Below are 71441 nucleotides of genomic sequence, written 5' to 3'. Positions count from 1 at the left end.
TTAGAAACACTGATCAGCTGCCTCCTGCACACACCCCACCGGGGATGTGCCCGCAACCAAGCGGTAGGCCTACACTCTATCCACTGAGCCAAACCGGTTTCAGCTCTTTCAAGTCTTTAATGGGGTTAAACTCTGCAATTCCTCCAGGATAGTGGGTTGGCTATTGGAGTACTAGCTTGGAAGCGGGGAGCGTATTGGGATAAAGCAGTTCTTGGCCATAACAGACCTCACTCTGTGGGTAAGGGAACTAACATGAAGACTCTTCCAGGGACTAATCTATCTATTCCAAATATGTGAAGTAGATCCATGGTCCCACTGGACTGGGATGAAAACTACATCTTTTTACTTGACTTTCAACTCTGAATAGTGAACCAACGTGGCATTTCAGGTTTTAGGGTTAGAGTTCAATTCATTCCCCCCCCCCCCAAAGTAAACTTTATTTTGGGGGTTATTCCCTTTCTGCTGTTTGTTTGTTACCTTTCTGCATCCAGAATCTCAATTCATTTCTTAATGCCCTAAAGAATACAGCATCTTCTGGGACCCCCTGGGCAGCGGTTGAGCAGATTTTGTGTAACAGATCCATTTTGGCACTCCCATTCTGTAACATTTAAACTTCTCTGTCTGTAGTATGCCAGGGAAGTTCTGGCATTTTGCTCCTACTGGCTGTAGCTTACTCTTGAGATTGCCAGCATAATTGACTATTTTTTTTTTACATATATTTTATTGATTTTATTACAGAGAGGAAGAGAGAGGGATAGAGAGTTAGAAACATCGATGATAGAGAAACATCGATCAGCTGCCTCCTGCACACCCCCCACTGGGGATGTGCCCGCAACCAAGGTACATGCCCTTGACCGGAATCGAACCTGGGACCTTTCAGTCCGCAGGCCGACGCTCTATCCACTGAGCCAAACCGGTTTCGGCAGCATAATTGACTATTAATACCACTTCCCAAGTGCTCAAACCATGACATTAAAACCCAATCCTCAGTTGTACACCCATATAAAAAAAATTAGCTAATCAAGTCTTCAGTTATGTTCTTCTTGGTTTAACAACCTTAGAATCCACTTAAATACTCCCAGACTCCTGTGGATACAAGTTACTACAACTCTTTTGACATATTGCCGATCTCCTCTAGGCCCAGGTCTTGCATTTTACAATCTGAACTATGCTGCCATTTAACTCTCCTTGAGGATCTGGAAGCAATGAGGGTAGTGGAGGTGGGTCCAGAGGAGAGTAGCATTTCCTTGGTGCAGTCACTGAAAGGGTCTCATTGTGTGGAAACGGGGTTGCTGGATATTCAGGGCAATTGAAGAGAATTTGAGCATTCAAGCTCGTGGTCTCATTTGTGTCTGCACAAATGTTTCCATCCCAGATCGTGGTGTCCCATTTTCCCCCATCAGTACCCTCAGCTTATTGTAAGAGACTGAAGTTGAAGAATTTGAGTATTTAATTAGGTTTTCAACTCGGTAACCATTAAAATCATTTTCTATACTTGGTCTACATCCATGTCAGTCCAGAGGTTACAGGAGAAGGAGTCCTTTAGGGGTGCCGTAAAGACTTTCTGATTTTCCACCTGGTTCTGAGTTGGTTATTCATGTGTCCTTTTCTCTGTTTACCCTCTTTGGAGCCATGAGAAGCGGCCAGGTAATTCCACAATAATCACTATTGTCACCATGATGACTAAGTACAACAGTCACTTTATTCCTTGTCACCACCAATAATAAGCTGAGTCACTGTGATGCCTGTGAATGCCACGGATGACCAGTATCCCATTTTCTCCTGGTAAGGAGGCTAGTTGTGTGCTTCTTAAATATGAGAGAAATAGAATATCAGAATCCTATTTTGGGCGGCTGTTTACTGGAGCCCTTTCTGGTATCTATTATTATATCAGTCTAGAGCCTGGAAGGCAACACCTGGCACACTCAAATAATGTAATTGAGGTGGATTTAATAAAGAAACTATTTATAAAGACGAAGGCAGGGCTGGTAGATTGAATAATTGAGTTCAATTCTTCATACTTATCTTTATCCATACCCTTTCACATCCTCCTTATGGATGAAGTGTACTTCCTTGCCTCTCATCTTTGGGCTTGGTCACATGACTTTTGGCCAATGTCACGTGGGTGGCAGTGAGAGTATGCTAGTTCCAAGCTTAGGCCTAAAGAAGAATCACATGTTTTTGTTTGCTCTTGTGAGCCTCTGCCACCACCATGAGAGAAGCATGCCTACTGATGCCTACTGGTCCAAGGAGGATGAGAGACACATAGAACAAAGTTGCTCCAACTACTCCGTAGACATACAGTGAGGAGCATAGCTGTTCTAGCTACCAAAGCATGAAGGAAAGATGCCCAACGGAGTCCAGCCTAAATCAGCCACGTTCTAGCTGACCTGCAGATCTAGAAAAACAAGTGGTTGCTTTATGATATTAGACCTTGGAGTGGTGGATTTGCAGTATTAGTGTATCAATAACTAGCTATACACTAGCATAAGTACAAGCCAGTGAGAGATGGGGCAGAACCTTGAAGATGTTGATGGTAAGCTTACAGGATCAAGGGGAGGAAGAAGTTACTAGAATTAGGAGAGTGGCTTATAAGAAAGGATGTGTGACAAAAGCTGTGGCCTTTGGTAGAGGGATAGACAACCCATAGAATCCAAGGAGGGAAGCAAGGGGACTAAACAACTCCCCTTGCTCTTTTATTAGCAAATCTAGAAGGCAAGGGAGAACCTTGAGGCAGGCTGTTAAAAAAGTTCCCCTAGCCCTAGCTGGATTGGCTCAGTGGATAGAGCGTCGGCCTGCGGACTGAAAGGTTCCAGGTTCAATTCCGGTCAAGGGCACATGCCCGGGTTTCGGGCTGAGTCCCCAGTGGTGGCCGTGCAGGAGGCAGCCGATAAGTGATTCTCTCATCCTTGATGTTTCTATCTCTGTCTCCCTCTCCCTTCCTCTCTGAAATCAATAAAAATATATTTTAAAAAATATTCCCCTAGCATGGCCAGCTGGAGTGGCTCAGTGCTTGAGCATCCACCTATGAACCAGGAGGTCATGGTTCAGTTTCCCGCCAAGGCATATGCCCCAACTAACCAATCAATGGAGACTCTGACCTGAAAGGACACACCTGGAAAGCTGCGGAATATTCTACTGAGATCTTCCCCTGGGACTGCCCCTAAAATCTCACCCTTAAAACCCTTAGGAGGGAGGACCCAGTGCCTTCTCCGTTCAGGAGCCTTTCCCCTCCTCCTTCCCTTTCCCATCCCCCTAAGCCTATCACCTTGACCTTCCTCACTTCTAAGCTCCAAGGGCTCTTCCTTTACATCTATAACTTGTTTCCTAAGCCCATTTCTTCTATGAATTACTTCTCTCACCTCTGTGATTTTATAATTATGTTCCCTTATAGTTTGAATCTGGGCTCTGAACTATTTTCTAGCCAGAACTCAAGTACTGAGGTTGCTGAACCCAGGTCCAGTCTAACCCCACCGGTCTCACACCTGCTGCCAATAACTTGGTGGGCTGTTTGTTGAGAAGCCCCGATGTCAGTGATGTAGGTCAGATTCTTCAGAGAAGAACTTTGTAATCTCTCATTTGGAATTTTAGGATCTTTCTGCCCAAACTCAGGGGATGACAGGTAAAGGGGCCTGGAAGTCTCTGACTCAGGGTTCAGTAGGCGCCATGGTCACTCTTACTCTTTTTTTGGGATGGTGCCTCAAATGGACCTACTAACTTCTAAGCCTACAGGCTATTCTGTTTGTTCTAGACTTAAAGCTCCAGGATCCTGCTAGGATGGGGATGTGGGGCAGGTTCCCAATGGCAAGAGATGGAAAATGGATCTAAGGATCTCAGTGCTTCTCAGCTGTCACCCAGTTTTCTTTTATTTAGCCTCCCCGCTTAATACCTCTAGTTCCAGTGCTGACGATGCTGATACTGCCTGTTCCTGTGCCTGTGTGACTTCTGTGGTGCAAATTGCGTTGGTTCTCAGCCTTCCTCCCTTTGGCTTAGGGACTTGGTTCTCTGAGTTCTGCTGAATCTGGTTAACAGCTTTCCAAGCTTGTTGATTTTTGTCTCAATTTCCGATGCACTTAATTTTTAAAAATCATTTTTTTGTTGTGTTAATGGAGTTTCTGGAAGATACAGAATTAGAAGCATATGTTCAGTCTTTCATCTTAATCCAGAAGTCTCCAATCCACCCTTCTAAGTAAAAAAAAAAAAAAAGAAAGAAAGAAAGAAAAAGAGAACAGAAAGAAATCTATTTTGATTCCCATCTGAATTTGTCACCATCTAATCAAGGGACAGAAAGTTTATTTTAATAGGTAGAATTTAATATAAAGAATTGTTGCCTTAGCCCAGTGGTTGGCAAACTCATTAGTCAACAGAGCCAAATATCAACAGTACAACGATTGAAATTTCTTTTGAGAGTCAAATTTTTTAAACTTAAACTTCTTCTAATGCCACTTCTTCAAAATAGACTCGCCCAGGCCATGGTATTTTGTGGAAGAGCCACACTCAAGGGGCCAAAGAGCCGCATGTGGCTCGCGAGCCGCAGTTTGCCGACCACGGCCCTAGCCAGTTTGGCTCAGTGGATAGACCCTCAGCCCCAGACAGAAGGGTCTCAGGTTTGATTCCAGTCAAGAGCACCTTGGTTGTAGGCTCCATCCCCAGCCCTGGTCGGGGCCTGGTTGCAGGAGGCAACTGATCAATGTGTCTCTCTCACATCGATGTTTCTCTCTCTCTCTCTCTCTGTCTCTTCCCCCTCTTTAAAAATAAAGTGAGAATTAATAACACAAAAAAGAATTGTTAACATGGTGACTGAAAAAGCTAAAAGAAAACTCGGCTATCTCAGACATAGACACTGCAGGAAGCAGCTACCACTCCTGTGCCTGGAGGAACAAAGAGGAGTTGGAGTTACTAAAACTTAGAAATGTAAAAAAACAAAACAAAAACTTAGAAATGTAGCGAAAGGGCCCCCAAAAGCTGAGACTCCAGCTGGTGTCTCTGAGGGAATGTGGGGAGGCTAGGCTGGCTGGGAGTGTGGAAAAGCTGGACCGGAAAACTGCTTCTGGACTCAACAGCTCTGGAGTGAGGAAGAAGCCATGTTAAGTGGAATCAACAGGCATAGGAAACCAAGAGGAAGTTGAACAGAAAAGAGCATGTGCCATCCTCCTGCTCCAGGCTTTAGGTCTCTCCCTCTGCCCCCCATTGTCAGAGCCCCAAAAGATCCAGCGGGCCAAGGAGAAATGTGGTGGTCAGAGCCCAATCCCAGCATCACAAAGCCAACTAGAGGCTGAGGGACAATAGCTTAAAGGTATAGTCTACCCTTTCGGCTACTCAAATTCATGTGCCCCCTATTAGACATAGTTGAACTTCCATACAATAACAATAATCAACTCTATGTTTCTATCTTCTTACAAAATCATTTTCATTCTCCATTGAGAAGATACAAAGTCCAATAGCAATTGTATTTATATGTGGGAGATAGTCTCACTCTTTCTGAGCTATATTAATTACTGCTCAAATTTAGTTGTAGCCTGAATTATCTGGTTTCTAAATACTATCTTTTGATTCTAATTTTTCTCCTTAGTTTCCCTCAATTGGTTCAAAATTTGAGTTGGGAAGGGAGGGGTATTATGTAATGACCTTCTTAAACACTAACAGGTATCCTTATGGTCAACAAGTTTATTTGCTCTTGTGCCAATTTACATCGACTCCTAAAAGCAGTATAAGTGAGTTCCAGTTGTTGCATATCATCCACTTAGCATTGTCAAACCTTTAAATGAGAAATTGTGTCTCACTATTGTTTAATTTACATTTTTCTTATGGTAGAGGCTAAACTTTTTTATACATGTTTATTGAACTCAGGTTTCCTCTTCTGCTCAGATTTGTAAAATTTTTTCTTCTTAATAATTTGCTGGAATTCATTAAAAAGTTTTATGAACCATAAAGATAAGAACAGAGGACAATATAAAAAAATCTTCATGTTCCTACCACCCAGCCCCATAAAATTGTCTTGTCTTCATTCATCCCCTTGTTTTAGATTTTAAAAAAGAAATAAAATGCATCCATATACTTGATACCCTTTTGGCCCCCTTCTCCAATTCTATTTCTTCTCCATTCCTCCCACAATAATCACTATCATAAATTTAGTGTTTATCATTTCCATGCAAAGTTTCTGTACTGAGTAGGAGTTATATTCTGAATACTAATCCTTTGTTAATTTTATGCATTTTTGAATTGCAAATACCTTCTCTCATTCTGTGCTGTGTTTTTCACTTTGCTTATGGTGTTTTTGATATATGAAAGTTTTAAATTTTAATGTGATCATACGTATCAGATGTTTCTTTTACGGTTTGTGTTTTTTTGTGTGTTATATTTTTAAAATCCTTTTTTTCATCTTCCCTGCACTCTTTTTGCAAATGTATGTCTTATCTTCTTGATGAAAGTCTACGTTCCCTTGAGGAAAGGGTCATGATTTATGTACTTCTTTAATTTTCTACAGTGTTAGTTCCAGTAACTCCCAACTCCTTTTCTTTCTCTGCATCTCCAGCTCTAGCTGCTGCTCCCTCTAGTCACTATCTGTGTCCTCTCCTCTCTTCTCCTTGTTCTTCATATCTGTAGTCCCCCTTACCATTCTTGAACGCAGGACTCACGAGTTTAGAAGAATATCAGTTACAGTTGAGAGTTATTAAAAACTAGAGGCCTGGTGCATGAAAATTCATGTACTGGAGGGGGGTTCCTCAGCCCAGCCTGCCCCCTCTCTCACAGTCTGGGAACCCTCAGTGGTAGGAATCGACCCAGCGATCAGGAGAAGGCGACACACCATCACACCTCTGCTGCTGCCACTGCTGGCAGCGCAAGCCTCAGCCGGCCCTGGTTACCTGAGCCTCGGGCAGCCGTGGGCAGCTGGGCAGCTGCCATCCGAGGCTGGCCTGCGCCTTGGGCCGGGGACTGGGTGCCGCCATCTTGTGGCTGTGGGTTGCTGCCATCTTTGAGGGCGTGACAGTCAATTAGCATATTCCCTCCTTATTGGCAGTGGGTGTTGCCATCTTTGAGGGTGTGGTGGTCAATTAGCATATTGCCTCCTTATTGGCTGTGGGTGTTGCCATCTTTGAGGGTGTGGTGGTCAATTAGCATATTCCCTCTTTATTAGATAAGATTAAAGGGAGTCCTAGGTGGCTTGGTTGGAGCATTGTCAGTACACCAAAGGTTTCGGGTTTGATCCTTGGTTGGGGCGTGATTGGGAGGCAATCAATCAGTGCTTTTCTCTCTCTCTCTCTTCTCTCTCTCTCTCTCTCTCTCTCTCTCTTTCTAAAAAATACACAGCAATAAACCTATCCTCAGGTGAGGATTTAAAAGAATTAAGGTGATTAATTGGCTCACACAACTGGAAAATCCTTGGGCTTCAGTTTTGATTCAGCAGATCACTGACAAAACCACTAAAGGAATAGATACGGTATCCGTCTTTTTGCCTTACTTCCTGCTGGGTCAGCTTTATTGTAAAGCTTGTTCTCCCTTGCAGCCACATGACTTTTTGATGCCTAATTCGGGGTTTCTCAACCTGACACTATAGTGACATTTGGGCTGAATAATTCTTTCTTGAGGGAGAGGGTCTGTCCTGAGCATTGCAGGATGTTAAGAAGCATCCCTGGCCTCTGTCCATTAGATATCAATAACACCGCTCCTCCCCACCCTGAGTTGTGACAACCAGAAGTGCCTCCAGCCATTTCCAAATGTCTTCTGGGGGACGGGTGTGAAATCACCACTGGTTGAGAGTTTTTATCTTAATTAGATGAGTCTTCATCATTTATCTGGTTCCGAAACAATGAGTGCCTGCTGAGGGTTGGAAAGTGCTGATTGGGTTAATCCGATTTGTGCTTACCTCTAGAGCTGTGTCAACTTTTGGTCTATGTTTACAAAGGGTAGAAACCAAAAATAAAAGCTAGGTCCTAGTAGAAAGGGAGAAGGTGGGAGTGATACTGAATAGTCAGGAAATGGCTACCCCCAGAAAAAATCTGATATGAGGCCCAAAGTGGCAGCTAAGTGATCATTACTTCTCTCATTTTAATATTTGATCATCAATTAACCCTTAGCCCTTACCATTAGCTCTTCATTCTAGTGGAGTGGGGGAAAGGAGAGATGGGGAGAGAATTTCTGGTGTCTCTTTTGAAAAGGGCACTAATTCTATCATGAAGACCCCACCCTCATTACCTCATCAAAACCTAATCATCTCCCAAAGATCTCATATCCAAATGCCATCACATTAACTGTTAGGGCTTCAATATATGAATTTTGGAGACACAGTTCAGTACATAGTTTTACTATTTGGATTTTTGGTAATTATAATTCAATTAGAGAAGAAGTAGAAATATATATATAGTTCTATTATAAATTAACCCCTGACCAGCAGGTATGCCCATCCTGAGTTTTTGGATAGATGATACTAGAGGAAGCAGGGAGTTTTTTTAATGTGCAGGTATGTCAGAGATTTTCAATTTACCTGTCATAGGTCAGGTTGCTGGGAATGGTTTTTGAGACCAATGGTTTTAAGAGTTTGAGTAGAGGTGGTTTATTGGAGAGTGCATTCAGGAACAATACCTGTAAGGACAGTAGGGAAACAGGACTAGATAGAGGGTGGAGTTGAACTGTAACAAATTCTATGGCTGAGAGTAGAGCTGTCTCAATTTGAGTCAAGGGGCCAAGCCCTTTTACCACAGCTGTGACTTGTCCTTAGATACAAGCTGCCCCCAGGGAGGGTAAAACCCAGGATGACCCGCTCCCTAATGCTGAAGGCAATTCCTAGAAAGGGTGTAGCCTTTAGTCCTGAAAAAGAGGGCAGGTCTGGCCGAAACCGGTTTGGCTCAGTGGATAGAGCGTCGGCCTGCGGACTGGAAGGTCCCAGGTTCGATTCCGGTCAAGGGCATATACCTTGGTTGCGGGCACATCCCCAGTAGGGGGTGTGCAGGAGGCAGCTGGTCGATGTTTCTCTCATCGACGTTTCTAGCTCTCTATCCCTCTCCCTTCCTCCCTGTAAAAATCAATAAAATATATTAAAAAAAAAAAAGAGGGCATGTCTGGGCAGCACATCACAGCCTTCACGACACTACCCAAGCAATCTAAAAGCAAAGGACTCCAGTTTGCGGCAGGCATGGCTCAGTGGTTGAGCGTCGACCTATGAACCAGGAGGTCATGATTTGATTCCTGGTCAGGACACATGCCCAGGTTGCGGGCTCCATCCCCAGTGTGGGCCGTGCAGGAGGCAGCCAATCAATGATTCTCTCTCATCATTGATGTTTCTACCTCTTCCTCTCTAAAATCACTAAAATATATATATTTTTATAAAAATAAATAAATAAAAGCAAGGTATTCTGAACTCATTATTTGGATAGCACTGCAAGCATATTTTCTATTGTTTCAGGATTTCAAAACACAAGTTTTCCTGATACCTTTCAAAATTGGTTTAATACCTGGTTTATCAAACTGAGCCCTACTTTTTAGTAATAAAATATTTAATTCTTGGTCAGAAACCTCTGAGACAGGTGTCTTTGGGGATAGAGTAATGGCAGACTTCATATTATATCTGACCTTTGGGGATAGTATGTTTATACACTTCCTATGGTGACCTCTTGGTCTTGGAATGTTGATAATTCTTGGCTAGGGTGACTAGTAATGAGTGTGATGACGCTTAAGATGTTAGCTACAATAACGTCACCTCCCAGCAGGCTTTTATTTTTAGCTCCACACAAAAGCACTGCTTATTCTCAAGAACATTTCATTCACAAAAATAAGGTCACATTCTGAAGTATTGTATTTTGCATGTTTGGTCACTTCCGAGAGCCTCCCAGGCATAAATGTCACTCACTCCCAGTGGCTGTATTTGTCAAAAGCACTTCAGCTTGCAAATGAGTTTATCCACATCACAAAGTGGTACAAAATGGGTCATCGTTATATGTTTATTACAGATACTTATGGCCACCCCAGAAAAATCTGATACTGGGCCCAAAGTGGTAGCTAAGTGACCATGATCTCTCTTGTTTTAATATTTGATCAGGGAGAGGAAAATAGGGCTAAAAATGAAAAGCCAAAGTCCTAGTCCTATGTGTGTAACGTGCTCTTTAGACATATCCCCAGGCCAAGAGAGCTGCACGTAGGAAATTAGTACTTGGCTCCTGTATGGCCTCCTCTGCTTCCCAGTAAGCAAGCACGTGGGAATGATCTTACAGAAAGAAAACCCACAGTTTTAAGAAAATGTGGTACCTGGTGAAAAGCTTTCAAATGTTAGAAAACTCAGGTTGATATGAGGAATCCAGAGAAACTACTGGGCTCATTTTATGGAGAAATTAGAAAAGTCACTGTTTAGTTGGTTTGAGAACGACAGCAAAAGGGAATGATGTCGTGTTTAAAGGCAGAAGGACAGCAGGACATCAAGAACAGCCATATCTGGACCTAATGTATATCCTGCATTTCAAGGATTTGGCGGACCTTTCAGGGGTCTTGGGATAGGAGTGAATGTACTTTGCATGTGAAAAGGAAGAGCAGCCCTAGCTGGTTTGGCTCAGTGGATAGAGCATCTGCCTGCGGACTGAAAGGTCCCAGGTTCGATTCCTGTCGAGGGCACATGCCTGGGTTGCAGGCTCGATCCCCAGTTGGGGGTGTGCAGGAGGCAGCTGGTCAATGATTATCTCTCATCATTGATGCTTCTATCTCTCTCTCCCTCACCCTTCCTCTCTGAAATCAATGAAGATATATTAAAAAAAAAAAAAAAAAGAAAGAAAGGAAAGGAAGAGGAAACTGCACCCAATTGAATTACTGGTTCTTCACAAGTTTTCACTACCCTCTAGCAGCATTATGGGCACATGAGGTCATTGCTATGATTGCATGGTGAGCAGTGTATTTCCTCACCTCTTGACTTTGGGCTTGGTCAAATGACTTTCTTTGGTGAATGAACTGTCAATGGAAGTATTATGAGTAAAAGCTTGAAATATTCTTCCATTTTGGCTTTTCCTGCTAGTGCTTCTGTGACCACCACGAGAAGAGCATGCCTTGGGTAGCCCTTTCAGCCTGGCCTCAAATAGGACACAAGCCATAGAGATACTACAATTTACCCTTGGGCTCACAGCCTGAGGCAGACCTTCCCCAGCCAACCCACAGATCCTCAGCTTAGTGCAGCTTAAACCTGAACCTAACCTTAGGTCTGGAGTCCGGCCTAGCTCCAGCTAAAAGTGCTTCTGATCCACAAACCCCTGAGAAAAATACATCACTGTGCAGCATGAATGTGGCAATGACAGAACGACCAAAACAGAGGTAATTGCAATAATTCTCGAAGGAGATGATGGGAACTACCACCAGGGTAGTAACAATAGAAGAGGTCAGATTCTGGGTGTGTTATATAAACGGAGCCTGCAGGTCTGGCCGATAAATTGTAAATGAGGTGTGAGAGAAAGAGAGGAGGCGAGGATGAATTCTACCTTTTTGGCTTGAGCAAATAGAAGAATAGAATGGTCATTTTCTGGATTGTAGGCTGGAGTCCCAGTGGGGGTGGGGGTGTGTGCAGGATCAATGTTGATGTTTCTCTCTCATCGATGTTTCTCTCTCTCCCTCTCCCTAAAATAAATAAAAAACTTATTTAAACCCCCCCCCCAAGAGTGTTATTCCTATGTGTTGCTATAAAAAGACATTCATGCCTCCCTACCTTCTCTTCCTATTCCTCCTTCACCAAAAACATCACTGCCATTAGATCACTAGAAGTGTGTGTGTGTGTGTGTGCTGGAAAGCACAGTGTTAATCATTTTACAGGCATAACAGAATTATTGAATAAGTTAACTGGTATTTCTCCCCCTCCCCCCACCCCGAGTATATACTCACTAGGGGAAAAAGTCCTTTTTCTTCTGGTCTACTTCTCAGGACTAGGAAGCTAAGTCTTTGCATTACAGAAATTCTGGGTCCCGTTGATAATCCCCCAAGCAGGATGGCTTAGAGAAGAAACAGGGTTGGAGGTTGGTTCTTTGAATGCAGTAAGGAATGAGCAGCTGGATTTTTTCCCTCCAAGTCTGGGAGAGGGGCATTAAGGAGGGAAGGAAGGGGTCCAGTGCATATTAGTGACTTGTGTTTAGCCAGCATGTAAGTGCTAGTAAGACCCTGGAAGGGGGAAGGCTGTCCAGAGGTGAGTGAAGATTGGAGAATGAATGCCACAATCTTGAAAGCATTGGTATAAGCCATCTGTATTTCAGTGGAGATCGCTTGGGTAAACGTCTGTTGTGGAGCTCTGTGACAGGGAAGGCCTACAGGGACCTGAAAAAACATTGCTTTGCAGAAAGAGAAAGTCTGAGCTTAAGACAGAGATCTAGGAGATTGCAAGAGACCACTCCTTATGCATAACCTATGGCTGTTTTTAGAAACTCAAGGACGAGCCACAGGCATGTTATTGAGCTTTGGGGACCAATGGCCGTGTGACTGTGAACTAAGAGAGGTATAATGCTAGAACTCACGCCTGGGACATCCAATGTAGTGCAGACAGGAACCTGAACCAGCCAGGACACCGCGTCAGTCTGCCTGACGAGGCTGCATCTTTGTGGTAGAAGGCAACAGCATTATATGGTGAGAGTCTGCTTTCTCTCCATTTTCTTTTGGGAAAGGAACTGTATCTTTTGGTGTAAGACATGAGCCTTGCAGTTTCTTGAATATTCAGGAGTTAGGAGGCCTCAAAAAGGAGAGACTGAACTTTCTAAACATAAGGCACCAGGCTTGGTTTGCCGAAGTTTGTGATTTTGTGATGAAGGTATTACCATTTCTACATTAAAGAAATGTGGGAGGCCCAGCTGGTGTGGCTTCGTGGTTGAGTGTCAACCTATGCATCAGGAGGTCACAGTTTGATTCGCAGTCAGGGCACATGCCCAGGTTGTGGGCTCCATCCCTAGTAGGGGGCATGCAGGAAGCAGCTGATCAATAATTCTCTCTCATCTTTGATGTTTCTCTCTCCTCTCTCCCTTCCTCTCTGAAATCAATTAAAAAAATATATAAAAAAAAGAAATGTCGGAAGTTTTAGCTGAAGAAGAGAGTATTTATGATGTTATGATAGCTTTCGTTTTTTTCAAATATGATGCATTAGTCTTATTCTGTGTCATTCTGGAGAGCAAGATAATAAAAGACTGTCAGCTGCATAAATGTAAGAACAGATATTCACTACCAAACCTCAGCACATGAATTCTGCTCAATACAGTTTTTAATGAATGATTGAATGCAGGCATGCCAGATGAAAACTTATAAGGAGGCAGATTTTTGACTCAGCTTTATCTTCTAATAATTCAAGTTATTCTAAAATTAACTGGACTACCCTCGAAAGACAGTGAGATTCTCTATCACTATGCATGAAACAGGAGCTAAAAGACTGTTGTTAGGGATGTGGTAGAGAGGACTTGTTCATTAGGTAATGGTTAGATCACATAACCTCTGAGATCTCTGAAAACTCATACATTCCAGGTCTAATTCCAAGGGTCTCTATACATAGACTCGGAGAAGTATAAATAAGACTTATGATCTCAGAGAAATCTTCAAGAGCATGTGTTCAATGGCATGTTTATTAAACAAATGCTGATGACAGATTTTCACAACAGCAGCCAATGTTATTCCACTACATCCAATCTCCCTTAGGAAGAAAAAAAACGACAATCACAACATGGTTGATGGATTTGAATTATTTTTTCATGTTTTCTGGGGGGGCAAAACCAGTCTCCTCAGTTGTCTTCCTGTGTTTTCTCTTCAGGCTCATCTTGTTTCATTTTCTTCACCTCCTCTCTGGCTAAGTGTCCCCGGAACACTGCTTGAATTTTGACAGCAGCCAGCTCCTCTTTTTCCTTATCTTCATCAGGAGATTCCTGCATGGAAAGGAGAAAAAGAGACTGTAAACATCCTACACAGTATTTTTTTTTTAAGATTTTTAATTTTTAAATTTTATTTTTAAAAATATTTTTATTGATTTTCAGAGAGGGGGGAGGGGAGAGAGAGAGAGAAACAGTGATGTGAGAGTGGTACATGGATTGGCTGCCTCCTGCATGTCCCCTACGGGGGATCGAACCTTCTACCCAGGCACATGCCCTGACTGGGAATCAAACCGGCAAACTTTTGGTGCACAGGACAACTCCCAAGCAACTGAGCAACACCATCCAGGGCCCCATACAGTATTTTGATGCCATAAAAAAGAATGCATACAAAAAAATAGTGCATATGTTTAATCAATTTAGGGATGTAACAATCGAGATATGTTGCTTCCTGAGGGAATTTTATATAAATAAATAAATAAATAAATAAATAAATATATGTATATATATATATATGTATATATATATATATATATATATTGTCACGTTGTCTATGTACCAAATGGTAAATGCCCAAATAGCAGGCATTGTGTTTTGTCATTCTTTAATACGTCTGTATATTAAATCATCGTTGCCAACATTTTCCCTCCAAAATAGATCCTATTTAACAGTTTCCTGAGCAATAACATTTTTTGGGGGGAGGAGGGATAAGTAAGAATCCTTGAAGCATGGTAAAAATGTCAAGAAGAATAGCAAATGTGCTGTTTCAAAATAATCATGATTACATAAGATGAATTGAAGTGTTAATTTCTTAATTTCTCAATAACTAGCTAACGAAAAGCACACATTTAGAGTGTCAGAGAGAAACCTACTTAGTCCTATAATGTCAGCTTTAGTATGATTGATTTAACTTTTGTGGGTGTTTTTTGTTAATCCTCAACCGAGGATATTTTTCCATTGATTTTTAGGGAGAGTGGAAGAGAGAGGGAAAGACAGAGAGAAACATCAATGTGAGAGAAACACATTGATTGGTTGCCTCCTGCATGCACTCCGACCAGGGAAAGAGCCTGCAACCCAGGTACATGTCCTTGACGGGAATCGAGCCCAGGATCCTTTGGTCCGCAGGCTCTATCCACTGAGCCAAACTGGCTAGGGCTGGTTTAACTTTTGTATCTAGCTTTTGGTTTGTTTATTAAATTTAGGTGCAACTTACAGACAGTGAAATGCATAGATCTAAAGTGTATAATTCAATAGGTTTTAATATTTTAAATTATAAAAGTGATACATTTAAAAACTTATCCCTGGTAGTGAAAGTTTTCTCCCCTTTCCCAAATCCTACCCCTAAGAGGTGACTATTATTATGGGTTGAGTGTATATATTCTTCCAAAATTTATCAATAGACAAAGTATTCATATGGGTACATGTATGCCTTTTGTTTTAAAAATGAGCTTATGCTATTCACAATGTTCTGTTACTACTTTTTCCATCTAACAACATATCTTGGTTCTCTTCATCTATGTTATTATTCAGGATATAACTCTGCTCATTCTTTTTTCCGCATGACGCCATTGTATTACATTGTATTGGTGGCACTGATTTATTTACTCAGCCTCCTACTGACAGACTCTCCTCTCCCTCTATTACAATAATGAGGCAAAGCTAGCTCTTATTTCTGTTGTTGTTAATCCTCACTCCAGGATATTTTTTTCCATTGACTTTTAATGATGTGAGAGGGAGGGAGGAGGAGAGAGGGATGGAGGGGGAAAGAAGGAGGAAGAGAGAGAGATATTGATGTAAGACACACACATTGATTGGTTGCTTCCCACACATGCCCCCACCAGGGGCTGGGGATTGAACCTGCAACCCAGGTATGTGCCCCTGACCAGGAATTGAACCTGTGACCTTCAGTGCATAGGTGGACGCTCCAACCACTGAACCACACCAGCTAGGGCTCTTAAACTTTTAAATGCAAACAAAATGGTATAAAGTCCTCTGAGATGATGGCTCAATATGGGCAAGTAAATTATCCTGAGGTTGGAAATCAATGGGATCCCAGCTCAGACTCATGAAAAGCTGTGAAAGGGCACCTAGCGAAGAGGTAAGGAAACCAAACTCCCTTCTTTCCCTATCTCCCTCTGCGTCTTGTGCCAATGTTAGGCTAAGTTGCACTGATATAATTCTGGAATAATTTATAAAGGTTATAGGGAAAAGTTATGCCCTACTGGGCAGGAAGTAAGGTATTCCTTGAGGGGATATCTATTTTAGGTGTCAATTATTGGATAACCAACTGGGACATGAAAAGGAACTTAAAAGTTTGGCCTTCAGTATTGGGGAGAGTGAGCTCTTCTTTCTCACTAGGCATGGTCCTCTTGAGTCTGGACTATGAAAATTATAGACAGTGATATGCTGGTAAATGCTTAAAAACTGGCTCTCCAGAAAGAAAAAAAAAAAAGTCCTGATTCATTCCATTTGTCATGGTCTTAATATTCCTCCTATGGCTGATTTCAAGCTACCGAAGTGACATTACCAAGCACAGGGTTGTGGAGAGATGTACACTATCCTCTCCCGAAAGGTGAAAGCTGGCTCTAGCGCACCGGGGAATACAGCACTCATATAGGCATCTACCCAGGTCCCCTACTTAGATGTGGGCTGTCAGGCAGGAAGTCGTTTTTGTAGGGGGCAATGCATGGAAGGCAAGACACATTGCGTAAAGCCATTTCATTTGGTTGCATAATTCCCTCTGAGTTTCCTTTGTCATCTCGGAACCTTTGCCACTGTGTGGTGTAACATCATCACTGAGCGAAAAGCTCCCAAATTGGAAAGTGAATCTGAAGGGTCAAGCATGAGGCTGGTGAGTTCTGCCTGTTCTTCCCCTTGAGGAGATTTTTCCATCTGTTGATAATCTTGGGAAATAAGATTTTATTTTTAAAGGGAAGAATGAATTTTTCTTTATAAGAGGCATGACTAAAAATGATCCACCAGTTAGTTTATTACTGATGCTAGTTATCTAGAAAGCAAAATCACAATTTTAACATGGATGATAGACTAGATTCATATTTAGAGTATGATTATAAAATTGAGTCATATTCTTTCCAATAGTGCATGGAAAATTTAACTTACTAAGGGTGTGTCTGGTGTCTCCACTTTCTGAGACATTTCTTTCTCAGCTGCCTGAGACTTTTCTTTCTCAGCTGGTTCTTGCTCCTGGGAAGAGGGGAGAGGACCAAATAGGCAATATTTCAAAAAATAGTAGTCTTGGATCAAGCTGCTTAAAGGCAATGAAATATTACTTAAAATTGTTGAGAAGAAGTGGTAATTAAATACATACTGATTTTTAACAAGGAAAATGGGTGGAAAAAGAACAAATAAATGAAAACTCTCAAGGGACTATGCGTAAGTATTAAAGATGAAGGAATTGGTAAAAAATGTTTGCTTTTTTGGCTTCTGGAAAGCATTTGACATTGTTTTATATTCAAAACAAGCTATTGTCTTATACTAAAAGTTGATAAGATGCTGTAATGAATCCTGAACAGTATAAAGAGGTGCCAATGGTTTCTAAAAGAGAAACAAAATAAATGTCATTGTGTTGCATAGTGTGGAATCCAGTTGACTTTTTAATGAAGTTTGTTGTTGATTTAAATCTAAGTCAAAAGAGTAAGTTTTGTTGTGGGGGATGATTTAAATAGAAAAAGGGAAGCCAGCTCTGCCTGCTTTTACATGGTTATGGAATCTTTTTCCAAAATAGAGACATCGCTAATTCCCAGCTTATGGGAATAGTTTCCTTAATCCATAAAATAGAAAGGACAAATAGGCTAATCAAATAAAGTCTTTAGAATTCAAAAGAGAAGAAATAGCTGATATAGCACCAATATTTTAAAATTTTCAACATTTTCCTTTGATTCCAATAAAGCATGAACACAGAGAATCTAGTTAAATGGAAATAAACAGAACATTTATCTTATCTGGCAGGCACAAATGGATGGAAACTCACTTCTGAACTCATGGAATAGGTGACAGATATTTCCCCAGGAAATTCCCCAAATCTACTGTGGAACACCATCAAAACTTGAACTGTGTTAATTCCTTTTCATTCAAGTATGTGTGGGTGCTTTGTGGCTAATGGTTTATCACAGCTGTCTAGAGTAGTGCTTTCTCAGACTTTAATTTTACCTTTGGGGATCTTGTTAAAATTCAACTTCTGATTTGTAGACCTGTGGTAGGGTCCTAGACTGAATGAATTTCTACCAAGTTCTTAGTTGATGCCAATGATGCTGTGTTCCACACAGCTTTTCTCAACCAGTATTTCTTATCTGGCCCACAGAACACAGAATATTTTAAGTAGTTATTGTCTCAATTCTCTCCAAAATGATGCATTAACTATGGTGAAATGATGAAACATTCTTGATACAAAGGAAAGACATTGATTCCTTACATGAAATGTGTGCCTTCTAGTTAGGACTTAATTATTTTAAGGAACCTAGGTTGAGAAAGACTGGTTCTAAGAATGCTAGTAAAGAGAAGATAGGTTCAATCTCTGAACAGATTAGCTTTATACAGAAAATTCTATCTACCATTACCATCTTTAATTCTATTCAGCCTTTTGTAAAGTGCAATGACAATGAAATAATTGGACGAAGTGTTTTATTTTATGAAATATCATTCATTAATTCAACAATACTTATCATCTGCGACTGCTAAGCACTGAAGCCCAATAAAATTTGAATAAATGAGACTAATTATTCTATAACTTCGTTTACATTCTTCCTGTTGATCATCTTTAAATTTAAACTATGTATCTGGTATGATTCAGATACTTTAGAAAAGAATGTCTCATCAGAAAGAACATTACAATTAAGAAGCTTTAATAAGATATTTTGGATGCCTCTCACAATTTATATGAGTCTGGGGAGATCCCAATAATCTCTGCTTTGGAGACAGGGAAAAGAAATAACCAAATCCATTAGTTTCACAGGACCATACCTTGAATGCATGGTTGTTATAGAAGCGGTCATCCACCTTACTTCCCCATTCTGCTGGATCGAAGTTGGTTTCTAAATAATAAAAATATAATAATTTTGGATTTATTTTGAGTTCATTAAAGTAAATCTAAAGTAACACAAAATAAGCTTTTCAAATCACAGGTTCATTGATGCCAGTTGAAAGTCTTATTGCTGTTATACATAGCTTAGCACTGCAGATATAACCAGTGATCATTAAATATATGCTGATGAATTAAACATTAGATGAGCCATTGGGTATATTTAGAAAGGCAGTAAAAAACTGCCTTCACAAAATTTATAACAAAATGGGAAAGAGAGAGAGAAAACAAATGCCAATACTTAAATATAAGTATAGAAACTTATAAGCATGAATTAGTAAACACAGAAAAATGTATACAAATGCTAAATAGTAAGGAGGTTTGGAAAAGTGAAGGATGAGAACATTTTGTCTTTTACATCTCTGCTCATTGAAAGCTCCCTACCTCCCACCCCATATTTTTTCCTTGCAATTTATTTGTTGATGAAATTGGGTCATTTTCCTTTGGAGTTTTCCATAGTTTAAATAGTTTTTATTCCATTCCCATGATGCTTTTTAACAAGTTCCTCTGCCTTTGAACTTTCTATAGACTGCTAGTTAGATCTACAGTTCGATCTGATTCAGGTCTGATTGTTTTGGGCAAGAATATAGGTAGTGCAGTGTAATACTGTCAGGAGATACATAGTATCTGATTGTCTTTATAATTTTTATGGACCCATTGATGATGATTCCTTAGATAATTTCTTCAGGTGTTGCATAATGGCAGGGTTCTAATTTTATTATTACTTCATTTCTGAGGTACTCAATAAAAAACAACAACAACAAAAAAACACTTTTCCTCATCAATTATTTGGTTACCCTGAAATACAGTTCTTACTGAAAAGGTAAGTTAAAGGTTTTTTTTACTTTATTTACTAATTTTCACAATAATCAGTGGGTTCCTTAGGATTTTCTTAAGGAGCTTCTTTATTTTTATTTTTTTTACCATTATGAACTCATGAATATTTAACAAATTGGACGAATTTCAATTCATTACATTTATTATTCTTTTTAATCATCACCCAAGGATATTTTTCCATTGATTTTTGGAGAGTGGGAGAGGGAAAGACAGAGAGAAATATGTTTCTCTCACATCGATTGGTTGCCTCCTGCACAAGCCACAACCAGACCCGGGCTGGGGAGGAGCCTGCAACCAAGGTACATGTCCTAGACTGGAATTGAACCCAGGACCCTTCCGTCCGCAGGCCAACGCTCTATCCACTGAGCCAAACCGGCTAGAGCACATTTATTATTCTTATTGATGCTCCAGTTATCCAAAACTGTCCAGTAGGGGCTTATTTGGGTTCTTAGATGCTCTTGGGTCCTTTGGAAACAACTCTAGTAATCCTTGACAGATTCCTTATTTTCTGGGATGGCAAGATGTTCAGGCTCTTCTTCGTATTTCCTGCCCAGTTCAAGAAATTACCTCATTCTCCACGAAGCCTGTTTCCTGGGAAAAGGGTAGGTAGAGCCTATAGTGTCGGGGCCAGGTGTTTACTGGTACTGGGTTGGTCTTTGTTTTGAGGCCTTTTATGAAAATGTATGGAACTAAAAAAACACATTTTATATTTTATGTTTTTATTGATTTTAGAGAGAGGAAGGGAGAGGGAGAGAGAAATAGTAACATCAATAATGAGAGAGAATCATCGATCAGCTGCCTCCCGCATGCTCCCCACAGGGGATTGAGCCCACAACCCGGGCATGTGCCCTAACTGGGTATTGAACCATGACCTCCTGGTTCATAGGTCAACATGCTACTGAACCAAACTAGCCAGGGCACTTCTTTTATTTAAAAATAAAATAAAATGTATATATTATATAATAATTATATATATATATATATCATGAGGTCACACTGATACTTTTAAATTCAAATTTAGGATTACAGGATTTTATTTACTTTTTTATATACATAATACATTTATTTTTATATTTATACTAGAGGCCCGATGCACAAAATTCATGCAAGGGGCTCAGCCCGAGGCAATGGCGGCGGCTGCCTCAGCCCTCGCAGCCCCAGCTTCATCTGGAAGGTTATCCGGAAGGATATCTGATCTAATTAGCATATTACTCTTTTATTATTATAGATAACTTTATTTTTATGTTTTATATTTTGCATTTTCAATTCAAATTTAGGATTACAGGATCTTATCAACTTTATATTTGTAAATCATTTTTCTTACATTAAAAATCTTATTCCTAATTACAGTAGGAGTTACTTATTTGCTATGTCCTACAATTGTAAAAAATAATTATGGGATAACTATATTATAATATTAATAATTGAGTTCGAAATCATAAATGTTAACATAGTTACAAAATAGAATAAAATTTAAAAATTGTTAATTTCTAAAATTTAGAAGCAAAGTTCAACAGACAAACCTAACTAGTATTGAATGGATAGCATTCAATACTAATTTCTAAAATTTAGAAGCAAAGTTCAACAGACAAACCTAACTAGTATTGAATGGATAGCATAACCACACAGATACAATTATTTTCAGTGACTTTATGACGCAACTAGGACCCAGAATTTAGTAATTCTTTTAGTAATTGCTATGTCCTACAATTGTAAAAAATAATTATGGGATAACTATATTATAATATTAATAATTGAGTTCGAAATCATAAATGTTAACATAGTTACAAAATAGAATAAAATTTAAAAATTGAATTACTAAAATTAATTACTAAAAATTATTTAAGAGAATTACTAAAAATAATTTAAGATATGTTAAAATTCATTTTGTTTTAAGGCTATAGCCATCAGGGATGTACAAATTATCTACATAATAAAAACCCAGTGGTCGTTACAGCGTTACGACCAGTCACCAGGATGTGAAGTGATGCTGCATCTGGCGGTGCCGGCGGGACTTGATGCTGGGTCCCACAGCACACTGGGTCTGGGTCTTGCGCGATTTTGCACACTGGGTCCTAGTTGCGTCATAAAGTCACTGAAAATAATTTGTATCTGTGTGGTTATGCTATCCATTCAATACTAGTTAGGTTTGTCTGTTGCACTTTGCTTCTAAATTTTAGAAATTAACAATTTTTAAATTTTATTCTATTTTGTAACTATGTTAACATTTATGATTTCGAACTCAAAATATATACAGAGAACTCTAGTTTCTATCTTGTTCCCACCACTCTGTTCCTTCTCTCTTTAGAGGTAAATGTCATTTTAAAAGATTTAAAATATAAATGAACAGTTATGTATTCATATCAACACTCCTTTATTAGATAATGGCATACTACACATACTTTTTGCAGCTTACTTTTTTCACTTAATATATCTTGAAGATCACTCCATAGCAACATATAGAGATCTTCCTCGTTTTTTCAAGCTGTATATTATCCTATTGTGTAGATGTACTCTAGTTTATTCAATAAATACCTATTATGGGTATTTGGGTTGCTTCCTCAAATAACAATGCAATGACAAGTAAAGAAGTGGAATTTCCCCTCCTTGGGATTGTATCAAACTGGAATTGGCAAACTTTTAGCTTTTTGCCAATCTGATGAGTAGGTCCTGGTGGTGGGGTGGTGGTACCGCAGTATAGTTTTGATATGGGCCTCTATTATTATGGGTTAATTTAAGTAGGTCTTTATATGTTAAGGGCCATTTGCATTTATTTTTTAAAATATTTTTTAATAGATTTAAGAGAATGAGATGCAGAGAGTAACATCCATTGGCTGTCTCCTGCATGCCCCCTACTGGCATGTGACTGGAATGGGAATCAAACCAGTGGCCTCTTGGTGCATGGGATGGTACTCAACAGAGCCAAACTGGCCAGGGCCATTTGCATTTATTTTTGTATAAACTCATATCACTTGCCCATTTTTTTTATATAGCATTGTTGGGCTTTTTTCTCACTGTTTTTACAAGCTGTTTATTTATTAGGTTGATAAACCAGTTGAGATATAAATTGCAAACATTTTTTTCTCAGTTTGTCATTGTAGTTTTATTTTCCTTACGGCATTTTTTGTCATGTAATATTGTCAATTTTATCTCCATCTTTTCCCTAATTGCTCTCGGATTTTTAAGTAATTATAGCAACTTGGTTAGCAGTCCCCTCCCCCTCCTTTATGTTATAGAGAAAATTTATCCACATTTTCTTCTAGTATTTGTAGGTTTCATTTAAAAATATTTAAATATTTGATCAATTTGGAACTTATCCTGGTGTATCATGTAAGGAATAGATCAAATTTTAACTTTTTCCATCTTTATTATATCATTATTATATCACCTTTTGTCTAGTGATTTTAAGATGCCACTTATTTAATTTACTAACATACTTCCTGTCACAAAAATAAAAATTAAGACTAGTAATTACCTATGAGGAATGCTGGTAAGGAAATTCTTGCACTGTGTGAGAGACTGGCTTAGAGGACTTTATTCTTCCCACTTGGAGAGACTAAATCCTAATACTTGTATCAGTTAGAAAACTCAGCTTTGGTTACATGAGTGAGAATGGGTATGATGCTTAAAACTTTTTCAAAATTTTCAAATAGTCTTACCCATTTTTATTTGAGTTAGTATTCTGAGACCATTACTCTGAATCACCAATTGCTTTAATTATCATGATCCAGTAACAATGACTCAAATGTTTTGTAATAGGATGTTTTCAAGGTCTAAATTTAAATAAATGACTAAAGACATTTTACTCATTAATTTATAAAATAAAGTTATAACAACAAAATTAATGTTTGCTACCCTAAAGGATTTCTCTCCCTAGCTTTTTTAGTGGCACTTAAGTTTCAGATTGTGCAACAAATATTCAGTGACTGGATATGGAAAAGGTCAGCAACATTCAGGAAACTGGCAGAGATGTTGAGCTCTGCCAGGGTACAGCAAAGAAGACAGGGGAGGAGAGCTATGCAGTGTGTATGGGAGTTGTTTCAATTCAAGCCTTGTGTTTCCTCCTTCTAAAAAGATTTAAAATTGAATGTTTATTTATTTGTGGTTTCTCTGGGCACCTTTACCACCCTGTTGGAATACTGTAATCAAAAGTAATGATAATAGCTTATATTAAAACCGTGGCTCTAGTTACACGTTTTATGTAGACAATTATAGCTGTAATAATCCCCATTTTGACCATTAGGTAGGGTCTTGATAGTCATGAACCTTCAAGGCGGGGAATCTGGAAATTTCATTTATGAAAGTGAAGAAGTTGCTTTGGCTCTCAACTAGAGAGTCAGGTTAGCCTGAATCTTAGTCTCTGAGCAGGATGGAACCTTGGGAGAATGGAAGTTCACTTTTCAAAGCACTTTTTCTCCGTGCCTTTATTATAAGACAGTTTCAGATCCCTCAGCAAATACCAGTTTATATAATCTAAGGCGTGTAGGATTATTTTTTTTTTTTACCATACTTATAATACCTTCAAGTAAAAAGAGCAAAAATGTAAAGAAAAGCACAAACTCTCCTCCCGGTGAGAACAGATAGTCCACTGCCTTGGGTGTATGGGAACAGCCTGCTGGGAAATGGTGAGCTATCCTAAATGACCTCGTGGGGTCACCTTCCACCCAGTGTGTAACCAAGAAGGTCTGGGTAATAACTGGTCATCTTCAATAACGTGAAATAATGTGATTTGAGAGAACCTGCCAAAAAGGCGTATGTTGTTTCAAACACCAAGAACTGCGATGAAGCTACAAGGCTTCCTGAGGAATAGGGATGGTCTTAAGCAAGTTTCACCATAAACAAGTCTCTCTCTCTCTTTTTTTTTAAATGCCTATTTTTTTTTAAAGCTTACTCTCTCTCTTCTCTAGAAGACTCTCAAAATATGCTGCTGCAAAAGATGGTATATTGTCCGGTTGCTGCCTCAGAATCTCACGTGTCAGCCCTTCAAGAAGATTCCCAAATCCTTGTGGAATTCGGTAGTGGGTGTTGGAGAATGGAATCGACATCTTCTTGGAAGGAACTGCCTATGGTACCTGGAGATTCATCAAAGAGTACTGTCTTTAAATCTGATTATACTTATATAATCACAACTATGGCAACAAATTATTTCTGATTACCAAACTTCCTGGCCTTCAGTATTTCCCCCCAACACAAACCAAGTCCATCCATTTGCTCTGAAGAGTTTTGAATTCGTCATTAACAATGCATCGTTATTAATTAGAATATTACAAATACAGATTTAATAGATCGTTATTTTCATTACAAAAAAATCACAGATTTTCACTATAATACTAAGTACTTTTTCTTTCTATTTAAAAGGTCAGAGTAAGTTTTGCCATCTCACAGGAACTTAGAGAGAATGGTTGCTAAAACTTCACCATAAATTGCCGAAAAGACCCTGTTTAGGGTCTAAAAAAAAAATTGTTTAAAAAGTCAGACCAGGTCCTGGTTCTAGAAATTATTCTAATTTGTTAAATGAGTACGTTTCACACTTAAGTCTTTCCCTGGAATGGGGCGGGCGGTCAAGGATTTTGCAATCCCAGCCTCCCAAGGTCTGGGATTCTTATATTTTCTGGTTTTCTCTCTCGACCAGGTCCTGTCTTCCCGTCTAGGAATCCAAGGGCTGGGTTAAGGACAGCTGTCCACCCGCGCGGCCTGGGCGACGGAGTCTGCAAAATCCGCTCAGGCCCGGCCTGTTGTGACGGTTAACGCCGGGTAAGGCCGGAGCTGGGGCGGGGGTCTCCGTGGGGGACTGGACGGTTTCACGAGGCCCGATCGGTGGAGGTTTCTTTCACCCCCTTTTTCGAAGGACCCGGAGATGAGGTATGGAATCCTTTGAGGCTGCCAAACGGACTGGTGAGGCCCTGACCCGATCTGAGTGCCCCTAAGCCCGATCCGAGGAGCGGAGGGCGGTGGGCGGGGGCCGCACGTCGAGGACCCGGGACTTCACAACGGCTGCCGGCCTCCCGTCTGCCCGGGTTCCCGGAATGTGTCGGGGATCCGGAGAGAATACGAGAGGCGAAGGGAGAGGGCGAGGTCTCGGTTTTCGAGAGGAACTGGGGTAAACCGCCTCACCTCTTGGTTCTCCCAGAGCTGGTGCCGGTGGTTCCAGTTGTTTGTTCTCGTTGCTGAGGAACCGTTTTTTTTTTTTTTTACTCCACTACGGCGGCCGAGAAGGGACGAGGGGCGTCCTCTCGGGCGGCCGCAGACGGCTTCGCGGACGGCACGGCCCGGAAGGGTGGGGGTCAGATGGCCCCGCCCACGGCCACGCCCACTCCAGGTCCCGCCCGTCACAGACCCCGCCCCCGCCTGGCTCGGGGTTGCGTGGCCCGCGCGAGGAGACGGAACTTAGCGAGCATGGTGGCCCTGGGGGTTGCCGTGGGGCTGTTGCTGCCATTAGTCCTGCGGGCCCACATGCGTGCAGGTGAGGTGGCCTGGCTGGGCCCGACCCCGCCCGTCAGCGGACGCGGGCTCCGACCTCCCGCGTGCTCGCAGGCAGGACCCCCACCCGCAACCCCTCTCAAGGGCCGGGAAGGGGGGGTCTCCAAGCCAGGCCTGGACTGCTAGTTCCGCTGGGCTATATAGCTCCTGCCCTTCCGCTTCCTCCATCCCGTCCAGCGCGTAGGGCAGATGGAGAGTTGGGTTTATCTGAGTGGGGTGGCCCACGGGGTCTTTGAATAACTGCTAGGGAGCTCGAATTGGGGGTGGGGGGAGGGGGCGGGGAGAGGAAGCAAGTTATTATATTTGGAAACAGGTGCCCAGAGTCATGCAAACCATTTCAGTGCAGACCTCTCAGTGGAACCCGAGGGAGGGTTTGCTTTAGGCCAGGAATTAAATGTTACTAGTTGGAGTGGCGATGGGGCTGTGAAGTACCACTCCCTCACTGGCTCAGAATATTTAAGGCCCAGCTTTGGTTTCTGGAGCAGCTTGCAGATACTGGTGGGGGATAATATGCGCGGCATTGGGGAGGAGGGCGACTCCCTGACTATTGTCCAAGTCAGACCCTGCCATTTGAACACACAAGGCTGGACACTGGGCCACAACTGTGGAAACACCAGGTCTGTCTGCTTGTGCGAAGTGAAAGCGATAATGCTGGACCTGTTTTTCTCCCTTCAAACACTCAACTAGTGGGCCACAGAGACCCCTGTCGAGAAATGAAAGTTGAGGTGGGAGAATGGAGTGCAGAAAATGACCGCTGCTCTTCCTAAGAACCCAATAAGTCACCCGATTCAGACAAGCTGCAGCCCATAGGTGCTTTTTCCTGGGTTCAACCAACGTGTAAGCTAACCTTTATCTCTCTCAGCCTCGCACAGTGGCCTCTGCATCTAGCATATGATGTGGAAAGAAGGTAAAGAGGAGAGTGGGGCCATTATTCTATCCGTTTTCTCTGTTAAAGGCTGCTAACTTGGATATCTGTATTTTATCTCTGCCTTGAGGTCATGTCATTACATCATCTTCATTACCACGGACTCTTTTTCGTTGATTGATACTCTTGACTTTTCCTTCTTCATTTGGTTGCACATCCTGAACTCTTTCCTTCAAATCATTTCCCTGTGTTCATATTTATCACGTAATATTTGAGATGTACAAAAATATATGTCACCATGAAACAATAAAATGAGCACCCATGGGTGCTCAGCCCAACTTAAGAGCTAGAATGCTGCCAGTTTTATTGAGATTCCCTGGGTGTTCCTCCCACGTGCACCCACCAGTTCCTCACTGTCCTAATTTCTTCAGTCTACTTTTTTTTATAATCCTCACCCGAGGATATTTTTTCCATTGATTTTCAGACAGAGTGGAAGGGATGGAGGAGGGGTGGAGAGAGAGAAAGAGAAAAATCTACGTGAGAAAGTCAAATGGAGTGGCTCTGGGAATCGAACCCGAGACCCTTCAATCCGTGGGCCGATGCTCTAACTACTGAGGAAAACTGGCCAGGGCTCAGTCTACTTTTAATGATGGTCTCTTCCCCAGAACACTGATTCCTGTGTGTGTGTTGTTTTTTTAAATCTAATATCCAAATGAAGGAAAAATTGAAAACCTAAAAAAAAAAAAAAAAATTAAAATCTTAGGCCTACGTTTCTTGTCTGACCAACACTGACCAGTCCTGCCTCCTTCCTTAGCCTCCTGTTCTGTTCATTGCTCCATCCCTTTGAAGTGTTCCACTGGTCACTCAGTTTGGAACGTAAGCTTTAGAAGGACAGGGAATATGACCTTTGATTTACCACCAGCTTCGAACTGTGGCCGAGTGGAAGTTGTAGTAACATTGGAATCAAGTGGCTTGATTTCTAGTCCTGTCATAAACTACCTGTGCGATTTGGGGCCAAAGAAAATGTCTGCAGTGTGTTTAGCACAGTACCTGCCACAAGTAAGTGAATTCATAGAGTGTAAGCTTCCTGCTGGCAAGGATTTTGTCCTTCTCCCCCCTCCCACCCCCCCACTGTTATATCCTCCATGCTTAAATGGTGCCTAGCACATAGTAGGCATCAATAAATACTTGTTGAGTTCAAGAATTAATATGCCAGCTATATTTTTAAATTACCTAATCTACTTGGGTCTCCGTCTGGTCAGTAAATACCATGATTATAAACTCTGGGTGTGAAAGATCTTTCTACCTCTAAAATTCTTTTTATTTTTATTGATTTCAGAGAGGAAGGGAGAGGGAGAGAGAGAGAGAGAAAACATCAATAATGAGAGAGAATCATTGATCGGCTGTCATCTGCACGCCCCCCCACTGGAGATCGAAATCGCTATCGGGGCATGTGCCCTGACTGGGAATCGAGCTGTGACCTCCTGGTTCATAGGTCAATGCTCAACCACTGAGCCATGCCAGCCGGGCTACCTCTAACATTCTTTAACTCAGACTAGCGTCATGCACAAAGAGGTTGATTGCGTGCGTGTTGGAGAAGACAGACTGATTTGCAAAGGTGTTTCCTTCAGCCTCAGATGGCGGCTGCACACGTCTGGAGCCCTCCATTTGCACCCGTTCATATGCCGGATTCCTCACTCCATCCCTTCACCTCCACCCCCTCTCGCCTTAGCTTTTAGACCTTTAGTTTTCAGTTTTGTTCCATAAGAAGCACCTACCCAAGACAGGGCCCTCCCACACACGTGCCTCTCGCCTCCCCTCCCGCAGGCTGCCGCTGTGCTTATGCAATTCCCCTTGGGTGCAGGAGTCAGTCTCTCAGAGCTCTTTGCTCCGGGAAGCCACGCAGCTCCAGCCCAGTGGGCCTTCTGCAGGAGCTTTGATTGTCATGTAGGCTTCGTGATGGAACGAACTCATCAGAGAGAGCTGAGGACGTTTAGGGACGGGTTCTTACTCGAAGTGCGGGACAAATAGGCCACCGAGTCTGTGGAGGAGGCCCCATTAGCTGTGCTGCTCCTTAAAGGATCGCCTGAGGGGCCATCATCGTATGTAGCTTCCAGGGAGGAAAATGTCAACCTTGTTAGGTCTGATTCTCTTGCCTGCCTATCATTTTTGTTGAAAACCTTTAAAAAATTTTTTTTAATAGTGTTAATTATTTTCTTCTAGGGATTTTTTGGGGGTCTGTTTTATTGAGACAAAGATGTAAGTTTTTTTTCCCCCCTTTTAAGTTTTGATGAGGAGCTCGCTGAGATAATGTGGATAGATGCTTGTTACTAATGAAATACTTCTATATAGGCTGGGTGTTAAAAATAGGAATGATCTTGTTAGAGTGAGTTCCTGTTCGGTCTTGTTAGTGACTCTAGAATAGAATCCACAGTTTCGAGTGCTCTTTCTCTTGCTCCTTGTGCATAATTTAGCTTGTGAGATGGGTAAAATGGTGACAAAAGACCTCTGTGAGGACACTGTGACCTTCTAACTCTCACGGACTTTATTTTTTTGCATCTTCATTGATCTGAGTTTACCTTCAAAGGAAGCAGATTTGTCGCAGATATTCATAAATGCTTCTTTAGCATTCTCCGTGGGTTGTCAGAAAGCCATAATAAGGGGAATTATTTGAGGGAAATTCACACTTGGTAGGGTGGAAAGGGGGGAAAGATTAGAGAGGGCTGTGTTGGAGAGAGGCAGGCTTCTTCATTCCCTGCTCCTCGGGCGTGGGAATGGGAATGGAAAGTAGAGGAAGGAAGAGGTTTCTTCTCATAAACACCATCTGTGGGGTGCATGAAAGGAGCATCTTAATGATTTGGGAGGAGAGAGCCAAGCAGTAGGGCCAGGCCTGAGAGCAAAGGCAGGCCAGAGCTCTGAAGGGGACAATGCCTGTAGGACACTGGTTGCCCTAGGCCAGTGGTCGGCAAACTCATGAGTCAACAGAGCCACATACCAACAGTACAACGATTGAAATTTCTGTTGAGAGCCAAATTTTTTAAACTTAAACTTCTTCTCACGCCACTTCTTCAAAATAGACTCGCCCAGGCCGTGGTATTTTGTGGAAGAGCCACACTCCAAGGGGCCAAAGAGCCGCATGTGGCTCGCGAGCTGCAGTTTGCCGACCACGGCCCTCGGCTCCTGGAGTTTCCCTTATTGGTCTTGTCCTGTGATGTCTCTTGTTGGAAACTGTTCTTGTTATGCTGCTTACCTCATTAGGAGGAATAAGATCTAGTTTTGGAAGATTGAAAGTACTGGGTAGATTCAAATTCCCTTGTATAAAGACCGTATGTTCCTTGCTCTTTAACCAGACTCAGGCAGCGATGAGTCTTCCCGGTGATGCTCTTCCGTTTGCTGAATTTTCTAGGTGCTGGTTTTCGATTTGCGTCATACATCAGTGACTACATGGTGCTACAGAAGGAGCCTGCAGGGGCAGTGATTTGGGGCTATGGCATATCTGAAGCCACAGTGACAGTGACTCTTTGTCGAGAGCAGGAAACCATCATGAAGAAAGTGACTCATGTGACAGGTACGGCAGCCCCCATTCTCTGTGTAGCGTTTGTCTTCTTCTGCCACCTGCTGGATTATCTGAAAATGAAAGCTTACTCTCCCTCTCCCGTTATTCACCCGTCTATCCATCCACCCATCCACCCATCCACCCATCCACCCATCCACCCATCCATCCATCCACCCATCCACCCATCCACCCATCCACCCATCCACCCATCCATCTATCCATCCATCCACCCATCCATTCATCCGTCCATCCATCCATCCACCCATCCACCCATCCATCCATCCATCCATCCATCCATCCATCCATCCATCCATCCATAAAGGCTATTTACCGTGTGCTAGGCACTGAGCATACAAATTAAGACTAAAAGTGCCTGTCCTCAGGAGCTCATGGAATAATGGGAACAGACACTGAGTTACATGGTGCAGTGCGATAACTGCTGTCCTGAAGGCATATATGGGGTGTCATGGGATACGGAAGAGAAACATCTACCTCAGATTGGACCGTAAGGGAAGGTTTACATAGAAGGTGGCGTTTGAACGGAATCACATAGAAAGGAGAGGCAGCATGGAGGAGTGGTTAGAACCCAGGCTCTGAAATTCACTCTCTGGACTCGGGTCCTGGCTCTGTCTCTTCATGGCTGTATCACCTTGGACATGTTATTTAATATCTCTTGTGTCACAATTCATTTATTTGTAAAGCGAGATAATAGTATTTGAGATCATGTGGGTTTTAAATGAATTAGCACATATGAAGTACTTAGAACAGTGCCTGGCACACGATAAGTGCTGAATACATGTTTGCTGTTATTATAGATATTATTGTTATTTAAGTCAATCACTCCAGTATTTACTGAGTGACTACTATGTGGCAGATACGGTGTTAGGTACTGGTTACACAGTATGAGCGAAACATGTGGTCTCTCCCCTCATGAAGCTAATAGGTTAGGCAAGGAGACAGAAAAATAATAGCAATTACTGGGAAGTGTGGGAAGTGCCACAGTGGGGAAGTACCGGGTGCTGTGGGAGTGCTGAGTAGGGGATACTTAACTTAGTCTAAGGTTTATCTTGAAAGATAAGTAGGGCAAACCAGGCAGGGGGACTCTCCTGGCAAAGGCATGGAGGCGCTCGTGAGCTTGGGTCATTGGAGAAATGGCTAATTGAGGTTTGCCTGGAACACTGGGGTACGTGACTGGTGTTGGTTGACAGGAGACAAGTTTGGATGTATAAGGAAGCTTGTTTGTCATTGTTAAGAAGTATTGGATGGGTGGGTTTTAAGCCCAGAATAACACAATCAGATTCGTGTATTAGAAAGATTACCCTGGCAGCACTGTGGAAGATGGATTGGAGGTCGAGCAGACTAGAAGTGGTGGGACCTGTTAGCCGGCTATTGTGATGTTCAAGGACTAGACAGGGAAGGTTTGACCCAAGGTAGTTGCTGTGAGGATGGTCAAGACGTTGAGAATTAGCAGCCTTACAAAGGAGCCTCTGTCTAAAAGAGAGAAAGATGGTGGTGGTGGGCGGAGATCTGTTTGCTAGGCTTTCCACAGCTGCTTGGTAGAGAGCGAAGGTATTTTTTAGTTTGTGTAGATCCACAAGCCTATTTCAATAGCATCTTGCATTGTCCTGCCCTATGAGGTAAAATGAATAAAATGTTATTTGGAATAAAGAAGGTAGATATGTAGGAAATTCCACGGGGCAGAAAGAAGATGTTTCTCAAAGGAGACACTGCAGGGTTTAAGGGTTGACGTCTATTTAAATATCAATGAGGACTCTGGGGTTTTTCAGCCAGACAGCCTCAGTTTGCCACTGTCTATCTCTGTTAATATACAACTTATTACCTGTATTCCCTAGGTGCCCACAGCAAAGTGGAATTTAATAACATAAAGGTTTTTGTCTGGCAGACTGACACTACAGCATTGGGAAAATTAAAACCTGATGGACGGTTGGGAATATAGTCAGGTACTGGGCCTATTCAAATTGTCAAATGATGCATAGTAATTCAGACACAGGAATAAAATAGGGGACATTAGCATATATCCTCTCACTCTGACACACATGGGGATGCATATGTGGATGATAAAATGAGGGTGTGTCTGCAAACAGATATATTGTCTCTAACTTAGAAACGAAAAAGTTCCTGGTTGCAGTGTTAGCATGCATACTAGTTTTCTATGCTACATAATAAATTATCACAGACTTAGATGCTTAAAACAACATACCTTTGCTATCTCACAACTTCTGTAGATCTGAGGCCTGGCTGTTATTTAGCTGGGTGCTCTTCTCAGGGTCTCACAAGCTGAAATCCAGGCATCAGTGGGCTGTGTTCTCATCCAGAGGCTCAACTGGGGAATGAGCCTCTTCCAAGCTCTCCAGGCTGCTGGCAGATTCATTTCCTTGTGCCTGTAGGATTCATGGCTACATCTTGGTTCCTTTCACCTCTGACCTCTAGATACTCTTTTTTTTGTTGTTAATCCTCACCCAAGGATAATTTTCCCATTGATTTTTTTTTCTTTAGAGATAGTGGAAGGGAAGGAGAGAGGAAGAGAGAGAGAGAGAGAGAGAGAGAGAGAGAGAGAGAGAGAGAGAGAGAGAGAGAGAAACATCGATGTGAGAGAGACACATCAATTGGTTGCCTCCTACTGGGCCCCAATGAGGGCCAGGGCTTGAACCTGCAACCCAGGTACATGCCCTTGACTGGGATTAGAACCTGTGACCCTTTGGCTCATGGGCCAATGCTCTAACCATTGAACCATACTATACAGGGCTCTAGATACTCTTCCAGGGCTCACCTTATCAGGTCAGGTCCACTCAGGATAATCACCCTTTTTATTAAAGTCAACTGATTAAGGACTTTAATTACATCTATAAAAACCCTTTATGCTTTCCATGTAATGTAACCTAATCATGAGAATGACATCTCATCCCCTTTGCCATTTTCTGTTGGTTGGAAGCAAATCACACATTCTGCCTGCACTTAGGGGGAGAGGATTATACAAGGGTGTGCCTTATAGGGGGGGTCATCTCAGGGGGTGTCTGCCATAGCATACTACAGCTTAAATAACTTGCATAAACAGTTTTATTGACAAACAAGTACTTAGGTTTTTTTGTGTGTGTTGTTTTTAACATTTATATTTGGTGGTGGTGGAGGACTTTATACAGAATAAATGCAGGTAGGAAAGGGGCTGGTAAAGCTTCCTTTACCTCCAAGTCACTTCCACAAATCTTGAAAGTGATTTGGCAGCTGGTGAAGCGCCAGGATTCGGTGTGGGAAGTGAACAGGGTGGTTTCTTCCAGCTCCAGGTGTTTCCTTGTGGGAAGGGAAAGGTTGTGGATCGTTTTCCTTTTTCTGTTCTTGACTTCTGAGATTTGGCACAACAACCTGAAAAATAATTAACATCTGATGTGAATAGCAAGAAGAAAAAAAGAAAGCACGTCATGACTAATCATGTCTCCAGACAAATTGTTTTAGTTTTTTGTTTTTTTCCCCCCCTTTGATTGTTTATTCTTCCCATGTTTAGATGGGGGCTGGTCGGGGAGATGCAGAGGAAATGGAGAGAGAGTGTTCTTTACCTGTGTCTTTTGCTGGAATGTGGAGAGAAAATAGAACAGCAAATAGGCCAGCAGATATGCTGTCAGACATGGAAACACAAAGCCCAGTCAGTTTGCAAGGCTTTCTTGTTGGTGTCACAGCGGAGGGGGGGGCGGTGGGTGGGTGGAGAAGGTTGTCATTTACAGGATGGAGTGCCTGGCACACTCTAAGTAGCTGTGTTACAAAGGAAGGAGATGAAACTTCCTAGATGAGAGAAGAAAGATCTGAGGAAGCAGAGATTTGAATGTGATGAACATCTACAGAAACCTGCAAATGGATTGGGAAAAGAGGTGACAAGATGGCAAGTAATTAGGTCCCAGAAGAAGGAGCCAGAGCAACTGTTGCTCAGAAAGCCTCCCGGGATTTGCAGGAAGTCAGCTGGACAGTGAACGTTAAGTCTTTGTGGCCGGTGACTCAGTTTTATTATTTGGACTCAACCTATTTGGATCACACAGTTTCTAAAAACTACAACTGGACTTCATCATCCTGTGATGAGCTTCACTTGAACTAGTCCTAGCCTAACAGGCCAAGGACTAATCACTTCTCCTGTGAAACAAGGTGGCTTCTGCCTTGATAATCCCACCCTTGCCTTTGATCTGAGAAACAGTCTACACAGTGGCTGCTCTCCTGTGTATATACTTACCTGGGAGTAAATCCTCATTGTTTTATTTTTTAAATACATGTTTATTGCTTTCAGACAGGAAGGGAGAGAGAGAGAGATAGAAACATCAATGGTGAATCATTGATCAGCTGCCTCCTGCACACCCCACACTAGGGATCGAGCCTGCAACCCGAGCATGTGCCCTGACGGAGAATTGAACCATGACCTCCTGGTTCATAGGTCACTGCTCAACCACTGAGCCAGCTGGGCAGTCCTCGTTGTTTTAAATGGATTGTTTCTGAGTTACTTCGACCATTAGTAACCTCTCTGTAGTAGATCCGATTTCCCCTGCCATGCCTGGCAGTTAACTTAACACTCATTACTGTATCAGCGTTCATTTTTCGGTCGAGTGGGAGAGGGTAAAAGCTAGAAACTAAAAGAACTTGAGGGCTAGAACAGAAGGAAGTTCTCCGAGGTCTCCAAGTCAGCTGAGAGGTTTCCTCAGACCAGTGCTTAGGAATAAGGCTCAGGCCTTAGTTGTAGTTCTCTTCCCTCCTGCAGGGGGCGCTCTTCCTCTGGCTATAGTGGAATGGTATTGTCCTGATGTTTTGCCCCCTTCCCTTATGAATGCTGGGCAGCAAAACTTGCAGAAACTCTGGTGAAGGCTGTCCTCTTCACCAGCCATATTGCCTGAATTGAGGTGGAGGGAAGATCAAGTTAACAGCAGTGGCGAGGAATGGATTGTCTAGTCGTAGAAGGCTAACCGACAGTCCTGTCCTCCGTGTTCGGGGGGTTGACTTTATCATTATAAACGAGTAAAGCTGGTGGCAGCAGGACAGAGCTCCAGTGAGCTATGTCAGTGCAGGGAGCCTGGAAAGACCTTGGCAAGACTGCAGCTGGGACAGATTGGCGTGTCTGCCTGCTCGGAAGTGTGAGCCATACGGAGCGCGTGCACCTGTGTGACACAGTCTGTACCCGCTGCCCACTGCTTCCAAAGCAGTGCTTTTCCTGCTTTGGGTGAGTTAAACGTATGATATGTTGATGTCTGGCTCTCAGTGGTATAAAAACAGTAGCGGGCATTTGGTCGCAAATGAGTCAGTTGTGCTTACTGGAGGAGCAAACACGCACCCCTTCCCTGGTGCCTTGGGGGTCTTGGACATTCCCCCCAATAATGAGCGGTCCTTTATGGGCTGAGCTTTTACTGATCTCCTGTCCTGCATCTGGACTTCTCCTGCTTCTGCTTAGCTCTTGCTGATCAGAAAGAACCCAGCACCCTGTCTGGCTCCTATTAGTCACTTGGGCAGTATTTTTATAATTATTATTTTTTTACAGACTGGTATAATAACTTCGGGATGCTTCCTTTCCAGTTCTCAACCATTCTTTCCCGTTGAAATTACATTAAATTATAAATCAGTCCCTATTCTTCTGCATTATGCCAAGAAGATTTATTTTTAAAAGATTACTTCTCTATTTTCTCACTCTCATTTTTTCAACTTTGTTCATGTGGTTTGGTTCTCCTAGGCATAATTTTGCCACTTTGAAGATATATTTTTTTTAAGTTTCTGAGTATGATGTTTGCAGAGGTGGTGGCGTGAGTGGGTGAGAGGGAGGAAGGTGGCAGGGAGGTGGTTCCTAAGGAATATGCTAGGAATTTCTGAAATAGGGTCTTGGGTAACTTTTCATCGCTTTAATTGAGCCTGGAAACCTTAAGTCTGGTAGATAACTCTGAAAATAATTAATTGGGCAAATCTAAATGTCTTCTTCATAGAGAGTCTAATTTTGAAAAAAATATATGTTTTTATTGATTTTAGAGAAAGGGGAAGGGAGAGCGATAGAGAGCTAGAAACATTGATGAGAGAGAAACATGGGTCGGCTGACTCCTGCACGACCCCCCACTGGGGATCCAGCTCAAAACCTGGGCATGTGCTATGACCAGGAATCAAACCAGTGACCTCTTGGTTCATGGGTTGATGCTCAATCATTGACCCACCCTGGCTGGGCCAGAGAGACTAATTTATATGCCTTTCAATACTTCTTCATGTGACATTTTCTCCACTCACCTGTTTAACTGTTGACAGGAGAACCCAGAATTACTGCTAATATTAATCCTTGGTAGCATTGTGGGGAGGAGGTGGGGGTATTGAGAACAAAGATGATACCATCAGGCAAGGGGAAGTTTCAGATTACAAATGATTTTCTCTAATTGGGGCACTGTGAAAATGTATTAGATTATGGTTATATTAATATTGACAGCTGGATAGTCCAATAAGAATTTCTATTTTGTTTTTATTAAACTCCCTTGAATTTTAATTTCTTTTGTATTTTTGTCTGTTCTCATTTAGGATTACGACTGGCTAATTTTTTTCTCTTGTAAATGCTTCAGTTAAAAGTCAGAAGGGATTGGCACAGATTAAGGATAGAAATGCCGCTGCTGTTATTTCTATTTGCTTGTCTGAAATGTGGCCAATTTTCTTAGCTTTGAATTCAGTTGATCACTGAAGCTGGGAATGGCCACAAATGAGTATGATGCGTGACAGGATTGGGCTTTAATTTAATTTTAATTAATTGAATTATTCCTTGGAGCCTTTTGTTATTATTTCAGCACACTCTAATAAATGGATGGTGGTACTGGATCCTATGAAGCCTGGTGGACCTTATGAAGTGATGGCACAGCAGACTTTTGGAAAAATGAACTTAACCGTGGGAGTTCATGATGTCTTATTCGGAGATGTCTGGCTTTGCAGTGGGCAAAGCAACATGCAGATGACGGTTTCACAGGTAATTTGCAGAGTCTCAGTGATAATAAATAATGTTGATGTTGTGGAAAAAGGAAAAGAAAGAGGAGGAAGCAGCAAGGAGGAGAAAGAGATAGAAACCTTTTTACCATGTGCTAAGATCTGTTCTAATTGCTTTGCCTGTTTGAGTTGACAACTTTTTGAGGTAAGTACTTTATTCATAGCTCACAGACTAGGAAACTGGATCACTGAGATTAAATTACCTGCCTAAGGTCACAGTTAATAGTGGAGCCAGGATGCGACTCCAGAGCTGCTTTCTGTCACGGTGAGTGTATGGCCAGTGTGCCAGGCATTCTTGCCTCACCTTCCTGAGCTAAAGGCAGAAGCTAGAGTATATCTGATGGTAACAGAGGTTTCATAACAAATTGAAGACAAAGGAGATTACTCTTCTTTTTGATTGATCCTAGTAGATGAGCTTCTGGAGAGAGCCTAGGGAACCAAAACAATTAGATTTTGTTTTAATGCTGAGCAACTAATACACTACTTGTCTTCTGTTGTCATGGAGATTGAAAAAATAAGATTGAATGTTGGCTTAGCCTTTTACTAGGGTATGGCTTAGAGAAAATCACTTTTTTTTTTTTTTCTTTCTCTCTCTTTTTTTTATTAGTTGGTTGGTTGTTTGCTTATTTACTTACTTGGTTGGTTCGGTTTTGAACTATGTAAGTGTATTATATTCTAACTAAAAATGTCTGTAGCCGAAGCCGGTTTGGCTCAGTGGATAGAGCGTCAGCCTGCGGACTCAAGGGTCCCGGGTTCGATTCCGGTCAAGGGCATGTACCTTGGTTGCAGGTACATCCCCAGTAGGGGGTGTGCAAGAGGCAGCTGATTGATGTTTCTCTCTCATCAATGTTTCTAACTCTCTGTCCCTCTCCCTTCCTCTCTGTAAAAAATCAATAAAATATATTTAAAAAAAAAAAAAAAAAAAAAAAAAAAAAAAAAAAAAAAAAAATGTCTGTAGCTGCTGTGAGGAGGCATGTTAGATGCTGGGGGAGGGGCAGTTTGATAAAACAAGAGGAAAGAAAAAGGAGAAATGAAAGTTCTTCCTTAAACTGAGCAAGAAACCTGTTTTCCTCAAGTTGTTTTTGTTTTTCCTTTTTGTCAGGGTTGGTTCTTTGGGTAACTATGAGGTCCTGCTAAATGGAAAAAGACATTCTTGATTCTATTCTCTCTGCTGATCCCTAGATGTCCTGGGTTTCCATATCCTTCACCATGCTAGTCAGTCTTCCCCAAATACAACCCAGGATACCACTGTCCTCTCCGGGGTGAGGCCCCAAACAGAGCTCGGGTCTCCAGCACTGGTCTGGCCAATTCGATGGTCACCTCCCTTGTTTTGAGAACTATATTTCTACTAATGCAGCCCATGTTCACGCTTGCTCTTTTGGAATCCTCATTTTCCATTGCTATTAACTGAAACAGCCAACCTTCATCCCCAGGTGCTTCTGCCTACTCAGCTCTTCCCCGTCCCCCGCTGGTGCAGCTGTGTTCTCACTTGGTATTTTGGAGACTTTGTTTTTAAAACATACTTTATAAAAATGTGCTTAAAAATATACTTATCCTTTTAACCATTAAATATACAGAGTGGGGCAAAAGTAGGTCTACAGTTGTTCATATGGAAAATAATACAATCTACACTAATAAAAGAGTAAGATGCAAATTGACCACACCTTTGCGACACCCACCAGCCAATCAGAAGTGAGTATGCAAATCAACCCAACAAAGATGGCAGGTTAATTTGCACAATGCAGGCATTCCGCATCACCCCAGCCGCTCTGGGCCTCTGGGCAGTGTGGGAAGGCGGAAAGGCAACTCCAGGATGGAGTGAAGGCGGTGCCGGCAGCCAGGGGAAAGAAGGCCCATTCTTGCATGAATCTTCGTGCATTGGGCCTCTAGTAATAAATAATAATACAAGAAAAACAAAATATTGTGTTTCACACACTCAAACTGTAAACCTACTTTTGCCCCACCTTTTATTCACCCTTCTGTGTGTACCCATACCTTATCTCTACTTAAAACTATTTCCTCATCCTCAACATAAACTCTGTACCTGTTAAGCAATAATTCCCCTTCTTCCTCCAGCCCCTAGTAACCTCTAGTCTGCTTTCCTCCTATGACTTTGCCTATTCTAGTTACTTCATATAAGTGGAATCATATTTGACTTTGTGTCTGGATTATCAAGCATAACATTTTCAAGGTCCATCCATGTTGTAGCATATGTCAACATTTTATCCCTTTTTATGGCTGAATTGCATTCTATTTTATATGACACATTTTGTTTATCCATTTACCTGTTTGATGGACACCTGGGCTGCTTCCACCTCTTGGCTCTTGTGAATAATGCTGCTATGAACATTGGTGTGCAGATATTTGGTCCAGTCCCTGCTTTCCATTCTTTTAGAAAAATACCTGTGAATGGAATTGCTGGGTCACCTGTTAGTTCTGTGTTTAACTTTTGAGAAACCACCAAACCATTTTCCACACTGGCTGTACCATTTTGCATTCCTACCAGCAATATGCAGATGTTCCAGTTTCTCTATGTCCTCAGTAACACGTTACTTTTCCTTTTTAAATTTTTTTATTATAGCGTGTTAGTAGGTATGAAGAGGTATCTCATTGTGGTTTTGATTTGCATTTCCCTAATGACTAATGATATTGAGTACCATTTGTAAGACTTATTTGGATAGATGTCTTTTCAAGTCCTTTGCCCATTTTTGAATTGGGTTATTTGTTGTTGAATTGTAGGAATTCTTTAAGTATTCTAGATTAATAATCACTTGTCAGGTATATGATTTGAAAATGTTTTATGTCATTCTTTAGATTATTTCATTTCCTGAGGGTGTCCTTTGATACACAAAAGTTTTTTTCTTTTGATAAAGTTCAATTTATGTTTTTATTTATTTTGTTGTCCTTTTGGTATCATATTCATGAAATGTTGCCAAATCCAATGTCATGGACGTTTTCCCCAATGTTGTTTTCTAAGAGTTTTATAGTTTTAGCTCTTAAGTTTAGGTCTTTGATTCTTTTTGAGTCAGTTTTGGTACATGGTGTGAGACAAGGGTCTAACTTCATTCTTTTGAAGTAGCATATCCAGTTCTCCCCGCACCATTTGTTGAAAAGACTGTCCTTTCCCCACTGAGTGGTCTTGGTACTCTTGTCAATAATTAATTAACCATTAATTAATATATAAAGCTTTATTTCTTGGCTTTCTATTCAATTCCATTGATCTACAGGTCTCTCTTTATACCAGGGCCACACTGTTTTAATTACTGTAGCTTTGTAGTAAGGTTCAAAGTTGGGAAGTGTGAGTCCTCCAACTGTGTCCTTCTTTTTCAAAATTATTTTGGTTAGTCAGGGTTCTTGCAATTCCATATGAATGTGAGAATATGCTTTTCCATTTCTGGGGAAAAAAGGGCTCCTGGGATTTTTGATAGGTATTGTGTTTGGATCTGTAGATTTCTTTGGGTAGTGTTGGCATTTTAACTTCTATTGTGAACATGGGATGTCTTTCCATTAATGTCTTTACTTTTTTCCCCAGCAATGTTTTATAGTTTTTGGTATCTTCTACCTTCTTGACTAGATTTATTATTAATAATTAGCTAATTACAATGGTATCACTATAATAGATTAAGAACTTGGAAATATTGTTTTCCCTAGCTCTTTCTCTAAAACTCAGTTTCTTCTCAAGTTGACTTTTATTTTCCTGCCTTTCTTTTGTTATCTATTTCTCTTTCTTTGAGAACATTTAAATTTGAGATTTTAAAATCTACAACTAGACCATGATCTCAATGAATTTCTTTTTTTATTATAAAATTGAATCCTTTAACATACGTTATGATTTCTTATTTTGCTTATTTCTTATTTTGCTTCTACCACTTATAGTTTCCTTTTTTCTTTCAAACGCATTACTAAATAATGCAACTAAAAAGATTCTACTCTGGACCTATATACTTCATTTCATTATTAGTTTTCTAATTCAAAATCCAAATTCTTGCATTTATGTCTTCCTAACCAATATTTTATTTGCTCTTGCTTCCTGCCCTACTTAAATATATGAAAACCTTTTGAATGTAAATGTTTATTAAAATGAACTTTAGCCCTAGCTGGTTTAGCTCAGTGGATAGAGTGCCGGCCTGCGGACTGAAGGTCCTGGGTTCGATTTTCAGGCAGGGTACATGCCTGGGTTGCGGGCTTGATCCCCAGTGGGGAGCGTACAGGAGGCAGCCAATCAATGATTCTCTCTCATCATTGATGCTTCTCTCTCTCCCTCTCCCTTCCTCTCTGAAATCAACAAAAATATATTTAAAATGAACTTTAATTGGATTCCTTTTTAACTTAAGTGAATGGCAGCAAAAGTGAAATTTTAGCTCTTGATAGAAACCATGGCTTTGTATAGAAGTAGAATTGCTGTTACCTCGTTAAGGAAAACAGTACTTTCCTAATGCTTTAATTGCAGTTCTCTGTTTGCAAAGAAAGGCATGGGCCAGATCTATTTTTATTTATACAGTCAGGTTCTCAATAGCAGTCTATGCCAGCGGATCTCGTCTTACTTTTTGTTGAGCTAAATCAGATCGTTGCTCGTGGAAATCGGGTCCTTTTCCATGGGATCACGAAGAAAGCATTCCAGGGACCCATGCACGGGGGATTGTGGTGTGACAAAATTTATTCCAGAAAGCTGCCCCTGGGTTTCCAGTGTCCCATCTCCCTCCATCCCGCCATGGAAAAAGTCCAAAACAAAGGCCAGTGTCGAGAGTTTCTGTTTCATATGAAAGCTTAGTCTTTTGGAGCCCACACAGTCTGCCATGGCCTGGTTGTTAGACCTGCATGGTCATGTTTGTATGTGTATGTGTGTGTGTGTGGGGGGGGGGGGGGGGGGGGGTAAGAGAGAGAGAGAGAGAGAGAGAGAGAATGCAAACGAATGGAACTAGCATAGGTCACTGAGCAAGAGAGCTCCTTTTTGTTCCCTGGACTTAGGATCAGGAGCTTTTTCAAAATAACCAATCAACTTACCAAGCTTTCTTGGCTTCTGATGGGTCCACCTCCTGATTAGACTGACAGGCCTCCATGGTCAAGCATGTACCCCTGCACCATTTTGACTTCTTTTGCTCATGTGCTTACTGCCCCCCCCCCGACCCCCCAATCTGGTACCAGAGGGGAAAGGGAGGGATGTTAATCCTTGGCAGGGCAATGCTGAGATCCCCTGGGGTGTGTGAAATGCTGTACCTTCCTGGTGAAGCAAATAGGCTCATGCCCCATTCCCTTTGCTTCCTTCCTTAATATCTAGTTGCCAATGGTAACAAGATTTTTAAAACATTTATCTTGCCCAGCCAGTGTGGCTCAGTGGTTGAGCGTTGACCCATGAACCAGGAGGCCACGGTTCGATTAACGAGGTCAGGGCACATGCCTGAGTTGTGGGCTCGATCCCCAGTGTGGGCTGTGCAGGAGGCAGCTGATCAGTGATTCCCTCTCATCATTGATGTTTCTATCTCTCTCGCCCTCTCCCTTCCTCTCTGAAATCAATAAAACTATATTTTAAAAAGTTTTATCTTTATCGTTGAGAATAGTGCAGACGTCCCCCTATTTTTCCCCATTGCCCTCCTCCACCCAGTTCTCATCCCACCCTGGTAACAGGATTTTGATAAGAGTGAACACATTCTTCCTGCCTAGAATTTACTCTTTATCATCTTCTGTATTAAAGGAAGGCTACAAGCTCTGAGATATAGGGGGGTGCGGGTGGGGGGTAGAAAGATTCCACCTGACACAGCCAAGTGTTCATTCTTTATTTTATTGGTTTTAAATCATGCACTTAGTATGTATGACAGCATTTTAGGTGCTGACAGTACCAAAAGCCAGGGTTTCTAGTCTCTTAACATTCTGTAGAACTTAATTTTTTATCAAAAGGATACTGTATGTGCCTCCTCCATATTCCTTTTCTCACAAAGACCCCCCCCCCCTCTACTGCAACACATAGGGTGTCTGTCTCTTCTCCCCCGCCCCCCACTTTTCTCCCTCCATGTGACTTTTCTGAGGAGGTAAGGTTTCCACTATAACATACCACTCTTCACATTCAAATGAAGGAAATGGCAGATTGTAGGCCTATCTTGTTGTTAGGGTAAAGTGGAATTTTTAAATTGAGTGTTATTTATAACACCGAGTGAGATGTTTATAAATGGAGAAAAGTCTAAATGTTCATCTGTCGCCTCCTAAGACAGGGTAGGTCTTAAGACTTGGATATTTCTAGTCAAGCTCAGAAGAAGATGGCCAATGTCAGACAGGAAGCCCGTTTCTCAATATCCTTGGCAATCCCCATATTCCTACTTTCCAAGCAGAGAAATTACAATCCAGAAGAGAAGGGGTATTAGCACATTACAATAAAAGATTCACAGGAATAATGATGGATGGCTTATTTATAGATGTTTCCTCAACTTTAAAACTGCTGTATTATACTGTAGTAGTGATACCATTGCCATTAACTAGTTATTAATGATAGGAGCAAAGGGAAGGCCAAATATTATAGGCATGTCATTTAGGCAACTTCAGGGAGCAAAAGCTTTGCACACACCCCAGGGAGGAGAGCAGATGCGTGCCCAGTAACGTTGGGGTGAGGTCCGTAAGGTACTTGTCTGTCATTGACCAGAGTGGGTGTGGCCACTGCAAGGATAAGAAATTTGGGATATTGAATCCCTGAACAAAGAAATGTCCACGTGGCTCCTGGCTCAGGCGTGGCTCTCCTGTCTTCACCCACATGGCCCACAGCCAGGTGGACTCCAACACAGTGGACTAATGGACTGCTGCTAGCCTGATGCTCAACTGGAGCTGGTTCCAACATGAAAAAAAAAACAACCCCAAAAAACCCAACAAAAAACCACTGGACTCTGGCTTTGCTCCTGGCTTTACTGAAAACCCAGCTACACTTCTCCCATGACCCGAATTGGGACTTTGGAAAACCAGGGATGTAATTCCACGCGAATAAAAACCACATCCTCCCGCGTGAGTCTCAGAAAATTCTTTTTCTGGAGATGTTGTAAGGACCCCACCCCCACCACCCAGTGGGGAAGAGGAGACCCCGATTTCCCCGATAACTGTAGAAGGTGAAATACAGAACGCACAAACGTTCCCCGCCCGCCCCCCCCTCCCCCCATCTCTCTCTCACACACACACACCACAGGCCTTGCTCCTCGTGCAGACCCCATGCCAAGATTCTCCGAGGAAATAGAATCTTGACGTTTCTTCATTAATTCAAGAACGTGGTGTAAAGGTTACAAATTGAACACTGGTGAGCAGCTGCTTTGATGCTGAACTGCCGGTCCCTGGAGAGGCAGTGTTGCTCCCTCTCAGCCCAGCAGCCCTAATGACTTCAAATACCTCGGTATTCATTTCCATCCTCATTTAAATACTTGGTAGAAAAATAATTACACTGAGGTGTTTGATGAGATGAAATCTGATCTCAGCAGATGGAGTAAGGCTTCCCCTTTCATCAGCAGGGAAACCAAGTGTCATTTAAATGAAAATCTTCCTGAAATCTCTTTATTCCTAAGTTTGTTGCCAATATCCCCAAGGAGCTGCATCCATCAAAAAGGCTTGCTGATGTAGGGAAAGGATGCCCGTTTCAGAAGTAATTGTCATCAGGTACAGCAAGGATTTTCACCCACCCCCATTTTTTTTTTTTTTTTTTTTTTGGCTAATCCTGACCCGAGGATATTTCTCCATTGATTTTTAGAGAGAATGGAAGGGAGGGGGAGAGACAGAGAGAAATAGCGATGTGAGCCCTAACCAGTTTGGCTCAGTGGATAGAGCGTCAGCCTGCGGACTCAAGGGTCCCAGGTTTGATTCCGGTCAAGGGCATGTACCTTGGTTGTGGGCACATCCCCAGTAGGGGGTGTGCAGGAGGCAGCTGATCGATGTTTCTCTCTCATCGGTGTTTCTAACTCTCTATCCCTCTCCCTTCCTCTCTGTAAAAAAATCAATTAAAAAAAAATATATAAAGAAATAGCGATGTGAGAGACACACATCAATTGGTTGCCTCCTGCACCACGCCCTGACCAGGGCCAGGGATGGAGCCTGCAACGCAGGTACGTGCCCTTGACCTAGACCAGAATTGAACCTGAGACCTTTCAGTCTGCAGGCCAACGCTCTACCCACTGAGCCACACCGGCTACGGCTCCCACCCCCATCTTTGTTACCACCTCATGTGGCTTTCACGTTTTGACTTGAAATAACACACAAACGTGAGTTTGAAAATAGAGGTTTTTCAGCCAGTGTTTCAGATCCAGTTCTGTGTGCTGGTAACAGCATCGGAGAACGCCAACCACCCCGACTTGGTTGGCCTTGCAGTCCTCTTACGTGTTAGCGGCGGGTGTAACGGACCAGTAGCACGTTCACCGTTCACCGTGCTGCCTCCCCGAGCTGGGCGCTGGCAGCTCATGCGATGAGGCCCTTGCGTTCCTCGTCGTCGTCGCTGCGGAAGCGGGTGTGGGTGGGGAGAATGGAAGCAGCTCCATCCACTGTTTCCATGGAAGCAGCAGACAAGCCTTCGCACTTGGTGAGGAACTGAGTTTCAGGGGAGAGGATTCTTTACAGGTACTTGCTGCTGAAAAATAATGCCCCGGCCAGAATGTACTGTGAGTGCGCCGGCCTGTCCTCACGCACTGATGTTTATTTTACATTAAACTCGCCAGGCAGGATCCTGAACACACAGATCTGGATTTCCTATGGAATTTTCCCGAGACTCTGGGTAACGTGTGTCCTGACAGTGGGAAGACCCATAACCCTGACGGGCGAGAGCTGCTGCTCCCAGGGAGCGGTTCAGGCTGTGGCTTCCACGGTGACCAAAAGAGCCATTTGTGTCTGGCCATCTTAGTGGCCACAGCAGGCTCAGCGGCAAGTCAAGAGGCGAGGCGGGGGTGGGGGCAGGGGGGGGCAGCCTATTTCAGCGAAATGCTCTGTGGGGGCAATCTGGCAGCTCGATCGTTTATCTTACAATGTGGGCTGGAGGGCCAGCTGTATTCTCTGTGGTGGGCGGGAGGGAAGGCGAGCCAGCTGCGCTCTCTGCGGCTCGCGGCCAATGGAAGGCGGCCAGCCTCCTGTGCATCTCGCCGGGCAGGCCTGCCTCAGCTGGAGCGCTGGTTCCCTGAGGCCAGTGATAACTGGGCTTCCTGACGCTCCCCTTAGCCCTTTGTTTGGGAAAACCAGACCAGTCCAGGGGGATAGAGAGAGGACAAGGGAAGAACAAAACAAAAACCAAAGCAAAATAATGTATTTACAGTATCTTCTTTAGAAAAGAAATCAGGATGAAAGGAAATGGCACTTATGCATAAGCTCCTAGAGGAATGATGCCCAGTAGGACCAACAGTGCGTATACACAGTACCGACCACACGTATTCTTGTCCAGAAAAACGCCACGTCCTTCCTGTCATACTCTCAGCAGTGGGTTCATACAGCGATTTGGGATGGACATTTTTCTTTGTTTCGTTTCTGGGGACTGTTCTCAGCCGTCACCCTGAACACTGCTTTTCAAATTGCCATTTTCTCCCAAGTTTTTCTTTGGTGAGTTGCTGAGACCCAGATGAGAACATAAGCATGCTGAGGCTGATTTCAGTATGTTTCAGGAGTTCAGCAATCATTTCTCAGGCGTGTGTGTGTGTGTGTGTGTTTTAATATGCTTCTCTTATGTGGTGTGGATGACACAACTCTGCCTCCCCACGGCCTTTTGGGCTCCATTTTTTAAGGAGTTTTATGTTATCAGATACCTTTTCTGAATAGAAGTATTTTCACTTCAAGATATCGCAGCGGTCTCAGGGGCAGTTGCTCTTCTTTCGCCTAAACCAGTGGTCGGCAAACCGCGGCTCGCGAGCCACATGCGGCTCTTTGGCCCCTTGAGTGTGGCTCTTCCACAAAATACCACGGCCTGGGCGAGTCTATTTTGAAGAAGTGGCGTGAGAAGAAGTTTAAGTTTAAAAAATTTGGCTCTCCAAAGAAATTTCAATCGTTGTACTGTTGATATTTGGCTCTGTTGACTAATGAGTTTGCCGACCACTGGCCTAAACCACGCCATGGTTCCTCCCATCCAATACAGACTCACTCCTTGCGATCTCAGGTTTTATTGCATTCCGACCTTCTCTGGGGACATGATTCTTCATGATCTCTTTTGGACAAGGTAGATCAAGGTGACTCACACCACCCCATCATTGGTTTCGGTTACTCATTTCATATCGGTGTATTGAAGGCTCAGAAGGAGTTCAGAGGACCTTGTTGACATAAGAAACATCCAAACCTGTAGAGAATTCTTAGGAGTTTATCTGAGCCAAACCCACAACAGTTGTCAGGCAGCAAAATCTCAATGGATTGAGAAAATGCTCCGGAGAATGGCGAAGGAGGAGATGCAAGGCGGGTTATATGAAATCCATTGGTGGTCGATTAAGGGGGCGGGAGAAAGCAAAGCGAGGAAACACCTGGAATCAGATCAAGAGTAAAATGAACAGACACATACTTCTTTCACGTCGGTGGGTGCAGGATGGTTAACTAACATGTACATAGAGATGGCATGCGGAGAACAAGATGACAGGGGTTCCGTGGCGTCCTGCCTGGAGCGGTAGGTGTGCCGTCAGAGGTCTGGACACGGAGATAACGCTGACATTTCAAAAGCATGTTATCTTAGATGCAAAAAGGCAATGGACAGGCTCACTTCAGGTAAAGACCAACCTTTGTCAAGGGAGCTACAGGCCTGGGACTGGACTACCCGCCATGACTCGCTTTTACTTAGGAATTTTTATGTTCAGACCATCCTCTGTGGTTACTTTCAGTCTCTTGAGTTGGTAGGGCCGCCATGCAGGCCTCCCCTGAGCTTGTCAGGTTTAGGATGGGCCCCTGTTTGTGTCCACAGTTGATGGTGTTTAAGAGGCAGTTGGATAGTCAACCACCCACCACATAGGTTGGTGCAAGAAATGACATTCCTGTTTCTTTCCTAGATATTTAATGCTACACGCGAGCTGGCCGACACCGCGGCCTACCAGTCTGTCCGCATCCTCTCCGTGTCTCTCAATCAGGCAGAGCAGGAGCTCGAGGACCTCGCTGAGGTTGACTTGCAGTGGTCTAAGCCCACCGCAGGTGAGTGGTTGCTGGAGCAGGTGCCATCCCTACACGGAGTGTCAGCGCCCCAGGTGGGATCTGAGACCCTGGATTTGGTTCTTATCTGTTTATTAGGATGCAGCCATCCTTTTTTCATTAAAAAAAAAAATACATTTTTATTGATTTCGGAGAGGAAAGGAGAGGGAGAGAGAGAGAGAAACATCAATGATGAGAAAGAATCATTGATTGGTCGCCTCTTGCATGCCCCCGCCCCTGCTGGGGATTGAGCCCACAACCCAGGCATGTGCCCTGACCAGGAATTGAACCGTGACCTCCTGGTTCATGGGTCCACACTCAACCACTGAGCCACTCCAGCCAGGCCTTTTTTCATTTCTTGTTGACTCTGCACCCTATTCCTGATGGTAGCCATTCCATACGTTTATTCCCAAGACCCCACTGCCGAGTCTTCTTCCTTGCTGTGAGCAGTGACTCCACCTTCAGCCTCACTGAGCACACTGAGGCCGCTCAGCATGACCCCTCGGGCACCCCTCCTCCGTGCCTCAATGCTCTGAACACAACTGACTGGGGTCCTCTCATGGCTGCCTCTGAAGCGGGCTCTTACTTCCTCTGGGGCCTTCTCTCAACCATCAGGTTCTGTTCTGTGCCCACTCCAAGTGGCTCTGTGTACAGCCTCAGGGAAGAGCAGTGAGCCAGGCAGACACAGTCCCTGCTCTCAGAGTTTAGCTTTCCTTTATAACGAAACAGAGCAAAACGGAACATAACAGGTACCCTTCACACAGTGCCTCCGCTCTCCCCTTTGCTTTGTTAAAACTTTCTAGAACATCTCCTTTTTCTCATTCTTTCCACTGCCTTTCCATGCAGTCACTCTTTAACCCTTTATTATCTGTCTTGTGCTTCCATCTCAATAACTTATTCACCTCAAAGTGACTCCTGTCCTTCTCATGATACCTCTGGATACCTCTAAGCATTCGACCCCGCCCACCGCCCCTTTGGGGAGCCGCACGTTCCTGTTAGCTTGCGTGGTACTTCCTTTCCCGCGTCTTCTCTGCCTAGGTCTCTGCTTTCTCCGGTTCCTTCCTCCAGTGTGGCCCCTGGTGATCTCCCTAGTCCCTGTTCTTCTTGGTCTGTACATGCTTTACCTCGGAAACCTCGCTTGCTCCTACATTTTCAAGTGTTGATGAACTCACCAAATCCTTGAGTGCCCACTATGTGCGAGGCACTGGTCTCGGTGCTGGGGGTATAGCAGTGAACAAAACAGGCAAAAACAGCTGATCTCATGGAGCTGGTGTTCTAGAGCAGGGGGATATAGAAAATGAGTAATAAAATCAGGAAACTTTCTAGGAAGTACCTGATGTCATTCCCGTCTCACACTATCCGAGCTCTCCCTATAATAAGAACTTAGGAACTACATTTACTTTGGTCAATTTTGGAGGAATGTTTTGGGTCTGTGAACTCTCACTACATATGTTATCCAGAACTCGGGAATCGCTTACATTGGGATAAGGGGTGCATACCTTGCTATCACCTCCCTTTCACTCTCTGAACTCAGGCACCAGATACGTTTGGGACATCAAGGGATAGGTTAGATGGTGATGCGGGCTAATGATACTGAATAAATCCACCAGGGAAGGCAGTCGGTAGAGACTCGGGGTCTGGGATAGGTAGTGGTTTCCTGTTTAGAGCGGCCGTGGAATTCCTAGTGAGAAAGGCAGCATTTCAGTGATACCCTGAAGGAGGGGAGGCAGGGAGGTACCTGGGGAGGAGCACAGCAGGCCAAGTCCTTCTCACGCTCCGGGCCTCTCCTGCCTCTGCTGCTGTCACAGCTCTCTGCTTGCCACTGGGAAGGCTTCCTGACTCTAAGGACTCACGTGATTCGCTTGGACCCACCTGGATAATCCAGGACCCTCTTCCATCTCCTGGTCCTTAACCCCAATCCCGTTTACAAAGGCCCTTTAGCCACGAAAGGTATAGCCACAGGTTATAACCATTAGGGTGTGGACATTTTGGGGGGGCTGCTCTGCCTACACACAATCTCATTCTCAAGGGGCTTTCCATCTTCTTTACTCCCCGCCCCCCAGTCTTAGCTTCCTTTTGTAACCTGTGCTCCAGTCAAACACTTTCAACATTTTTTTAAAAAAAAATATTTTATTGATTTTTTACAGAGAGGAAGGGAGAGGGATAGAGAGGTAGAAACATCGATGAGAGAGAAACATCGACCAGCTGCCTCCTGCACACCCCCTACCGGGGATGTGCCCGCAACCAAGGTACATGCCCTTGACCGGAATCGAACCGGGGACCTTTCAGTCCGCAGACCGACGCTCTATCCACTGAGCCAAACCGGTTTCGGCCACTTTCAACATTTTTATGTGCCTTTTAATCTATTGTTTTTCTTGCCTAGAATACCAGCTCTGCTTACTCAACTTCTATCTATCCTTCAAGACTTCCCACCTCTCTGCCTCTTTATTTTAAAAAATATGTTTTTATTGATTTTAGACAGAGAGGAAGGGAGAGGGCGAGAGAGGATAATCTATGTGAGATAGAAACATCGATTGATTGCCTCCATACACACCCTAATCAGAGATGAAGCCTGCAGTCCGGGCACGTGCCCTGATGGGGAATCAAACCAGTGACCTTTTGGCACATGGGATACCACTCAACCGACTGAACCACCCTGGCCAGGGCTCTCCCTGCTCCTCTTCATTACCTTTTCTCTCTACCTGCTCATCCATGAAACCAGCTTTGTACCAGCCACCCACAACCTCCCCACACCAGCCAACCAACATCTACGGACTCTCTGTTAGGTCCAGACACCGAATGGGGTGAACGAAGCAAATAGTTCAGTGGGGTCAGGGAAACACTATGCACAGAGTATTGTGGACGCACCGGAGGAGGAGGCCAGTCTTCCTTGGGATTTTTATGATCTGCCTTTCATTTTATATTTTTTCCTTTGCTGTTAAAACCCCTTAATACATGTTAGTACCTCTGAAGGCACTTAACCATATTTTGCCCTATATTTTACTCAGCTGAGTAGATGTCTTATTTTGTAGAATATAAGACCTAGGAGGAGAGAGTCCATGGTTCTCCTTTTCTTGTTATTTACTGACCTCCCACCACCTAGCCGTGCCTGGCACCTAGTAGGTACTCAATTTTAATTTACTTGAATCCCCACTATGACACTATCAACTTCTTTTTTTTTTTAAAATATATTTTATTGATTTTTTACAGAGAGGAAGAGAGAGGGATAGAGAGTTAGAAACATCGATGAGAGAGAAACATCGATCAGCTGCCTCTTGCACACCCCCTACTGGGGATGTGCCCGTAACCAAGGTATATGCCCTTGACCGGAATCGAACCTGGGACCCTTGAGTCCGCAGGCCGACGCTCTATCCACTGAGCCAGACTGGTTTCGGCACTATCAACTTTTTGAGCGCCAGCACGGTATTGAATTTGGATCTTGAGTAGTGCCAAGCCCGTGCCTTAGACGGAGCAGTTCCTTAATAAATATTGGGTTGAGTGGCCCCGTCAGTTGAGTGTGTGTGTGCACCTGTTCTCCTCTTCATCAGCTTTCTTCCCACGTGGAATTGCCCACCCCGGTGTGTGTTAGTTACTGGGCTGTATGGACATATGAGCTTTCTATGCTGAAAATTTAAAAACCAGTTTTGGTTTTTGTTGCTCTCTCTTTTAGCCAAACTTTGCATCCCTTACCTGCTGCCCATGTTTTCATGAGCACAGCTATAAAACTGGGTAGAAAAAAAGACACATTTCTTCTCGACATGCCCCCCTGCTTGCTCATCTCTTTCCACGGAGCTAAGTGGGAGCGAATGGCGAGGTACAGGTAGAGGTGAGGTGAGGGTGGTAGAGGGGCCCAGTGGCCTTTCTGCCCTCACCTGTTGAGGAGGACTCATCGCATTCCTAGGTTCTCAGGAACCTGTCGGTGAGAGGGGAGCCTGTGGGGGGAGGTCCACTCGCCTGGCCAGGGGGCTTTGGTGCTCTGCACATGAGATAATTGCCTCTCCATCTGATCCTGCTTCAGGAAATTCTTAGCAAGGAACACAGGGATGGCCCACACCCCTTCTTCTCACCTAGGCCCGTCTGTATCCCTCTACTCTTTACCTGACTCTCTTTTTCTGAACAGAAAACTTAGGCCACGGGAGTTTCGAGTACATGTCGGCAGTGTGCTGGCTCTTCGGGCGCCACCTGTACGACACCCTGCAGTATCCCGTCGGGCTGGTCTCCTCTTCGTGGGGTGGGACCCCCATTGAAGCCTGGTCATCTGGAAGGTCACTGAAAGCCTGTGGGGTCTCTAAGGAAGGGTAAGAATGCACCCTGCGGTCCTGGAGAAAGCCTGCCAGGAAATTAGATAAAAGAGGAGAAGCATGGTCTCCTTTGGGGAGTTAAGTACGTGCTGCATGTCCAAATATGTATTAACTTATTCCGTGCACAGGAAAGGTATTATTTTCACTGTCACCACCACCCCAGCCAGAGAACAGTACAAGAAGCAATTATGAGTCTTTTTCTTAATAATAATTATAGCTAATACTTACTGAAAGCTTTATGCTGAAAAACGTTGTAAGTAGTTTATATATAGCAACTCATTTAATACAACAATCTCTTGAAATGTAGACACTGTTAACATATCGTGGATAAAGGTACCAAGTCTGAGCCCAACCGGCGTGGCTCCGTGGTTGAGCGTCGAGCTATGAACCAGGAGGTCACCATCTGATTCCCGGCCAGGGCACATGCCTGGGTTGCAGGCTCCGTCCCCAGTGTGGGGTGTGCAGGAGGCAGCCGATCAGTGATTTTCATCATTGATGTTTCTATCTCCTCTCCCTCTCCTTTCCTCTCTGAAATCAATAAAAAAATATATATATTTTTAAAAGATACTAAGTCGGAGAGAGCTTTAGTAACTTGTTCAGGGACACACGGGTAAGTGGCAAAGTCTGGCCTCAATGTCCGTGCTCTTAACCACTGTGCTAAATTGCTTAGCACAGAGGTTGGCAAACTCATTAGTCAACAGAGCCAAATATCAACAGTACAACGATTGAAATTTCTTTTGAGAGCCACATTTTTTAAACTTAAACTTCTTCTAACGCCACTTCCTCAAAATAGACTCGCCCAGGCCGTGGTATTTTGTGGAAGAGCCACACTCAAGGGGCCAAAGAGCTGCATGTGGCTTGCAAGTCGCAGTTTGCAGACCACGCACGGGCTTAGCAGAATAAACAATGTAACAGGAAGAACAAATAGCCATGGAATCAAAGAAATCTATATGTAGTGATGATGAAAGAACACTTAGGGAAAGCTAGATCAGGAAGAATACGTGGTGCGGGGTTTGGGTTGGAGGACGGGCGACTTAATGACATCTTGATGGTCACACTAACGTAGAGATGAACAATATGTGGACTGCCTTCACAGACATTGTCTCGCCAGTTGTGGGAAGGCCTCTGGGGAGAGGGTGGACTTGAGCTCTTGGTTTCGCTTGGGTCAGGGTGTGCCTGTGTGAAGACATTCCGTTTTGGAGCAGAAAGAATTGCCTGTGGTAGAGCTGGAGGCCTCTGAAGCCAGGCCTCCCGGATCTCTGAGGGCATGGAAGGGACAATTCCAAGGGCGTGGGGAAGTAGGTGTAAATTCCGACAAGCATTCTACAGAGTCTACAGAGAAAGTTAGGAACACGTTGAAAGCCTTTTACTTTGTTTTATTTTTATTTTTATTTTTTTAAAATATATTATTTTATTGATTTTTTACAGAGAGGAAGGGAGAGGGAGAGAGAGGTAGAAACATCGATGAGAGAGAAACATCGATCAGCTGCCTCCTGCACGCCCCCTACTGGGGATGTGCCTGCAACTAAGGTACATGCCTTTGACCAGAATCGAACCTGGGACCCTTCAGTCTGCAGGCTGACGCTCTATCCACTGAGCCAAACCGGTTAGGGCTGTTTTATTTTTTAAAAATATATTCTTTTATTGATTTCAGAGAGGAAAGGAGAGGGAAAGAGAGAGATAGAAACATCAATGATGAGAGAATCATTGATTGGCTGCCTCCTGCACGCCCCTCACTGGGGATTGAGCCCGCAATCTGGGCATGTGCCCTTGACTGTAATCGAACCTGGGACCTTTCAGTCCACAGGCCGACACTCTATCCACTGAGCCAAACCATCTAGGGCACGTTGAAAGCCTTTTTAAAAAATGTGTCCTGCCCTAACCGGTTTGGCTCGGTGAATAGAGCGTTGGCCTGCGGACTGAAGGGTCCCAGGTTCGATTCCGGTCAAGGGCATGTACCTTGGTTGTGGGCACATCCCCAGGAGGAGGTGTGCAGGAGGCAGCTGATTGATGTTTCTCTCTCATCGATGTTTCTAACTCTCTATCCCTTTCCCTTCCTCTCTGTAAAAAAATCAATAAAATATATTAAAAATAAATAAATAAGTAAATAAATAAATAAACAAATAAATAAATGTGTCCTTTGACCCAGCCGTTTCCGATCTGGGAATTTATCTTAAGGAAATACTTAAGTCTGTATGCAATGATTAAGCTATAGGAACGAGAATCGTGGCATTGCTTACACAAGCAAAAAGCTTGAAACAATCTAAGTGTCTCTTCACTGAGGTGTCTAGTCAAACAAATCTGTTGCCTTGTGTGTGAGACACGTAATAAAACACTTCTCTTTGTGGCTTTAATGACCTTCTCTGGAAACGGGGGTGGCCCACGCTGAACTCGCAGAAAACTGACTGATACACCCTTATCCTGGGAAGAACCTGGAGGTGAAATTCAGAGACTGTGCACACGTGTCCATGTGAGACAGTGGTTCAATGTAATTCTGTTGCTTTCATCAGAAATTTGCCCCACCTAAAAGCTGGATAGACGCCCAGGTGAGGGATCATAATGTGATCGATCACTAGCTCTCTCCTGACACTTGTGCGCCTTATCGATTTCAGGTTCACTTTGCCGGTGTCTATAAGTGGTCCCAGTGAGCACTCGGTTCTCTGGAATGCCATGATCCATCCACTGCTCAGTATGACTCTGAAAGGCGTGATATGGTACCAGGGTGAGTGTCCCGTTTGCTGTTTCTCCAGCGTGTCAGTTAGCTTTGCTGAGTAACAAACCCTCCTAGAATGTAGTGACTTACAACAAAAACCATTTTCTTTAGCTCCCCATCCTGTGGTCTGGCGGGGTCGTTTCTCCGTCTGGGCTGCTTGGGCTCATCTCCGCTGGGATCTTCACGTGTCTTTGGCCGCCTGGCAGGTTGTCTGGCGGCCGGGTGCCTTAGCCTGGCCTCTCTTCCACGTGTGTTGGCTGGGAGCTGTCTCCCTGCTGGGGCCCCGTGGCTCTCATGTGGCCTCCCATCCTTCAGCGAGCGAGCTCAGACGTATTTATTGTTTACGTAGCAGATTCGGGGCTCCAGGTGAATCGAGAGAGAGCAGACCCCCAAACTGAAGCGCTTTTCAAGTCTGCTTGTCTCATGTTTGCTGATGCCCCTGTCGGCCCGAGCAAGGCCAGTCCAGAGAGACGGCAGGAAGGCCCAGAGGTTGGGCTAGAGGTTGGGAAGGATTGTGTGGCCATTTTTGCTTCTACCCCAAACTCCTCTCACCACTTGGACTGTTTCCAGGGGAGGCCAATGTCGATCTTAACAGGGACCTGTACAATTGCACGTTCCCCGCGCTCATTGAGGACTGGCGCCAGACCTTCCACCTGGGCTCTCAGGGGCAGACGGAGCGCTTCCTCCCATTTGGATTTGTCCAGGTATGTGTGTGGCGGGGGAGGAGGGCTTATGGACCTTGCCGTGGGGATGTGCTGCTGAGATCTCCTTCCTGGAATCCGTATTCTTTTTTCACCCTCATAGCCGCTCGCTGGTCAGGAACTGAATGTAGGACTTAATTCATCTCTGTTCACTGCTGGGACAAGTGAGTCTTTTAAAAAGTTAATACGTAACTAATATGTCTTCCTATTTTAAAAAAGTACTGCATGTTTTTTAAAGAAATATTAAAAAGATAAGCTAAAAACATTTATAATTCCACAATCCAGAAATAAGCAGACTTTTCTACTCATTATTTGTGAAATAGGATCCATACTGCAATATTGTGCCACATCTTGCTTTTATATTGTGAACATTTTTCATGCTAATAAATATATTTTATTTATTATACTTATTTATTTATTTTAAAAATATTTTTTAATTGATTTCAGAGAGGAAGGAAGAGGGGGAGAGGGAGAGAGAAACATCGATGAGAGAGAATCATCGATCGGCTGCCTCCTGCATGCCCCACCCTGGGGATCAAGCCCGCAACCCGGGCATATGTCCCGACTGGGAATCGAACCATGACCTCTTGGTTCATAGGTCGATGCTCAACTACTGAGCCAATAAATATTAATCTTGGGCACAATTTATAATGATTACGGAGTACTCTGAAATATGGTCATATTATAATTTATTTAACTAGGCCTTGGTAAATGGGCCCCGAGGTTGCTTTAAACATTTTGTTTTTATAAGCAGTGGCATGTTTCTTTACCTCGTAGCTAAATCATTACATGCATGCTTAACTTTTCCCTTAGGATAAATTCCCAGGAGCGAAATCTCTAGGTTAAATTGAATACTTTTTAAGGCTCTAAACATGTTCCCAAATTTCTCTGGAGGAATTTATGAGTGGGCATAAATGTGTACCCTTAGCAACAACGTGTGAGAATGTTCACTTCCCCACACCCTCCCTAACGTGGTGTTATCCCTGCCACTCCTCAGAAGGGACCTCGTTCTCTCACTCCCAGCCCATTGCACACGCTCTTTGCCTGAAATAATCTCTCTCTCCCACACTTTCCCAGCTAACTTTTACTTCTCCTGCAGGTCTCAGCCTTAGGAAGCCTTGTGTGACTTACCAAAGTTTGAGGAGGGTGGTAGTTCTGACTTTGCTGGAACATAGAAAAGTAAACAAGTAAAATGTTATAAAACCAAGACCCAACTCATGATGTAGTGATGGAATGGGCCTTAACCTCTGAGTTGGACATAATACTCCCAGACAGCTGCCTCTGGGTGTCCACGATTTCCCTTCCCACCAGCCACCCATTCCCTCTACCTCGTCCTACTTCACCATACTTTTTTGGGATAAAGATTTTTATAGACACTCTTTGCACTTATAACTACTTTACAATCATTCTCTTTCTTACATTTATTTTGACTTTGAAACAAGATTATTCTGCTCATTATTATCAAAATAGCAACTCCTGTCACAGTTCTGAGTTACTGTTGGTGGAACTACATTTGGATTTTTGAGGTGCTTTTTTGTCTCCTAACCTGTGTACTTGCGATTTAAACGTGACTTCGGCCAGCTCAACCCAGAAGAATGTGCTGAATGCTTGTGATGTGCCCTGAACTGTGTGAAGAGCCGGAAAGAGACCTAGTCCTGGCACCGAGGCCTTCCAGATTAGTAGAATCCCCTTAGGCTCCGGGCTTAACTTGATGTCATCAACAAAAACATGTTTTCCAACCGAGGCTATAAACATCCACCTTCAAAAGGAGATGCCGGATCAAAGTTGCCTTCAGATCGAAGCCGGCCTGCCTGGATTCCTATCCCATAGCACTTCTTCAGCTATGTGATTCTGAACAAGATAGCAAACTCCTTTGTTATTTTAAGAGTTAGTGAGTTAATCCATGGAAAGCTTGGCATATGCCAGATAACGTTAGTGTTTGTTTTTGTTTATTTTTATTATTTTTATTGATTTCAGAGAGGAAGGGAGAGGGAGAGAGAGAGAAACATCAGTGATGAGAGAGAATCATTAATAGGCTGCATCCTGCACGCCCCACACTGAGGATTGAGACCACAACTGGGGCATATACCTTGACCAGGAACCAAACCGTGACCTCCTGGTTCATAGGTCAACGCCTCAACCACTGAGCCACGCCAGCTGGACAGTGTTTTTTGTTTTTTTTAAAATATATTATATTGATTTTTTACAGAGAGGAAGAGAGAGGGATAGAGAGTTAGAAACATCGATCAGCTGCCTCTTGCACACTCCCTACTGGGGATGTGCCTGAAACCAAGGTACATGCCCTTGACCGGAATCGAATCTGGGACCTTTCAGTCTGCAGGCTGATGCTCTATCCACTGAGCCAAACCAGTTTCAGTGACAGTGTTTGTTTTTATTAATGAGAGAGGCCAGAAAATCTGGAGGGTCAGTAGTCTGTAAGGAAAGAGGAACGTTGGGTTTGAAGTGATGTTTGCAGAAATTGGAGCACAGTTAGCGATGCAGGACTCAAGCTCAGTAGATAGACCAGGGCCAGACGCATGGGTCAGAGATGATTCATGGAGAGGTGACCTGAAGCTTGGTCGGGGCAGGAGTCCCTACGACGCTTTCTTAAGAGGGGTTTGGAGGACCAGTGGAACAGACTGCAAACTACAGTATGTTATTTGTAAAGCCCTCTGGATGTGGCCACCTTTCTATTCTTTGGCTATTCTTTGGCAGTCTGTTCCCAATGCAGCCTTAATAAGCAGCAGCATTTCTACTAATCGCCATGGGAGACTGAACAGCACCCCCCTGTATTCTTAGGAAAAAGTTTGGTTGTGGAGTGTGCTGGTGCCCCCATGTGGCCAGTATGTATTAGTGCAATCAGTGAAATGGGAGTGGAGAATTGCTGCAGGAATTCTTAGCAAAACTGCCATTTTGAGAAACTTCTTGGCATGAGTGACTGTTGTTAGCTTGCTTCCTGTTGTGCGTCAGGCTGGTACTTACCCTAGACCTTTCTGGTAGCTTTGTGACCACGATCCCCGTCACGGCACTGACGGGTGAATATGGTTCCACCTTCAGTCTTCTGGGTGTCTTGTGAGAAGTGGGATGACTCAGATCTTTTTATCCAGTTTTCTAGTTTTCATGACATTCCATTATGAAGATTCACCACCTTCTATCATTTCATAGATTAAAGCCAATTTGCATAAGAGATCTTAGTAAGAGAATTGGAAATATCACCTACAGCCCACATCATACTGTCGATATAAGAAATGTCCAGCCATGGCCGGGTGGCTCGGTTGGTTGGAGCGTCGTCCCCGATGCCAAAAGGTTGCAGGTTCAATCCCTGGCCAGGGTACCTACCGGAGGCAACCAATCAATGTTTCTCTCTCACATTGATGTGTTAGGTGTGTATTTTCTCTCTCTCCCTTCCTCTCTCTATAAAATCAATAAACATATCCTAGGGTGAGGATTAAGAAAAACAAAAAGAAAATGTCCAAACCCGTAGGGAATTTTGAGTTTACTTTGTTATTTTTATTTTTTTTAATCCTCACCAGAGGATATTTTTTCCCATTGACTTTTAGAGAAAGTGGAAGGGAGACAGGGAAGGAGGGGGAAAGAGAGAGAGAGAGAGAGAGAAACATCGATGTGAGAGAGACACATCAGTTGGTTGCCTGCCACGCACATGCCATGAACGGACATCAAACCTGCAACCCAGGTGCGTGCCCTTGACCAGGCATCAAACCTGAGACCCTTTGGTGTGTGGGCCGATGCTCTAACCACTGAGCACACTGGCCAGGGCTTTATGAGTTTATTTGAGCCAAACTGAAGTCAATTGCTAGGAAGCAACATCTCAACGGATGGAGATTTGCTCCAGAGAATGGCAGTTGCGCAGCTTGTTTTATATGTTGGAATCAAAGGAGATGTAAGGGAGTTATATGAAATGCATTAGTGGCAGGATAAGGCGGTGGGAGAAAGCAAAGCGGGGAAAGCTCTAGGACTGGATAAAAAGTAAAATGGAAAGACACTTCTTTCACGTCGGTGGGTGCAGGATGGTTAACTAACATGTACATAGAGATGGCATGCGGAGAACAAGATGACAGGGGTTCCGTGGCGTCCTGCCTGGAGCGGTAGGTGTGCCGTAAGAGGCCTGGACAAGGAGATAACGCTGACCTTTCAAAGGCATGTTATCTTAGATGCAAAAAGACAATGGACAGGCTCACTTCAGGTAAAGACTGACCTTTGTCAAGGGAGCTACAGGCCTGGGACTGGACTACCTGCCATGACTCGCTTTTAGTTAGGAAGTTTTATGTTCAGACCATCTGTGTGGTTACCCTAAGCCTCTGAGTTTGTAGGGCCGCCATGCAGGCCTCCCTGAGCTTGTCAGGGTTAGTATGGGGCCCCTTTTTTGTCCACATGCCCTTCATTCCATATCCTTTCTGCTACTATTGCAGCCTCTCCAGTGTTTTCCTGATGACCTTCTAATCTTTCTGGAACAACTCAAGGAGCGGGAAATGTCCTCTGTTCAAAGTGTGGCCACATGGGTAGGGAGGATCTCAGGTGTTTCCTGGGCCACGTGAGTAACGAGCCTGGGAGAAACAGTCTGTTCCCAATGCAGCCCCTCTGGCGGGGACAGACGTTCTACAATGGCCATGTGGTTGCTCACCCGGGCTGTTTCCCAGTGTCCTGTGCGGCCTACTGTTAGATCATGGCTTATAAAGAGAGATAAGAGGTTGATGCCTCTCATTGGCTGGAACTAAGGCTAAGAATAAGACGCTATCTAAAGCATACAAACATCCGAGAAGGAAGGAGGAAATAGCGGGACCACGTGCATTGTAGTAATATTAAAGAACTTTTCTGGAGCGTCTGTCCTTTGCAGGAATGGGAATCTACCCACTTTTCATCTAGATGAAAGCAAATCCTGTGTACTCAGCATGCAGAATCCATGACTTAAAATAACATTTACTATTATGGCTCACGTATTTGGGTAGCTGGGGGTTGACTGGCCTTGGCTGAGTCCCACTGGGCACTTTCATGTCTCTTTGGTTCCCTGGGGGCTCTGCTGCAGGCCAGGCTTGGCGGAACTGGCTGAGATGGGGCAGCTCTGGTCCACAGCTGTCAGCCTCCTTTCGGGAGTAGTGGGATGGCCCAGGGATGCCATTCTCGTGGCGACAGCAGAGATGCAAAAGAGTAAGTGCAACCATGCCAGGGCTCCTGAGGCGAGGCTAGGAATTGACTTACCGTAACTTCTGTTTCATCGATTGGCCAAAGCAAACTACGTGGCTGAGCTCAGAATCAGGTGGTGGGGAAATACGCTTTTCCTCTTAATAGGAGAAGCCATAAAGCCATATGACAAGAGGGTGTGGATATAGGAAGGTGTAAAGAATTGGGACCTTAGCCCTAGCTGGTTTGGCTCAGTGGATAGAGTATCAGTCCGCAGACCAAAGGGTCCGCGGTTCGATTCCTGTCAAGGGCACGTCCCTGTGTTGCAGGCACATCCCAACAAGGACCAGGGTTGTGGAACCAATCAATGTATCTCTCTCACATTGATGTTTCTCTCTGTCTCTCCTCCTCCCTTCCACTCCCTCTAAAAAAAAAATAAAATAAGAAATTTTTAAAAACGAATTGGGACCTTTGATGCAATTTGCCCACATGCTCCAAGACAGATTCCCCTTTGCTTTCCTACATACACTGCCTAGCCCTATGTGGTACACAGATGTGTCCATCACCTATTGCTTTGCAACAAACTACCCCAAAACAGTGTCTTAAAACATCAGCCATTGGTTTCGCTCATGATTCCATGGGTGGGCCAGGCGGTCTCAAGGGGGATGGCACACCTCTGCTCTATGTGACATCGGTGGCCTTGCTCTGCGGCTGCAGTTTGAACGTAATCCACATCACTGGCCCCTCTGCTGGGATTGCTGCGGCAAAATGCCCATCTCCTTCATGATCTTCCAGTTCCCAAGGCCCCTCTCCCTACATCACTCCTCCAGCAGGGTAGCTAGACTTTTTTTTTACCGGCCATCTCAGGGTCCTAGGAGAATGAAATCAGAAGGCACGGGCTCCTGAGGCAAAAACTTGAAAGCTGCCCTAACCGGTTTGGCTCAGTGGATAGAGCGTCGGCCTGCGGACTCAAGGCTCCCAGGTTCGATTCCGGTCAAGGGCATGTACCTTGGTTGCGGGCACATCCCCAGTAAGGGGTGTGCAAGAGGCAGCTGATCGATGTTTCTCTCTCATCGATGTTTCTAACTATCCCTCTGCCTTCCTCTCTGTAAAAAATCAATAAAACATATTAAAAAAAACAAACTTGAAAGCTGCCCAACATCATTTCTGAGCATTCCGTTGGTCAGAGAACATCACACACGTAGCCTGCATTCCATGGGAGGAGCCATCGACTCCGCCTCGTGGTGAGAGCGGTGGCAGTTACACTGAGGCAGGTGGACTGAGAGGGATTCTGCCACAACAGTGAGCAGCTCAGGAGATACTTGTTGAATGAACTTTTGAACAAATGAATGAAGCAGAACCCGGGTTTGCTTGTGAAAAAGCTCCAGTGTAGGATTCTGATGCAAATAAAACTCTGACGCAGCAATCTCTCTACTTCCTAGTTGTCTGCAGTTTTGTCTGATGAAGAGTCAGATGATCGATTTTCCCAGATCCGCTGGCATCAAACAGCAGACCTTGGCTATGTCCCCAACCTAAGGATGCCCAACACTTTCATGGCTGTAGCTATGGACCTCGGTGACAGGAACTCGCCTTTCGGCAGGTATGGGTGCTTCTTGGGCTTTGTTTGAATAATATACACTGAGTGGCCAGATTATTATGATCTCTGAATGCATAATAATCTGGCCACTCAGTGTGTATATGTGTGTGTGTATATATATTAGAGGCATGAATTCGTGCATGGGTGGGTCCGGCCAGCCTGGCCAGGGGGAGGGGACATGGGCGGTTGGCCGGCCTGTCTGCTGGTCAAACTCCTAGTCGAGGGGACAGTTTGCATATTAGCCTTTTATTATATAGGATATACACTGAGTGGCCAGATTATTATGCGTTCAGAGATCATCATAATCTGGCCACTCAGTGTACGTTCCTTATCTGTGACCTTCACTGTGATGTTCACTTGTGAGAGGGGAGGGAGTAGATGGCCTAAGGATTGGACCCTAGAAGCATTATCTGAGTCATTTACACTGGGATGTGCTGTAGTAATAAAATAAAAAAAAGGACCCTCAACATCTCAGTGCTTTGATGCAACAAAAATTTATTTCTTGTTCACGCTACGTGCCCCAAGGTCAACAGAGAGGCTTTGCCATCATGGTCGTTCACAGATCCAGAGAAATAGAGGCCCCGAGTCGATCTGTGCTTCCACAGTCACCTTAAAGTCCCTCACTGGCCATTAAGTGCTCTCCCTGGAAGCAACACTAGACACTTCTGCCCACATTGCATTGTCCACCCGCAGTCACGTGGCCATGCCCAGCTTCAGGGAGATGGAAACGTGATTCTGCCATGGCCTCAGGGGGAGCAGTGGAGTATTTGTGAGTGGCTCCGATGACCACCACATGCCAGCCGCAGAGTACAAGGGGGTTTCAATACAGCCCAACGCACAATGTCTGGATTCTAGTAAGAGCTTGACCTAGTATTTATTTATTTTTGAATGAATGAATATTTATTGAATGAACAAATAAACCCTGGAGGGGACCAAGTAATGAATGGCTGGTTCAGATGAAACACAGGCTCTGTTGTTTGGAATAGTCTTATGAGTTAGCTCTCCTTGGCTAGTTCTAGTACCCTCCCGCCTCCCCTCCATCTATCCATCCATCCCTCCTTCCCTCCAGCGTTCCCTCCCTCCCACCAGTCTCTCCCTCCCTTTATTTCTTCCTTCCAAGTCATCTGTTATTCAAGGTTTCCAGCCCATAGAAGGCCCAGAGCCCCAGCTGTGATTACCACTCACCATTTCTCTTAAGCTGACCAGCCACTGGCTATTAGACTCAGTCAACTTTATTCTCACCTTCTGGGGGTGCTTTGTATATTATTTCTTTTTTAAAAAATCTGGTTATTGCCTTAGCTGGTTTGACTCAGTGGATGGAGCATTGGCCTGCGGACTGAAGGGTCCTGGGTTCAATCCCGGTCAAGGGCACATGCCTGGGTTGTGGGCTCAATCCCCAGTAAGGGGGTGTGCAGGAGGCAGCCAATTGATGATTCTCTCTCATCATTGATGTTTCTATCTCTCTCTCCCTCTCCCTTCCTCTCTGAAATTAATAAAAATACATTTTAAAAAAATCTGGTTATTATTGAGCTCAAACCCAAAGTTCTGTACTTGTTTGTCCTGCAGCATCCACCCTCGAGATAAGCAGACTGTGGCCTACCGGCTGCACTTGGGCGCCCGAGCTGTGGCTTATGGGGAGAAGACGCTGACCTTCCAGGGACCACTGCCTGAGAAGATCGAGCGCTTGGCCGACAAGGGGCTGCTCAGCCTCACGTATTCCCAGCAAATTGAGGTGCAGAGGCAGGATGACAAGATATTTGAGGTGAGAATAGCAGAAACAATGGGGTTCCTCCTGAATGGGGAGATCAGGATTTCCTCCACAGTGAGGCCCGCCTCTTCAATTTAACGTAACCTCAAGGCAGGGCTTGGTTGGTGGGGGGCTGAGTTTGTCTTAGAGGGGCAAATGAACAGCTCTTAATTATTTGCCTGGAGCGGCGACTTTCAACCCTTTTCATCTCATGGCACACCTCAACTAATTACTAAAATTCTTATTTTTTCCCCAATCTGACCAAAAAAAAAAAAAAAGGTATGATTTTGATTCATTCACACCAGATGGCTATTGTGTTGGCTGTTGTCATTTTTCCATTTGACAATCTAAGCGACAAGAGGTCAGTGCGCCTGACTCAATAGTCAGGTATTGCATGCTTTATTTATTTATTTTATTATTATTATTTTTTAAAATATATTTTATTGATTTTTTACAGAGAGGAAGAGAGAGGGATAGAGAGTTAGAAACATCGATGAGAGAGAAACATCGATCAGCTGCCTCTTGCACACTCCCTACTGGGGATGTGCCCGCAACCAAGGTACATGCCCTTGACCGGAATCGAACCTGGGACCCTTGAGTCCGCAGGCCGACGCTCTACCCACTGAGCCAAACCGGTTTCGGCGGGTATTGCATGCTTTAAAAATTCATGCGGCACACCGGTAGACAGTTGCTGGCTTAGAGGCAGTTTTGATAGACAGGACAATCAAGGAAGGGAAAATGAGTCCATATTTAAAGGACACTCCTTTTGTATTTTCCCTCCAAAGCAGCCATCTTGGTTCTGGGGCAGAGCCTGAAACTTTATTTGTAAGTTGCCTATGGAAAGGATCCTTGCTCCAGAATATTTCCTTCATCCTTAGATGTCTCTCTCATCCTAAATGCTGATATCCTTTTGAGTTGAGCGTCTCCTTTAAGAGGCTTAAACTTGGTGATTTGTAGCTTAGTGTGAATTTGTATAATGAAAGTACTTCCTTTTAAGGATCATTCCACTGTGGCACCGGGGCTGTTGACGGAAGAGGATCTTCTGTTGTCGGGGGTGGAGGCGGAGGTGTTCCTAGATGGAACATTGACATGAGTGTCTGGGAACCAAGGGGCCATTGCTCGGGTTGGGGCATCCGGAAAGAGGGCGCTGGAGGAGATGAAAGAGTATTTAAAACAACTTAAATCACACAGGAGTTTACCTAGGGCAGCTCGTCCTCTGGAACCCTGACTACAGAATCTACGTTATCTACTCGCCCCAGGTGCTTGGTCAGTGCTCATGCCACTTAGCGTCTGGGCCCTGGGTTTTAGGGGAATTCTAGCTCCCGGGGAGCTTCTGTCTTCTGTTCTCCACTTTAGTCAGAATCTGGCGGAAGTCCGTCCATCATCCGGACCCAGAATCACAGTTGCGGTCAGGTCAGAATTTAAGCTTGGGCACTGGATCATTTATGTTCCCTTCCCTGGATTGCGGTCTGGCTTAAGAAGGCCTCATTACCCAGAGTTTCTCTGTGGCCTTTCTTCATTCCTCAGCTCCGTGGCAGGGCCACAGGGAGCGGCAGCTTCACCATTTGTCAGGAGGGTGACAGCAAGGATGTTCGGGGAACCGTCCCCAAATGCTGGATGAGATTGTGCTTCCCTGTCTCCCTCAGTAACCGGTAGTTTATGCTTTGTTGATTGAGTTATTTATTTCGTCACGTGAACATTTATTGCCAACCTGTGGCTGCAGTGACCAGACGGACTCAGATTTGCTCTGGTTACTGTAGAAAGTGGGTCCATGGCCCAAAGCGGCTTTCTCTCCCTACAGTCTGCCTCCGAGAGCAGTTCCCAGCCTCTAGGCGCTCCTTCTGCCTGACCTGACCCTTCCTGTTTATGACTCTCTCATTAGATCTCCTGTTGTGGTGACCATCAGTGCAAGTGGCTTCCAGCTCCCATGAACACTTTCTCCACCCAGACCCTGGCCCTGAATATCAGTTCTTGTCCGGGCGCCGTGACTGCTCTCCGCTATGCCTGGGCCTCGTGGCCTTGCGAATATAAACAGTGTCCCCTCTACCACCCCAACAGTACCCTGCCGGCCCCTCCCTTCATTACTTTTACTGCAAACTAGATGCCTGGACATCAGAGCAAGGCTGCTAAGTGAGTTAGTGCAGTAGGAGCAGATTTTAGACACAAGTAAATGACAACAACAAAAACAAAAGATATAATTTTGATTCATTCACACCAACAGCTATTATTGTGTTGGCTGTTGGGTGTGTTTTTTTTAATTTGGCAATCTAAGGGAAAAGAGGTCAATGCCATGACTAAACAGGTATTGCATGTTTTAAAAATTAGATTTGGGCATTTAGGAGTTTTAAATGATGACAACTGTTGCTTTTAAAGGAAATTAACAGAAAAACTTCATTGGAGAGTTCCCAGCTAGCCTGGGGCTGCTTCTGTATTCTGAGAGGAGCCAGGGCTGGTAAACAGTGAAATGCCTGCCTTTTGTCCTCTAGTTGGGCTGGTGCCTGTATTGGACTCATGCCAAACTACAAGCAAATTGGACCTCAATGCCATTCACTTCCTCATAACTGGGAGTGAAACATCTAGCTGGCCCACATGGCCTTGAAGTTTCTTCCAACCCTAGTTTCCTCAGCTCTGGGTGTAAGAGGACAAAGTGTTAGATATTTCCCTCTAAGCCAAATACAGTTCTGCTCTTTCAGTTCCAATAATAATGTGGATGGTGAAAGCTAACAGAGCAGAACCATGTGTAGGCATTTGGGGAGGTGCCGAGGCCAGCCTTGGGAATGAAGAGAAAGGTGAAGTGTAGTAAAGAAGATGCTCAGGCTGCCAGTAACAGGTCCTGGGGATCACCAGCTTAGAAGGTGTCACATTGGAGGTCACTGAGGAGCAGGCAGGTCGTTAGCGATACCGTATTTTCCGGCGTGTAAGACGACTTTTTAACCCAGGAAAATCTTATACGCTCAGTCGTCTTATACGCCGGAAAATATGATAATTATAAATCTCAGGCCCTGGCCAGCATTGCTCAATGATCAGAGCGTCCGCCCATGAACCCAAGGGTCATGGGTTCGATTCTGGTCAAGGGCACATACCTGGGTTACAGGTTCCCCACCCCGATTGGGGCTTCTGCAGGACACAGCCAATTGATGTGGCTCTCGCACATGGATGTTTCTCTCTCTCTCTCCCTCCCACCTCCCTTCCACTTGCTCTAAAATCAATGGAAAAATATCCTCCAGTGAGGATTTTAAAAAAATAATATTTTATTGATTTTTTACAGAGAGGAAGAGAGAGGGATAGAGAGTTAGAAACATTGATGAGAGAGAAACATCGATCAGCTGCCTCCTGCACACCCCCTACCGGGGATGTGCCAGCAACCAAGGTACATGGCCTTGACTGGAATCAAACCTGGGACCCTTGAGTCCGCAGGCCGACGCTCTATCCACTGAGCCAAACCGGTTAGAGCTCCTCCAGTGAGGATTAACAACAACAACAACAAAAATAGTGTCAGGCTCTTTAAAGGTAAGAGTTTTAACTATAAAACCGATAATCCAGATGGAAGAAAATAGTGAGGCTGAAAGTGAAGCTACTTGATAAGTATTTAAAAAAAATCATCCTATGGGACAAACGTGAGAGGGCTCGTGTGTGTACTGTTAAGAATCAACACTGTTTATTGGTTGATTAAAAACAGCTCACGGCTCTTTTTGTGTGTTGTCTATTATAAGTTAGAAATAAAAGTGTAAATCACACATCGTTTGAAGGGATAGAGTGAGAAATGCCTCATTAGGCAATTTTCTCATGTGAACATGAGCGTGTACTTATACAAACCTAGATGGTATAACCCAGTGGCCGGCAAACTGCAGTTCGCAAGCCACATGCGGGTCTTTGGCCCCTTGAGTGTGGCTCTTCCACAAAATACCACGTGCGGGTGCGCACGTACAGTGCGATTGTAACTTCGTGGCCCATGCGCAGAATTCGGTTTTCGGCTCTCAAAAGAAATTTCAATCGTTGTACTGTTGATATTTGGCTCTGTGGACTAATGAGTTTGCCGACCACTGGACCTACCGCTCCTGGGCTACAAGCCCATACAGCATGTTACTGTATTGCCGTAGGCAGTTTTAACACAGTGGTATTTGTGCATCTAAACATACGAGAGGTACGGTAACAAAATGGTATAAAGGATAAAAAATGGTACATTTGTACAGGGCATTTACCATGGATGGAGCTTGCAGGACTGGAGTTGCTCCGGGTGTCAGTGAAGTAAGTGGTGCGTGAATGTGAAGGCAGGACATTATGTGCACTATTGTAACTGTATAAACACTGCACACGTAGGCTTCTCTAAATGAACATAAAATATTCTTCAATAATAAACTAACCTTCGCTTACTGTAACTTTTTTACTTTATAAACTCGATAATTAAAACCTTTTGCACTCAGATGTTGAGTGTGACTCGACACGGTTAGCATTAGAATAAAGGAATCGAGAAAAAAGCAAGTGAGTGCAAAGGGTTAAGCAGCTCAGGTTCCTTTCATCCCCCCAAAACCTAGAGCACACAGTGTGAAAAATGAGGATTAGGGACTGGATATATTAATGAAGTCATATAAAAGTTAATTTTCAATGGTTCAAAATTGAAAACATTCCGTGGGAACTCTGCTTATTTCTCAAATGAAATAACATTTTACTGTTTGAAAAATGAAATTTATAATCACTGTAGATGATTTGGATGCTAATAAAAAGTGTAAGCAAGTAAAAATCACCCCAAAATTCATCATTTGGAGAGGAACACTAATATTTTGGTGAACAGTCACTTGATTTGTTTGGGTCATATTTTACATACTACATTGGGTATTATTTTTAATCTGTTTTTCACTTATTCTAACAATAATTTTCCTATGTAAATTGAATATAGATTTAGTGTGACATTTTGTGGAAACCCCATTTTATTTTTTTAAAAAATATTTTTATTAATTTCAGAGAGGGACAGGTAGAGATAGAAATCGAATCATTGATTGGCTGCCTCCTGCACGCCCCCCACTGGGGATCGAGTCTGCAACCTGGGCATGTGCCCTTAACTGGAATCAAACCCGGGACCCCTCAGCCTTCAGGCCAACGCTTTTATCCACTGAGCCAAACCGGCTAGGGCGGAAACCCCATTTTTTAAAAAATGGTTTTTTTAATTGATTTTTTGAGAGAGAAAGAAACATCTATCGGTTGCCTCTTGCACACACACACCAACTGGGGACTGAACCCGCAACCTGGTTATGTGCCCTGACCGGGAATCGAACCTTCGAACTTAGAGTGCATAGGATGACTCTCAACCAACCAAGCCATAGTGGCCAGGGATGAGAAACCCATTCTTTAACTGATTTCCTATTAGTGGACATCTAGTTTTATTCCAATTTTTTACAGTATCACTAATACTGTGATAATTGTTACTTGCAAACATCACACCACACTTAATTTCCTTAGGGCCCTTAATGTGGAATAACAGGTTTAGGATAAAAATATTTAAAATTTTGATACCAACAGCTTTATCCTCCCAAGGGATCAACAGTTTACATTCCCAACAAGGTACAGTCCCATTTTTTATCTCATTCTCATTGATATTGCATGTTGTCAAATCCAAAAATTCTTGAACAATTCAGTAGATGAAAAGGTATTTTAAGTATAACAAGGCAGTGTTTTTCAAGTTTTTAAAAATGATCCATAGGAAAAACATTTGACATTCTATGTATACCCATACATGTGAATGCATGTGTGATATTTATATAAATACATATATACACATCATAATACCAAAGTTTCAATCTTTTGACATGCAATGCATTCCAATATATTCTAATTATTTTATTTTAAAAGATGTATATTTTGACTCCCTAAGTTTAAGAACAGCAAATGGTTTTTTTCTGTTCTTGGAAAGCTACAAAGTGAACTCTTTAATAAGCATAAACTGTACACTATTAAAAAATGTCTTTCTTAAAATGAGCCTCTCTTTTAATATTTTTGCTCAAGCTGTAATGGAATGGATAAGATAATTTCTATATGATAAAAATTATATCTGTCATTTCTGTGTAAGACAGATACATCCAGGCAACTTATAGACAAAAGAAAAATATTAAGACATTAACAGCTTTGAGTAAAACTCTACCCTTGATTTTCCATAATCCAAATTCTAATACTTAATTTTTGGACTATAAAAGCTATACAAAATATGAAAAGACTATAACTAAGAATTGTAAAATTAATGTTTCTTGCTTCTGATACTTTATAGTGACGTGTGGTGTGCTCTCAACGCTGCTGGGCCCCTCCCTCTCCTGGCCAGATTCATTCCTATAAAATTTGAATCCCATTTGCGTTGTCCCCGGTTAGCAGTTACGAATTGTAGTGCAGTAACAATCCAGTTCTCACCACTCCTTTCCCAATCTTCTACTTCTGGGGTCCTTTTGTTCCTCCCATTCCAGCCAGCCCTGGTACTAAGATGGATCCTCACCGGGATGCCCTCGCTGCCCATCCAACCAGCTGCTGTGGTCAGG

General features: G+C 43.5%; 2 protein-coding genes across 6 annotated transcripts; one reads left to right on the top strand and one right to left on the bottom strand.

Annotated features, from left to right (window-relative positions):
- Positions 1-13544: 13544 nt before the first annotated feature.
- On the bottom strand, positions 13545-25964 carry SPA17 (sperm autoantigenic protein 17). Its single transcript, XM_008142582.3, has 5 exons — positions 25852-25964; positions 24629-24809; positions 18783-18853; positions 16923-17006; positions 13545-13859 (listed from the first exon to the last, which is right to left on the bottom strand). The coding sequence occupies exons 2-5, from the start codon at positions 24780-24782 to the stop codon at positions 13719-13721; spliced, it is 450 nt and encodes a 149-aa protein (XP_008140804.1). The 5' UTR covers positions 24783-24809; positions 25852-25964; the 3' UTR covers positions 13545-13718.
- SIAE (sialic acid acetylesterase) lies at positions 25552-68127 on the top strand. Of its 5 annotated transcripts, none has more exons than XM_054712774.1 (10): positions 25552-25599; positions 30489-30650; positions 37433-37608; positions 48587-48725; positions 52843-53020; positions 55636-55745; positions 56307-56440; positions 63019-63176; positions 64740-64935; positions 66803-68127. In XM_054712774.1, exons 2-10 carry the CDS (start codon positions 30527-30529, stop codon positions 67019-67021), a joined length of 1434 nt encoding a protein of 477 aa, XP_054568749.1. In that variant the 5' UTR covers positions 25552-25599; positions 30489-30526; the 3' UTR covers positions 67022-68127. The 5 variants fall into 5 exon arrangements, with proteins under 5 accessions (XP_054568749.1, XP_008140805.2, XP_054568750.1 ...); XM_008142583.3 differs by lacking the exon at positions 25552-25599 and adding an exon at positions 26125-26200; XM_054712775.1 differs by lacking the exons at positions 25552-25599; positions 30489-30650 and adding an exon at positions 26125-26200.
- Positions 68128-71441: the final 3314 nt, after the last annotated feature.

Source organism: Eptesicus fuscus, chromosome 23, assembly GCF_027574615.1.
Source record: "Eptesicus fuscus isolate TK198812 chromosome 23, DD_ASM_mEF_20220401, whole genome shotgun sequence".
Taxonomy (NCBI): domain Eukaryota; kingdom Metazoa; phylum Chordata; class Mammalia; order Chiroptera; family Vespertilionidae; genus Eptesicus; species Eptesicus fuscus.
Note: the sequence above shows the minus strand (reverse complement) of the source record. Positions and strands in the feature narration are given on the sequence as shown.

What these genes read in the sequence shown, in the direction of transcription:
- SPA17 (XM_008142582.3), bottom strand. Translation starts at nt 24,782, where the DNA reads ATGTCGATTCCATTCTCCAACACCCACTACCGAATTCCACAAGGATTT. An exon ending in TCTTCTAGAGAAGAGAGAGA is followed by an intron (nt 18,854 to 24,628) that starts GTAAGCTTTAAA and finishes TTTATTATTTAG; the next exon opens with AAACCAACTTCGATCCAGCA. An exon ending in AGACACCAGACACACCCTTA is followed by an intron (nt 13,860 to 16,922) that starts GTAAGTTAAATT and finishes CTTTCCATGCAG; the next exon opens with GAATCTCCTGATGAAGATAA.
- SIAE (XM_008142583.3), top strand. Translation starts at nt 26,134, where the DNA reads ATGGTGGCCCTGGGGGTTGCCGTGGGGCTGTTGCTGCCATTAGTCCTG. An exon ending in AGGAACTCGCCTTTCGGCAG is followed by an intron (nt 63,177 to 64,739) that starts GTATGGGTGCTT and finishes TTTGTCCTGCAG; the next exon opens with CATCCACCCTCGAGATAAGC. An exon ending in AGGATGACAAGATATTTGAG is followed by an intron (nt 64,936 to 66,802) that starts GTGAGAATAGCA and finishes CTCTCTCATTAG; the next exon opens with ATCTCCTGTTGTGGTGACCA.